Genomic DNA, 72089 nt, shown 5'->3' with positions numbered 1-72089 from the left:
GAACGGACGAATTTCCCTTTTTACAGTTCTGATCATGTGGTAAAAATACCAACGGGCAAATAAAGACTTTGTAAGAGAACAGTGAGAAAATGTATATTATTTGAACAGAACAGGCGAGTGGAAACCACACACCTTTTAATCCAACGTGTATTTTCAGCTGTAGGGTGTACATTTCTGGAAATCACCAGAAAAAGCTCGGCTTCTTCAGTAGATTTTTTTTTAGAGATGACGCAGCACCTGCAGGATCTCCCAGGCATGTGAGAAACACCAATAAAGTTGAAATCGTAAATGATAGACATTGATTCACTCAGCAATAAAACAAAGCATCATCTACGCATTTGGTTACAGTGCAATTCTGCGGCTTACCTGGTTAACGCTTTCAGATTTTAATCAAGAGGAAAGGAGACCAACCTGCTAGACCCAGCCTACATTTAGATTTCTAATCGACGTCTAAAATCAAAGATGATGAAACAACCTGTCACCTAAAATAAAAATCACTGGGATCTTTAGGCAGGTTTACAATCGTTCAATAATGTTTTTTTTTCATGAATTGAACATAACGTATTAAGATATTCAAAGCTAGAACATTGTAGTCGTCTCTATTAACTAATAAGGTGACTTCTATAAAGACTTTGTTACACTGGATTTTATGTGGGGTTACCAGAATAAAGGGGTTTGCATATAAATGCATGCCACACTTTTAAAATGTTTAATTGTGAAAACATTTTGAATTCCTGTACCTTTACTTTTTATCCAGAACTATCAAACTTTCTGTTGAAACTTTACTTGAGAGTAAAGTACATCGAAGGTCGTTTTTATTTGACTTCTTTAATCACTTCTTTTTGACACCAATGAAAATGTCTCCAGTAACTATTCGGCTCGTTTGCGTTGGTTTCTTTGAATTGCTGGAGCTGCTTTTGTGCTAACAAAGTTTCAGCGAACGCGTGCGTCTCCAGATTCTCAGAACATCCAAGGTAAGGCTATGTCTTTAGTGCTGGATATTTCCAGGTAAAATCTAAAGCAGCTTTAAAGTGAAGGAAAAAAAAAAAAGGGCCTGACGAAGAGCAGAGTTTTACTAAAACAAGAGACTGGAGCAAAAACATGTCATGCTATTATTGATTAACCCTTGTTTTTCTTTTGCCGTCGTGCTTTTCGGACAAATGAGCAAACTTTTCTTCGCTCTTGCAGCTGATAAAATCTCTGTTATCGTTCAAGGTAAATGCAAAGTTCAAAGGATGTCAGAGCTGTTTGCAAACCTTTGGGTGTAGAAATTAGCTTTGCAGCAATCAGTATTTCTTTTATTTGGAACTTATCTTCATTTCTGCTGATAAACTGAAGCTGATTTATTAGTGTCGGAGGGTTTCGGTCGACCCTCTTTTCCCCCGGTTTTAATTCCCGTCGGCTGTAACACAGGGAGGTTTCCATCTGAGACGAACATTTGAGCAATAACAGTCAATCAGCTGGGGCATGTCTTTGTAACTGCACACAGTTTGTGTAGGTGTGTTTTGTGTTAAACAGGCTTATAAAACTATTACTACATTCCATATGTGTGTTTGCTTGTTTCTTCATGTCTCATCTTTAACCACACCCATGCAGGTTTTTTTTGGGAACAACGATATGTTCATGTCACTGCGACCTTTGAAGCAGAAACGGTACTGTCTGTGAAGTTCTTATGTGCTGGACCGGTGCCTGGTGAGAAGTATTCACGCTCTGTCACGCTGCAGCCGTAAAATTAAATGCATTTTGTCTGGATTTTATGTGATGGAATAACTCAAGGCAGTGGAAAACTGAGAAGTGGAAGGGAAATGATACATGATGCTTTAACTCTTTTGTTTACAAATTGAAATCTAAAAAGTGTTATTTATATTCGGGTCTTAAAATAAAATCCATAAATAAGAAGAGAGAAGGATGACGGCTGCCAAAGACGAGGTTTTTTTAATTTTTAACAAAAAGGAAGTGTTTATGTGACTGGCGGTACTTTTAAACACCGTTACACTCAAATTCAACATATTGTAGGAAGAAAATTTGAAAACTTGGTATTTCAACAGGTGTTTCTGATTTGGAAAAGTTTCAGAACAACTCATTTAAGTTTTATCAAAAGGGCGAGACCCCCACCATCATAGTTTCTATCCTCTTCTTTTCATAATCTATATTAGCAGTTTAGATAAAAATGTCCATTTCAGTTTTATGCTGATGACATGTCTTATAGTCTCACTAAAAGTTGCTTTTGAAGCAGCTTTTGATGTGGTTCAGTCCAATTTGGGTGATCTAAAGCTCAGAAATCTAAAGTAATGTTGATTATAAGAGCATATCTGAATCACAGCTGATGCAGCCCATTATTATGTCTGCAGGCTCTCAGATTGAGATTGTGTCTCAGTATAAACACTGAGGTTTTAGTTTTTATGCTGGGCTTTGTTCCCCACATTCAACAGCTTGTAAAAGAAAAAAACAAAAAAAAGAAAAACATCTGAAGCAGAATTTGGGTTTTTATTTCAGAACTGGACCACCATATCCGTGGTTTTGTGATTTATAATCGTCGGTCAGCTGCAGGAACAAGATGGCCATGCCTCACCATGCAGTTGTATGCTTATTTGTTCGACTTAAAATCAGAAATAGAGCATGATTTGTGTTTTTTTTTTTTGTTTGTTTTTTTGCACATGATTTTATGTCGTGGAAGCAGTAACTTTCTAAAAATAACATCCATACACGTGTAGGTATAAAGGTTCACAAAATACAGAAAAATAAGTGAAAAAATGTAAGACTTTTATCTTTTTAACAATCCCTGCATTGTGTACAACTCAAGGTAATAAAACAGCAATAAAAGCCAGGAGAAGTGTTTCTTCCTGAGTGCATCTTTGCTGTAAAACGTTGCCTGAAACATCACAAGTGTTTTAAGGAGCGTGTCATAAAAGCTGAAATATGCACTTCTATTTACATAGTGAGAAAATTATAAGAGGACTGGCTACATTTTGTCTGCACGTTTAACAAAGCACAGTCTGTACTGCACCTTTCTGCCGCTTTGTAATTATTTACCATTCACGAGGAGCATCAAGTCCTGCAGGTAAAGCCGCTCAGTGAGTCGGATTTTCTCACAGTCAGAAAACCACACGGAATTCCTTTCAGTCCGCAAACTGTGATGTTATTTTTAAGCTCTGTTTCATGTAACCTGCGACTCAACTTGTTTGTGGAGGAAACTGGGCCAGCTTCAGTTATTTGTTGGCTTTGGTGCAAGAAGCAATTTGCTCAGCTTGTTTCTCATATTCACTTGACAGTGAAGCATTTCTGAAGGGGATGCTTGCTCTAAAATTGAGGATTTTGAGAGAGGAGGATCTAGTGGAAGTGCAGCTCTGGGTTCTAGCTTCGACACACTCGCTCAGGCACACGCACACACCATGCACCTGTGCAGGATTGTGCTGAAAAGTGCTGATAGCCGGGTGAAAGAACTTGACATTTGCTTTCCTAATCACCTGCGACACCTCCGTTTTGTTTGAGCAGAGCGAGAAGTATCACAGAGCTCAACAAAGGGCCCATTTTCTTCCTCAACCTGTTTGTCCAAGCCTGTTTTTTTTTTTTTTTGTTTTTTTTGCTGGCTCCCTGAAACCACAAGCTCTTTATTTTATCCCCTAATGTTAGCTTTTAAATCCACATCAGTACTCTCATTTGGTCTGAGGTGGTAAATATTTCTGCAGACAATACGCGCACATGCAAACACACACGCACACCTGAAAAACAGACTTTTACCCACTTCCACCGCACATGTGCTCACGTTTCCTCCTCATATTCTCAATTTGAGCTGGAACGGTTTCACTTGGTCCTCCTGGCCTCATTATGAGGATTTTAAAACCCAGATCACACCTCTATGAACCTGCAGTACAAAAACACGCCCTTTTTCAAGCTTTACAGTATGACTGATGGTAGTTGAATAGTTCTTGTTGAAATAAATTTGAAAAAAGTCAAATATGATGGTGGATGATGTTATCCTTGACATGCAGAGGCAAACACAACTCACTGCACATGGGTTTGCGCAATTTATATCCAGAAATATGAACTAGAGTGGAGATATTGTACTAGAACTGGGCAGGAAATGAGGAAAGAAACCGAATAATACCTTCAAAACTGTTTGACTCAAATGTTCCAGTTTTTATAGTTTTTGTAGATGATATTAAAACCAGCAGGAGGAAACATTTTCTCCTCCATCAGGCCTCCTTCCCATGACCCTAATCTTTAGCTCCCTCCAGAGATTCTCTATCACACAAGCGTCAAACTCCAGTCCTCAAGGGCCGCTGTGCTGCAACCTTTAGATGTGCCTCTGCTGCACCACACCTGAATAGAATAATTAGGTCATCAGCAAGGCTCTGGAGAACTTATCTACACAGGAAGAAGGTAATTAAGCCATTTCATTCCAGTGTTTTGTACCTGTGGCACATGTAAAAACTGCAGGACAGCGGCCATTGAGGACTGGAGTTTCACACTGCTGCTCTATCAGATTTGAGCCGGTACTTTTGGTGGGTCACTCCAAAACGTTCATATAAATTAAAGCTTACTTTAAGCTTAATCCTGGTATTAAATAAATTTGGGATTATCTACCTAACCTCAAAACAGCCACTTGTAAACACTGGAAGGATGTTAAAGCAGACAACAACAATTAAAACATCAGTTTTTCTTCAGAGCGATAATAGCGACGTTTAATTGACCAGACCAGACATTTTTTTGACCAGATCAGACAATGGTGAATCTTTTCTTTAGCATCAGATTTACTTAGACACTGTATATTCATTTGTCTAAATCTGAGAAACAGAAAAATACATAAACAATAAAATCCCCAACTTTGATTAAAGCTTTCATTGGACAATAATGTTATGACTGAACCAAATACCAAGTCAATAATTAACTCTAATCTAATTTAAACCCAACAAGCGGGAGACATATTTAGTCTTTCTGGATGTTAAACACCAGCTCAAGCTCAGGCAAAGAAATGTGAAGAGAAAACAGTTTAAATCAGGATCTCTTTACCAATAAAGAATAAAAACTTAAACATACAGGCTATTCAAACCTGGACTTAATGATTGTAGACGGATTACTGGTTCTTGAAGACACAGTTTATAATGTGTTTAAACATCTTAGTTCACCCAAATCTTGTCCAGCCTTGTTTTCATGATCTAAACATGTTCTACTCCTGAGAGCTGGATGCAACTTTACACGCCTATTTTTACTTCTTTTCTCCATGACAAGTGGAAAATAAAATGTTTTAATCATTATAATTCACCAGAAAAGGCAGTTTTTTTCTTTGCTTTTGTAAACAAATCTTAATTATTTATACCTTTGCTCTCATTGCCTTTGAATGTGCCGAAGAACTTAGATGTCTGTCAGCAGAGACTAAACATGAATGAGACTTGCTGTCTGAGTCTATTCACTTTTCAACGAGATGTTAATTGCAGTCGCTTTAAACAGTATTAGGGGCCTGTTAGGCTTTCTGCAGCTAATGAACTCCTTCTGTCATCCATCTGTGCCTTGTTTTGTGTCAGTCTGTTATTATGTATGCAAACAGGAAGCAAAAAAGGACAAAAATCAAATGCTAACTCTTGTAAATGTTGTAACGTCTGGGGACAAATACATGGGATGATATAATTTCAGCATTGGGGTATTTGAGAGAAAAGGACTCAGATTTTATTCTGGTTCACTCAACACCTCAGCCGTCTTCACCCTCCTCCTCCCAAACCGTCTCAGGTTGCCTGCAGTCAGGTATGATGCCCTGAGGCCTCTGCTGAAATCCCCAGCCCAGACGTCTGCACCGCTCTGGTCGGCTCATAGGGACCCCCGCTGCATTAGTCCCCCATCTTTAATGGGGCCCCTGCATTGTGACAGGGCTCTTGCTTTGTGTGGAGGCTGTTGGACGACCGTCCTGACTGAATGCTGAGGCTCGGCTGTGTGGCCGTCGGGCTCCCAGCAGCTCCTGTGAGGTCTCATTGACCCTTTGAATGGGGTCACCCCACCAGGATACCAAAGAAAACTCAACCAAACTGAGGAATGTGGGAGAAATGTTGCTTCTTTGACCAACAGATCTTTTTATTTTAATCTCTGATAAAGCTGGTTATTTCACTCCTCGACCATTCTCTACTGTCAGTATTGGTATTTTCCATCAGTCACGGGATGCTTCATGTCCATCATGGGAACATTTCATACCCAACTTGACATCAATGGTTTATATCAATGTTTCTAGGATACTTGTCCTCCACTCAATGGAAATGCTTTTCTGTGACTCCAATCAATCTCAAGTGGATCTTCAAGAGTGATTCTGATTTATTCAATATCTCAATATTTCTCTCTCTTTGCACTTTAGTTCTTGTGAAGTACAAATTGTCCTGACCTGAGCTGCGTCATTGCCACCTCGAGGAAAATAACAAATATACGTGTCCTGGATGAGTATGGCATACTCTCTTTGTACACGGATGTCAGATTTTCCACGTTCTCAGTCAGAAAAGCTCCAAGTGTGTTCCCTGAACTGAAATCAGAGTTGGAGCTCACCAACTCTGATTTCAGCATCCAAGTATGGCGCAAATATAAAGAAGGGATTACGCAGTTCCTGTACCAGCTAGTTTTGCTGCTACTAGCTAAAACCAAGATGCCTTGAAGAGAGCTTTTTGGGTTGATGTTTGTTTTTGTTTTTCTTCATTTTGGGTTATGAGTAACAAATAAAAACAATTAGACACCAGAAATAAATGATTTATAAGCGCTACGAGCATGAAGCTAATCATTAGCCACTAACAAATTAAGCTAGCATTTGCTAGCTTACTTCCCATCTCTGCTGTATTTTAGAGTTATTTCACACATCTATGTTGTTCAAATCTTAACTTCAAAGTTCTACACTTAATGTAGAACTTTGTAAAAAACAAAATAAATTCACATTTTTAGTACTTTTTTGTACTTTGGAAAAACAAACCATATATATATATCTATATCTATATAGATATATATAGATATATATTGTATTCGTAAACATGAACTAGTGCACTTGTTTACAAATTGTATGCAATATATTTAATCAGTGGAAGAAAATTAAAAGAATTTCAAAACCTTGTCTCATCTTGTACTTCCAAGCTGCTTTGTGTTGCCGTGTCTTGTAACCAGGAGAACTTCAGATGGTGTTTGTTGATTTGAGGGTTGATTACATCATCCTGTTTCATTTTCATTCCTTTTCCATATGTATGTTGTTCTTGGCATAAAGACCCAAAGCCATCAAATTATTTCCCAGGGCTGAATTGATAAACCCAGCTTTTAAAAAGGTTTCATAAATTGCACTGCATTAATGCACTGCACCAAAATATAAAATGTTGGTTCAATTTCAGATCTTGCATTTCTAACCTTCCGGCTGCTCAGAGCATTGCTGTGAGAGGAAAACAAGGAATCAGTTTAATCTAAGTTTGGACGCCACTTTAACTTCTGCAGGATGCGACAGTTAAAACTTCCAGTCAGCGTCAGCCTCTGTTTTGAATTCTTTCCCGCTCTCCTAATCAAAGACCAGGCCGCTATCAGATCAGGCCACATTTTAACGTCATTCAGTGAACCAACAAACGGGCTAAGCGTTCTCTCTCATCACCCTTTAGTGAAGAGGAGAACAACTGTGATGCTAATTTTGTTTGTTTCTATTTCTGGAGAACTTTAAAGTGATGCTCCGCGTTAATGTTAATGAGTAAACTTTAAAGGTGATTACAGATACTAATCTCAGAGCTGTTTTGTCTCATGAGTGTCTCTTCTAAGTAAAAACACGTTTCTGAAAAAAACTAATGAAACATATATTCTAGAGATGCTGCAATCACATTTTTGGGGGCTTGATCCAACCTAAACATGAATATCTACCATTATTTACCAATCTGGAAAGGTTTTACTTGGCAATTTATTGCTGTTTTAAATTATGGAGTAGCATAAGATAAACTGTCAGCTTTACTGCAGCATTTTTGCCCATGTCTTCAGCTATAATTGAACTTGCGAGACTGATAATTACACGTCTTTTTTACGTCCTTGTTAGCTGCAGAGCTGCTAACTCTAAACTACAGGCTATGAGGAGGGAGTGCAAGATTATCAAATGTGACTGTAGTTGCTCCTTTTAACCGTGTAATTTTTGAAGGGGAAAACTTTGATAGAAGGATTTAAAATCCTCCAACATCCAGGAAGAAAAATATTTGGCAATGACCTGACAAATCTTTCTGTAATGAATTCATAAACAAACTCTTTATGCAATGAGAAAATCTCATACAGATGTATAATAAACATGTTTAGTTATTAGTAAAAGTCAAAAACGCATAAGTGACAGTTCTAACCTGGTTTTATTAGCGGTTAGCACAGTTAGCATTTCTAACTATAAAAGATGCATTTTTTCTAAACTGTAAGATTCTTCGTTGAGTCAAAGTCTTCCAAAGAGCTGCCAACATTTGTAAATTTAATATGTTTCACTACAGATCGACGTTAAATGCTCAAAACGAAAAAATAAACAACTTTCTGTAATCTAGTTAGCCTTTTATCGTTTACTGAAGCTCATTCTAGCTCCTCTATAAAGCTGCAAGCTGGGTGATCATTTTTTTGTTTCTCGAGAAACTTTTCTTATCATAAATATTCTGATTTGTAGATTTATGTTAGATAAGTTAATCTAGATAAAATAAAACCTGACAGTACCACTGATTGTTTTTCCTTTTGCTATTTTCACCAGTTTTTTTTTTCCATTAAAGCATCAACAAATGTCAATGTTCCTGGGCGCAGTTTGCTACCAATCATGGGTTTTTTATGTGACTGTTGTCCTGAAGAACATTTTAAAATGTTGTTCAAGAGTATTTGTCTGTGGGGCTATGGTTGTGGTTGCCTTAAAAGAAGTAATCAGGGTTTCCCTCGGTGTATTATAAGCCTGGCGGGCCACCAGGCTTAACATTGTTAATTTATTTTAATGATTGCCTTTTTTAAAGACCTTATAGTTGGTGTTTAGGTATTAATCTTCCATTCTGCCAATAACGCATAACTATCAAGTGATATTTTCAAATTTCAATTTTGGAAAGCCAAATCAATCAATCAATCAATCAATCCATCAATCCATCAATCCATCCATCCATCCATCCATCCATCCATCCATCCATCCATCCATCCATCCATCCATCCATCCATCCATCCATCCATCCTCCCTCTAGCAGCTTCAGAAGGGAGGCCCAGACTTCCCTCTCCCCAGCCATTTCTTCCAGCTCCTCCGGGGGAACCCCAAGGCGTTCCCAGGCCAGCTGAGAGACATAGTCCCTTCAACGTGTCCTGGGTCTTCCCCGGGGCCTCCTCCCGGTGGGACGTACCCAGGACACCTCACCAGGGAGGCGTCCAGGAGGCATCCTGACCAGATGCCTGAGTCACCTCAACTGGCTCCTCTCGACATGGAGGAGCAGCGGCTCTATTCTGAGTCCCTCCCGGATGACCGAGCTTCTCACCCTATCTCTAAGGGAGAGCCCAGCCACCCTGCGGAGGAAACCCATTTCGGCCGCTTGTATCCGGGACCTCGTTCTTTCGGTCATGACCCAAAGCTCATGACCATAGATGAGGGTGGGAACGTAGATCGACCAGTAAATCGAGAGCTTCGATTTTTGACTCAGCTTTCCCTTCACCACGACGGATCGGTACAGCGCCCGCTTCACAGCAGACGCTACCCCAATCCCGCTCCCTTCTTCCCTCATTCGTGAACAAGATCCCCAGATACTTAAACTCCTCCACTTGAGGCAGGAAAGCCAAATTCTCACCTTTAATTTCTAAAGTTTCCAGATCTGACATTTATGAACCATTTGGATTAAATTCCTTAAAGACGCCTTACCTATTAACTCTGCACACTGTAACATTTAAAACTTGATTCCTATTTGGGCTCAGGTCAACAAGCGGATTAGATGTATTTAAAAAGAAGAAAGTGTATATATCAGCTTTTGGAAAAACAGTAGTTCTTAGGCAACCTTATACTGACGGTCACACAGATAAACCTGAGGTTGCTTCTGCTGATCGGGTCTCATGTTTCTGCAGCTCACAGTGGATCTCAGCGGATAATAATGGAGACTGAGCCCGACACCATTGTGCCCCTGCATTGTGTTACATGGGAATGAGGACGGCAGGAAACCTTCCTTTTGTTGAGCTCTTAATATTTTGTATTATCACTGCAGCAATGGCGCATCGGCGGGTACAAACCCAGAGCGCACACACTCACACACGCACACACGTCTCCATCATGTGCAAGAGAGGGAGCTTTGCCACTTCAAAGCCTTCAGTGTGTGCACAAAGCAAATGGCAGGAGGAGGAAAATTAGAGGGGGGACACGGGTGCTTCTTCAGAGGGACAGGAAGCAAATCGGAAGAGCCTTTAATCTCCCACCACCCGGCCAAATCGAACACCCAGGCGAGATGACGTCTGTGGCCATAAATTCGCCAAGCATATAAAAATCATTGCTGTCCCAGATCAAGTTGTCCCAGATCAAGTCACAGGTTGTATTTCACCGTATTCTTGGTGTCTCTATGACCAGCTTTGTGTAGGTATTACATTTCTAATCTGCAGTGACAATAAAAAAAGGCGTCCAGGATATTATCCTAGTCTACTATAACAAGATAAAGCTACTGTTCTGAGAGGGAAAATTAATTAAAGGTGACCTATTATGCTTTCTTGAACTGGTTAAAACATGTTCACTACATTTGTTGCACAAAATCATTCTTAAGATTATAGTCTCCTCAGTTCTTCTTCTTTTGAGCTCCTTTCAGAAGGTGCCATTTTAAATCACTTTAAACTGAGATAAGCTGCTGCTGGCCACATCACCCAACGATTACACTCACGTGAAAATGGCTGCCAACAGATATGAAATTATACAACTGTACATCTTTGAAAAGCAGAAGTAGAGCCTTCTGCACAAACAACAAGAAAAGCTTCTTGCTGAAGTCATATTGGACTTCAGCAGGAAGCTGTACACTAACTCTTCAGATGGATTCCCTGTCGTTTCTGGTGTTTTAAAACATCTCAGCTTACTTTTATGTTCAAGACTCTGCAAATGTGTCTCGCATAACAAGTCTCCCTTAAGAATAAATTCAATGTTTTTTTTCTCCATCAAAGCAAATGGAAGAAGAAAAATGTCTCATGTGAGCTGTAACCCTTTAACCTGAGCCCCCACGTTCCTACAGCTCATCATCTCTCTCTTTTTTGTGACAACCTACAATTTTTTTAAGCAGCCCTGGAGATGTGCTGAAGATAAGCCATCCTGCTTAGTACAGCCTAGGATTTCTCGGCAGGTTTCCTGCAGGCGACGCGTTCCCGCGGGCTGCGGTTCTGGCGTAGCGGCGTCGTATTTCAAAGATGCTGTCGGACATGCATGAGGGGGGCCTTGAACACGTCTTGTAATTAGCAGCAGAGAAATAATCCAGAAGGAAGTTTCATAAACAGATGATGGTTTCAGTCGTGATTCTGAGGTGAAGTGTGACTTTTCTGGGGGGGGTTAAGCTAAAGGAGACATCCACAAGACCATGAAAGGCAGTCGTTGAAGTGATTAGTGGCCACAGCTTTTTGGTGAAGTCACACTCTTTAATTACTGAAAACACCAATGGAGGTAAATGCTCCATCATCTGATAGCATCTGGAGTTAAACACCCACCTCCTCCTCTGATCAACATTAAACACACTAAACGCCAGTAATGAAGCTTCAACACTCACAAAAGAACAACATTTTAATTGTTGGGGAAAATATCATCTTTATTTTATTGAATTCAATGTAGCGAGTACTTCTCAATTATTTTGATATCACCAATAGGTTAACTTATTTTAGTAATTACATTTCCACAGAGTGAAATTTTATCAGATAATATGATTTTTATGTCTTACAGTGAATGATAACCTAAAATTAGAGTTTAGTTGCATTTACTTGAGTAACTTCTTGGGGGAAAAAATACTTTTAGGAGTTTCTTTACTAAGCTGTACTTTTTGCTTTACTTGAGTAATTTTAAAATGAAGTATCACGATTCTTACTTAAGAAACATTTCTGGATTCTCTACCCATTCTGAGTAACTTTATTAAATGAAGAACAAACATGTTTTAACCAAAAATTCACCAACAAAACTGGAGTTGTGTCGGTGAAAAGTTAAAGTTTCGTAAATTTTATATTAAGAGAAATTGATCTGGAAAAAATATTTATTTTCTTTATTTTTTTATTTGGTACTATGTTATTTATATGAATTATTTTCATTTTGGCCATTAAAGTAACAACATTTCCACATAAATTATATTTTGATCTGTCTGGTTATGAAACTTTAAAATATTAAATGATTAGCTGCTAAGTACTTGAGTACCATTTTTACCAATACGTTTGACTCTTACTGGAGTAATTTATGAGATGGCTACTTTTTTACTTTTACTTGAGTAAAAATATGTTGAAGTAATGCTACTTTTACATTTTAGGCACCATCTCTGCCTAAAATTCAATATCCCAGAAAAGCAGAATATCACACCAGTAAAAACCTATTTTAAATCCAGAAATGTTGTGTTATACTCTGCTTGTGCACCTTTTTCAGCCACACTTTTTCCTTCCACTTAACTTTAGATGAACTACATTTGCACACGTGTAAAAGTAGCTATGTTTGAAGACACTTTTAAGTTATTTAACTTATTGAAATGTATTTTATTCTGAAAGCAGTCCACTGACACCCACCTCTTCCTTTCATGACTGATATCTTAATTGATTTTGTGGCTCATGTGAGATTTATTATCTCCTGCTGATTAACATTTTGTCAACCTTAAATTTGGAAGAGCACACTTACTCATCCAGCAGCTGCCTCCTTTCATGTGGTGTGAATCAGTCGTATTTGTTTGCTTAGTTTACTGTACAAAGAAGAAAATGCATCATGCAGAGTAAATACTGAGTTTGTTAGAGTTACAACACCATTTGAGTAAGAAGGCAGGTGAAATGTCCAGGTGGAGATCCTCAGGCAGGTCATTCCAGAGCCAACAGGAATGCCACCTTTGAACTTTGACCTCTGAAGAGTCTGAATGTGTCAGCTTTCAAGACGCAGATTGTTTGAAATGAAAACTAAATTTAGATAAGTTGTGTCAAATGTATTTCTTCAGAAGGAAAATATTTTTCAGAGGTTTTATGACTGAATTTCTTATATATATATTCATGTACTTGTGCTCATTTTCTGAGGTTTTCGTCTGACTCAGCCAGTCGGTTTACCCAAAGCAACATTTTCGTTGCCTGGTTACACAGTTGTATTTATGCTGTGTTAACCACTTGGTGTGATTTGTATTATTAATAACTTTTCACTGGATAACTGGTTGTAAATTAAAAATATATTATAATACAATTCATCCCAGTGTCACAATAAAATCCAAAAAGTCTTACGACAAAGTAATATAAGTAGCAGAATAATTTAATCCAGATTAACAAGAAGCAAAAACAGCTGGTGTCAAAATGTCTGATAAATAACACCAATAACAATTTCCACATGTGAACAAAATTAAGTGACAAACTATGTCCTTTTCATATTTTATCAAGTTACAACCACAAACTTCGATGTATTTTACTAGGTCTCCTAATTAATAAACACAGTCATTCTATGTGTAATTTAATCTCAGAGAATATTAGAAAACGAAGCGCATCATGAAGACCAAAGAACAAAGCAGACAGAAAGAAGTGGAAACATTTAAAACAGGGTTCAGTTAAAAAATATTCCAGTTTTGAAACTATCACAAAATAATGACCAGTCCAACATTCGAAGGTTTAGACAGCATGATATAACAGCCAAAAAACAACCAAGAAGCCCACGCTAACTCTGGATGAGCTGTAGAGCTATGGTCATTTTAAAGGTCAAACCTTTAGGGAAAAACACCATGAGTAAGAGATCTGAAATATAATTGCCAAAGGTAATCTATGATGCTTCTTCGGACAAGTTAGGATAGGTTTATGGGCTTTTGAAAACATGTTTATTACATTTTTTGCACAAAATTATTTTTAGATATTGAAATTTTAGTCTGGTCAGTTCCATTTTGAGCTCCTTTCAGAATGAGCTGCTTTAGAGGGTCTTGTCACTTTAAATTCAAATAAGGTGCTGTTGGCCACGCCCCCCAACTCAACATTTACACTCACGTGAAAATGGCTATAAACAGATTATACTCTTCTCTTGCTTTGAGAAGCACAAGAACAGCCTCCCGCAAAATAAAGAAGAAAGCAGCAGGCAGTTTCTAAATCAGTGGTCCCCAAAGACAGCCCCCGAGGGCCGGCATCCTGCGTGTTTTAGTTCTCTCCCTGGTTTAGCGCACCTGGATCAAATGATGGCTCGTTAGAAGAGGAACATTGGGATGCTGAAAAGGTTGTTACTACCACCAGGGAGAGAACTAAAACATGCATGATCCTGGCCCTCGAGGACCAACTTTGTGGACCACTGTTCTAAATCGAGTCAACAGCAAAGCACTTGATTTTTCCAGCAGCCATTGTACAGCAGAAAAAACAGCCGATAAAATGTGCCGGAATTTGGCTTGGATTACTAGGTAACAGTGCTGAGCTTGGCTTGGATTACTAGGTAACAGTGCTGAGCTTGGCTTGGATTACTAGGTAACAGTGCATGACTCAATAATGGGGAGGTTATTGACTCATTTTCCAGATACCAAAAAACATGAACTTATGGTCAAGAAATGGCTGGGTGTTTGGTTTTTTTAAGCAATTGGGCCATTTTTAGAAGCAGTTGAGACACAAGTGAATGTACAAAAACATTCAAAATTTTGCATAATAGAAAATATAAAAGTTAGTGAAACGAGTAAATAAGTATGTGTTGTAATATTCAAGCAAAAATAATATCTAATAATATATAAAGCAAAAGATGGAGACAGCTTAGTTGGGAGTAAGTATTTAAAAACCAAAAGGTTTGGCAGATCTGTTTTACAGTCTGTGATGTTTTCAACAAAAAATAAACCAGAATGAGGAAGCAATCAAGTAAAAAATAACATTCTGACTCAATTAATAAGTCGGTAGCTGCCAAGTCTTGGTAATCATGCAAAATTGGTTGAATTATAGATGAAAAGGTGAAGCATAAGGGGTTTCCAGGTTTGCCTTTTGTAGAGGAATAATATTCTCTGTGAAAAACGTCAGAGACAGCTGCCGATCTCTTAAGGTTTGGATGCGCACAGAAGATGTTAGACTATCGTGTCAGACAAAAAATGCCGAATCCGAGCCTCCGCAGACCTCTGTCATTATTTTAGATGTCACTGACAGCAGAATTAGAAAAAGGCTGAACAAGAAACTCTCTTCTCTGCAAAAAGAAACATGGCAGCGACACTCAAGATTGAAAAGCTGCATCTGTACAAACCACAAGACTTTTGGAACAATGTCCGCTCAGACAGACGGGTCCAGCTTGCAGATGTCTGGCCATTATGCACGTTCTGAGAAAACCCGACCACATAATCTACACAAATAGCTTTGCTCTACCTCTTGCTGGAACATTACTCACAAATATGGGGTTTATTCACTGGGTTTCATATCCTCTGAGGTTGGAGGAGTCTGTGAGAAAATTTCATACTTTTTATGTAACTTCTCCATATTTCCTTGGTCAAATAAAGACATAGTTAGTGTAAACATTAAGTTGTTGAAGTATGATTTAAAACATTCAATAAATGTTTGGGAGCTTTAAAGAACTTTTATGAACTGAAGCATTGCAACAAAACTCCACCATGATGGAAGAAAAACACAGATTTGCGCTGATATGTTTGTCAATGCAAAAAAAAAAAACAATAATACATTCAATATGTTCTTCTAGAAGATTGGGGGTTTTTTTTCCCAAATTGGTCAAAAATAGAAACAGTGACTCGCAAAAGTATTCATAAATTTATACTCCTCTTTTGCTTTGAAAAGCAAAAAAGAGGCTCCTGCACAACCAAGATGAAAGCAGCAGGTAATTTCTAAATGGTAAGTCAACAACAAAACACGTCTTTTCCAGCAGCCATTATACAGAACATCCAGGAGAAAAAACAGCTGACCAAATGTACTGGAGTTCAGCTTGGGTTGCTCGCTCCAGTAGCTAGCTCCAATGGCTAGCAACCAACTGACTAGCTAACCACTGACTAGCAACTGCAAACTTTGTTAACAAATTTTATTTGGATCTTAAGTGACAGACCAACACAAAGTAGTGCAGAATTATGAAATACACTGCAAAAATGTAAAATCTTACCCAGCGTTTTTGGTCTAGTTTTTAGTGCAAATATCTTAGTACACACGAAATAAGACAAAACTATGAGTAACCTTTTAACAAGATGTAGGAACCTGTTTTAAGTCAATAATTTCTTGATATTGATGAAAAAGTACAAGCTATAAGTGAAATAAGCTGCCATAAACAATGACATTTTTTTCCATACAAGTTAAAACATCTTGTTCCACATGTATGTACAAATATTGTGAATTCAGAAGGCAGTTGATTGCACTGGATTGTATTTAGTTGCATCTGAGTAAAGAGGTCCGAATACAAATGCATGCCACAGTTTTTAGGCTTTTATTTTGATAGAAAAAAAAGAAAGACTCTAAAATGATGCACCAGTTTGTGCTGGAGTTCTGGTCGTGACAATATCTCCAGTCATTCTGTAGTTTTGATTTATAATCGTCAATGTGTTGCCCGGGTCTCTTTTTAATCTCAATGAGACATGCCTGATTAAAAAAAGGTTGCAAACATATAAACGACAGTGGAAATTCTTTCTGCGTTGTGATAAGTCTTCTGCATGTTCCTCAGTTATTCCATAATGAGAAGAGTGTGAACAAATGGCGACTTTACATGTTGTTTTACAAGAATAAACAACTCCTACACCCTCAAGTTGTTAAAACGACATCAAGAAGCTCACTGGAAAATTTAGGAAATGCTCTGTAACTTTTCTGGTTTCAGACTCTTGGGCCAAGGAGGAGGAGATGCAGTAAATCTTTGAGAAAGTCTTTTGCATGCCTGTAATATTCAGAATGCTTTTGCATTTTTGAAAATGCCTTCATCCCATCTGCGTCTGTTTTCTTTGTGCCCAAAATAAACCGGAGACAATTGATTTTGACCAAAGAGACACTAATCTGTAAAAAACCCTTCCACCTCCAAATCTCATTAGGGGAAAATTCATCACCAAACCCTTGACTTTTTCCATTTTCTTCTATGAATATAAACTCTTTAACACAAATAGCTTCTCATTTTTCCTGGGAAAAATATCTGTCATAACATTTATCTCGATTTTCTGCAAATACACACCGAGTACGAGCTAAAAGAATCAGTAACTGAAACCTGTACACGCAGTTAGATAAGATAAACCCGGCAGGCTGAACCACAGATCCGTTCTGAGTTGTAAAACTCTCTGGCATATTTGCTGTAGATTAGATTAAAATCTGGCACATCACCAGATTCAATAACTTCTGCTGCAAATGTTTTATTTACACAAAAGCTAAGATAAGGCCGCAACTTCTGCAAACAGTTTGCTCCGGGCGATCGCCCTGCCTGGAGGACGAAAGCGTACGTGTGCGCTCTCCGGGACAAGTCCTGCAGATAAAACGTGTCAATTACCCATTACTGGAACTGGCTGGTCATACGCAGAACAATGACTTATGCTGCTACTGCCATCAGAAGAGAGGCAAGTCATGGCACATAACAGCACCAGCAATTATCCCTCAATATGCTTTGATTTCAATGATACAAAATGCCTCTGAGATGAGCCGATGATGAGTAATAAGAAAGAGCGTGAACCGTGTGCAGTCTTGTTATATTTGCAGAAACAAAATCCTCTCTGTTGATCAGGATGGACAGAAAGCTGATCTATTTAGAAACCCAACTAAGCTAAAACGAGCAAAAACAAACAAGAATCCGTCTTATTTTTGATTAAAATTTCAATCATTCTAAGATTGATATAAATCTTAGAATTTATTTTGGATTCTGAAGTAAATTTATTTCAGAATAAATTCTAAAATAATAAATTTTAGAATTCATTCTAAATATTTATTTAGATTTTTTTTATTCTAAATTTTAAAAGAAAAAAAATTAAATTTATTCTGAATAAAATTTCAAATGTAAAATTTTTTAAACTTATTCTAAAATTTTGAATTAAATTTTAAAATTTCATATTTAAAAATTGAAATAAAACTATTTAATTAAAAAAATAAATTTTAACATAAAATTTTTATTTTTTTATTATTATTTTAAAACAATGAAGCAGTAACTAACATCCTGAGTTTCTATTGGCCTTTTCTATATGTCACTGTGAAAGAGAAAAGCCTCAAACGCTTGAGAAATATGAACAATTAACTTGGATTCCAAAGCATAACTCACTAAGTAACGTTCTTTGTCACTTTCACTTTGGTAAAAAGGAAAGAAAAACTCAACTTTTTATATATTAAATATTTGTTTTCTCTCTCCGTTGTTCTGGCAATTGGCAGGAATACATCCATTTTCAAGGAGGGACTGCCAAGATATTCCTGCCTTTTAACTCATGCCCAAAATATGTTATATTACTCACACAGAGATTAAGAAGCTGTGACTAAGATTCAAGTTCTCTTTGCACGTTAGTTATTAAACATTATAATGTCAAGGCTTGTCAACCGGTCCCAAAGGTTTAAAGGTTAATTTAACAAGACTCATTAAGTTCCCCTTTTTGAAACTCCCTTTTCTCCAAATAAAATGAAAGGCAACAGCTCATAAGAAACAAAACTTTGTTTAAAAAACGTTTTTTGGAGTTTTAGGCCTGTTTGCAGAGATAAGAGGAGAAATACATCAAAATAATTTCACTCATGTTGAAATAAAAGGCAGTAAAACTGCTCCTAGAAATTAATTTCATCAAGTTTTTTTGCAATTTATCACATTAAAACCTAAAGAGTTTTAATGTAACCCTAACCCTTAACCCTTCAGAGTTATTTTTCTATCAGTTTTTTTAGATCTAGAAACTTATATTTTTGCCCATTTCTCTTTTCCAAATGGCTCAAGTTCAGTCAGATTCAGCGGGTTGTTTCTGCGAGCATCCATTTTTAAACCTTTGTCACTAATCTGTTGCTCTGGACTTTGATTAGGCCATCCTAAGGCTCTCCATCGCAGCTACACCCTTCAACAGGAATGTGGTTTATGTGCAAATCCAATTTATTCATAAAGTACATGTAAACAAAACTTTAGAGTCATGTGAAATAACAAGATAAATAAAAACATAAAACCAAAACAGTCATAAAGGACTCAAACTGCCATGAAAGCCATTGGAAATGAGAGTTAAAAATAGAAAGGAAAGAAGTTTGTTTAACTTTTAGATGCGTTACTTCTAAAGGAAAATGATAGGACTGGATTTTATTGCCGAATAAAAGAGTAACGGGGGCTAAATGTAGATGTTTGCCTCACTTTTTGGTTTTTATAAAACATCCTGAAAGGGAGAATCATTTCTCTTTCAGAAATTTACTGAAGTTTGTGGCTGTACCATAACAAAAGGTAAAACGCTAACTTCTGAGCTATTTGTTTTTTCTTTTGTTCAGCAGTGGAGGTCAGCTTTTAAAAAGTAATTTCGTTATTGCCTAACTTGCTCTTTGCTTTTACCACAGTAATCCGAGATCTGCATTACTTCACTTTGTGCAGACTCTTCATTATGTCACTTAAACTGTGAGTACAATAGTAGACTATCTCTTTAATCCCTAAGTAATCAGAATTAGCGAGATTTATTAATCTCTGCAGGGAAATTCCAGCAGTATAAATAAAATTAAAATCCACCATAAAATGTCCAAGTAGCTTTAATTACACCTGCTATGCAGAGGAAAGTTAAGCGCTGGATCTTTTTCTCTTTTTTTCTCTTGGAGCTGGAAACGCTTTCAACACACGAAAAACGCCTACAGCTCGTAAAAAAAACCCCAAACTGGACAATGAATCTGGAGTTGTTAAAAATTTATAGTGAAATACCCCTGCCTGTTCCCTCACCCTCGTACGCACAAGCCGAAGTCAAACATTTACTGACCCTAAAAATAAAATGTTTTCTGCAGATTGTATAATTACACGGCGCGGGGAGTGGAGATGTTAGCATGTAATGCGATGCCTCTTGTGTGTGTGTTTGTGGAGGGAAGGGGTTGCGGAAACGGGAGGCAGATGGGGCGGGGGAGCTTCGCTACAATGTAATTAAAATACGATGGCCTTTGCAGAGCTCAACATGTTATTGTCTTCTCAACCTCAACTGCAAAAATAGACCTGTTTTCTTTTTCTCCCTCCATATGCTTCTGACCGATCTGAGGGATGGATTCAGCTTTGAGGCGGCGATGATCAACGTCTTGTGAAATGCCGGGCTTTGGCACAGTTTCTATCAAATTCCTGTACCTGTACATAGTAGCCGCATGTGTATCCGCTGTAAAACTGTCAGCGCGATAAATCCGGCTTGCACAAAAAGGCCCTCAGGTAAAACTCCAAGCGGTCCCATTCCCCGGATTTCACCCCAGACTGTCCACAGCCTGCCTTTCTGACTTATGCAATTCCATCCGAGAGGCATTTTATTGAAGTGGTTGCCTATTTGCCCTCGCATTAAACGCCTGAGGAATGCGTCCCTGGGTTTGCTGAGGTTGTTTTGATGTGCATTCAAAAAGTCTGTGTGCAGAAGGAGCTCATTCACAGCTCGCATGGACTCAATGGCTTCATTTGTCCTTGAAGGTAAACACTCGCAGAGAGGAGGCCCACAAATATGGCCTTTTCAAATGCCAGCACCCCCTCGGCTCTCCATCTTATGTGACAATGAACAAATTCCTATTCAAAAGCGCTTACTGTGCGATAGCGTAACCATTGTGGCGGCGTCAATACACCTGAGCAAATGGCCGAACCACATCAGTGCTGAACAAAGCCGGCCTTGAACTGTAAACGTGACGTACATGTGTGTGTGGGACACTCAGACGGGGTAAGTGCCATTTTTCATCAGGGAGTCTGACAAGCTGATGTTAGCGAGTTATTTAGCTGTGTTCTCCGCCTCTTCAGCAGTAGGCTGTTTATCTTAACAGTGATAAACACGCCAACTCTTCGTAGTTTGTTTGAAACACACACCAACACTTTAAAACAAGTTAAATGCTGGTGTAACGCTGTTGGGACAAGAAGTTGGGGAGTTTTAACCAGATGCTAAATCAGAAATTGTGACTCTTTAAGCTGAACTTCTTCCACATTATAAAACAGGAAGGCGATTTATAATAACAATATAAGTGAGTTGTGTTAATAACTCCACTATCTTTAGCCACCCAGTTTGTTTACTAAACATTAGCCCTTATGCTAAGCGGTTAGCACAAGCTAGCTACCGCAGGTTTTAAAAGAGTACATTAAAGTATTACTTTAGCCTCATGTCTGCCAGAGGTATGAATCATTTTGGATTCAGTGTTTCCAGATTGAGCGAGTTTCCGCCCAAACGGGCTGCTTTCGAACACTTTGGGCTGGAAAGAACAGCTTATTTTATTAGCTTATTATCATTTTTTAAATGTCTAAAATCTGTGGAACGTGGCAACGTTAATGATTAGTCATTTGTTAATCAAGTGTTACCATGTGGCAGCAGCAGTAAAACAAAAATCCCAGTGCAACATCATGACTTAAAAGGAGAGCACCACACAAAAAACAACAACAAAAAAAACACAAGTTCTTGTGTTCAAAGAGTCAAGCCCTGTGCAGTCCCACTGGCATCTGGTTTTGGTTCGCATGTAATAAAGAACAAGCAAAAACGTTGTGAATTGTCACAAGTCTGTCTGTCAATCTGTCGCAAGAGCAGATTAATTGTTTACTGGAGACTTTTGTTTGTAATAGCTTGTTTAAAGTGAATAATTTCTTTTGAAGCTGCAGCATATAACATTTATAAAAAATGTTTTTTGGGTTTTTCGTTTTTTTACATATTTGTCATAACAGTATTGTATGACACAGATAAGCTGTGAAAAAAATTGTAGGTCCTCTGTCTTTTCCCAGTGCCAACTAGAAACAGCCAATCAGAGCCAAGAGGCGGGTTTTAGCGCTGTCAATCATGCATCCTTTGCTCTCTGCTATGTTGCAACTTCTCCCCATCATGAATGCTAAGGCTAATTAGCATGTCCACCAGTTTTGGCAGATTAACAGTTTTCCTGTAATAATTAGTTGTTTGACCGCCATTAGCACATTTAGCAGTGGGTACACAAGCCTGATTGACAGCAGTAAGACCCTCCTCCTGGCTCTGATTGGTTGTTTTTGGATAATCTTTTCATGATTGGTGACATGACATGGAGGCAGCTTTAACAAATATGTAAAAAACATATTTCCTATAAAAGTTAAACCTTTATTTTACCGGGATAAAAAAACAAAACATTGAAATTAAATGGAGTCCAGGCCAAGAGACAGCAACAGATACAAAACATAAAAGTAAATGGGTAGGAGACATTGCAGCTTTAATATTGATGAAATATTAACGTTAATATGGGGAAATATTATATATTTCAGTTATAACCAGTACTTTTTCATAAATATTAAGGAATTATTCACTTAAAATAAGCTCCTAAATTGTGCTGAAAGGATACTTGTAATTTAGTTTTGTCTTATTCAAGTGTACCAATATACTTTCACAAGAAGCTACCAAAAATATTTAGTAAGGTTTTGTGTTTTTGCAGTGCATATCATTGCCAGAACGCAGATGTAGCTACATTTTTTAGGACCGAATCTTCTAAGAATGTAACTCTGAATGCAAGTCAAATACAACATCTTGACTTCATCTTCAGGAATCTCAGACATTTTCTCACACAGTCCTCAGCTTCTTAATCCTTATTGTTATGTCATGCCGTGCACGTTATCGTGACAGCTTGGTTACCAAACCGTGCGTTCGGCATGTGTGAGCAGCTCACAGGTGCTGCCCGTCTCCGCCCCGGAGTCGAAGCTGACAGACGTGTTTCTGCTCACTGTCACGTGAAATCACCAGGTTCGTTGCGGCCTCTGAGGAGAAAACGGCACGTTTAAAGGTGAGGGTCTACAATGGAGTAATTCATGGCATGCATCTGTGAGGGAAGGAAACTCAAACTCGAGTCCTGCGTCAAACAACAGAGTCAAATCATTTAAATTAGCACCACAGCAGTATATGTGTCCCTCTAGACTTCAGAAGTATAAATATAACCTACAAGAAAACAATTGTGTGCTTAAATGTTATTTTATCAAGCAGTCTTTATCTGTTAACTGTCAAATTACATCAATCGGTCCCTCCAGTTTTTTGCAATTCCATGATTTTGGAAGTTCACTTAAAATCAGTATATCCTTAAGCTTTTCTATGCCAACAGACAATTATGAGTTTGTTGCAAATTTTCTGCAAAAATGGTCAAAAACATTGGGTCTAAGTGATGCTAACTCCCACCAGTAGCCTAACTTGAAGTCAAGTTATTGTCTGTGATCGACAAGCAAAAAGTCACATTTCCTGCCATACATAAGCACAAATACTGCAAATATCTTACAAATATTCAAAAATTAGCACCAAAATCACAAGTTTTGATTGTAAAACAGTCACAAAATCCTCAAGTGACTGATGTAGAAAGATTTTAAATATTATTTAAATTGGAGAAGAACTCATCAAATGCTACGACAAGAGTATGAAGGCCAAACAAGGAATAAAAAAAAAAATAATAAAAATACAAGAACAAAGTCATAATACTATGAGAATAAAGTAATATTTGGCCTTTATTATCATAATATTACTAACTTTATTCTCGTATTTTTACAAATTTGTGTGTGGGACCTGTTCTAGCTAAATTAGCTGATTTCACAGGTCTGGAATAACACCGATAGGATCCAGAAGAATCAAAGGAAAAGGTTTGAAGCCTTAGATGTTACTTTGAACTGTGCAATTTATGTCGGTTGGCAGAGATATAATGATTTTCTCTAATCCTAAACCTGGGATTTCTATCTGCCGTAGGCGCCTGTCTTTAACCTCTCCTGTCTCATTAGTTCTGACACTGGAATTGTAACTCACAGGCATTCCCAGATCATTTTTCAAGAAAATGTCAGCGATAAAAAGCGTTTAGGACAACAAGTTAGGTGTCCATAGAGACCTGAGCTCAACATCAGACACCCAACCAACAATTTCAACAAGCTGACGGTTTTTTACTGCATCAAACAGGCCTTAAGAAAATAAAACACAACACAATCAGACGTAATAATGTGACAACCGAAGCACCAAGATGCCAGAAGTCTCTTAGGTCTTCAGGTTTCAGGCATGCAAACCCGGGATGCAGCACAGCAGTGTCTGTTTTTCTCAGCATTCCCAGGAGAGGTGTGTGTGTATTTACTTGTCTGTAATGTCTTTCATTGCACCACAGCACTTCAGAGAACCTAATGGTGCGCCCCTTTCAACACCTCGGGGGCTGTTATGAAGAATAACTCAGAGTCCAACAACAACGTTGAAAGTTTGACACTGTAGGTATGAAGATGGGTTATTTTGCAGCGAGGAGACATTTGTTCCCACACCTGTAAAATTCCACCTCAGACTGTAGAGCTCCTGCAGCCAAACGACGCTTTACTGCAGACAAACACACTCATACTTCAGATAAAAGAGGTGTACTCGTGCATGGCCAAGAACCAACAATGAGTGAAATCCTTTCCCTCTGACTGACAGTTTGTTCCACAGGCAAAAGCAGCCGGGGCGTGTCGTGTTTAGAAAAACTTTCATCTTTGGAGGAATTAAATATTTCTGAACTGCCAACTTTTTAATGAGGAAAATTTGTATGCTACTTTTAAAAATACCTTCTTTAGTTGCTCATCTTAGTAGGACCGGATTTTAGCTTCAGACGCCACTATGATAAGATTGAAAAATTAAAAAAGCATCACCTAAAATGTATTTTATTTCAGTATGTAAATTCAAACTCAAGTGTCGAGGACGAATACGATTCAAGCAGTGGTGGGAGTCCATGAAAATTTTTAATTTTAATTTTATTTTAATTGAGTTAATTCAGATTCTGTCGCATTTAAATGGAAGAGTTCAAGTTATTGAATAAAGACAACAAGCATATTGTTTTAATGTGTCGTTTTGGATATTCAACCATCAGATTGATCTGAAGTGCTGTCAAGTGTTCCAGGAAGTTCTGATGCTTTAGGGAAATTCTTTGAAAAAATATTTCCATAGAAATTAGCACTAAGGATGTCTGTGTTTCCTGCAACATTTTTTGCATTGAGATGCTTTTTCAGGCTTGAATAGCTTTGGTGATCAGCCAACTCATCTTTGCACAAATTGAACACAACAATTGTCTCATCAGATTGTTTAAATTAACTTACAGAGAACCCATAGAAGCGACTTTGTCATCCATCGCTGTAGTTTGCGTTAAATTTATGTGTATACCAGAAACAAGACATAAGTGTTTTTCTTAAATGTGTTAAAATGTCTTAGTTTGTAGAAAATACTTTATTTTTATGCTTTATTTTAGTTTGTTCTGTCATAAAAATACACTGGAGTTTGAGACATGGATCTAAGGCACTTTAGTGAAAGGATTAATTGCTTTTTTTATTTGGCAGGATTCTAAACCAGATGTTATCTTGCCCAACATCTAACCTGAGCAAATGGATTACGTCGAAGAGTGACTATTATCGTTCAGTGAAGCGATGCAGCGTGGAAGCACTGCATCACCAGATCTTATCGCAGAAACCTTAAAAACACAAGGAAAAAAAAATACAATTTGAGCATTGTTCTGCTGTGTTTTCTTGAGAGCGTCCTAAGAATGCGTGTGGGGAACCGATGAAGTCCTCCAACCTGTTCAGCACAAAGAGAAAGGAAACTTTCTCTGCGTGCTGTGAATCATCCATCAGCGTGCAAATCATGCAAATTGCAGGGAAGGGTGGGTATGAGCGCTGTAATTTCAATGGGATATGTGTGCTTTATTTAGAGCGCGGCGCGGTTAGGGGGGGTGAGCGCACGGAGGAGCCGGGGCCTCTGGCTGCTGCATTGTGCTAAGAGACGGGGCCTTTCCACTGGTCGTGACGGGCGGTTCTGATGTGGCCGACCACGCAGCCCTGATGATTGGGTAGCATGTGTTCCTTGACCCTGACCATAATGGACAACTTTTACCCGCCGGAAGAAAATTACAGCCCCTCAGGAATGTTGCTGTTATTATTTTTTCTTCTTCCTATAAAATTGGAGAGGACGTTTCAACTTGTAAGCAATCGCAAAACCATTGAAGTTAAACCATCCGCGGAGGGAAATGGGCTTTTTCTTGCTGTTGTTGTTCATGTAGGAGGGAAGGAGATTATTAGGAAGGAGGGGAGATGAGTTTATGGGGGTGTTTTACCAAATTAGACAAAGTACAATCAACACATTAGAGTAATTTCTTCTTCTTTTACCCGCCTACTACTAATTCGCCCGCCTTGCTCAGCTTCTGTCGCTGTATGCAGAGAGAAGGAGTCTTTTCCCACACAAGTGTCTAACAATAACACTCAAACACTAACACATCTCCAGAGGGAGCGGAGCAACTTAAACTCCTGAGTTTTAAATCATCCTCTAAATACATCTGCAGGATTTCTTCCAACCAACCTGTGCAGGCCACTAAAAAAAAAAAAAAAAAAAAAAAGAAACTAAAAGTGACTCACGAGAATCAAGTCCACATAAACTTAAATTGCTTGATATATTTGGCCTGAGTCAGTCGGGTGAGTTTAATGGGGTCTGCATGAAGCTAAATAGAACGACCACATGGGTCAACACCAGAAGTGAGGCTGGTTTGGCCCACAGCGAGCCGACCCAGCATCTGTTTAAAAGCTACTAGCTGGACACAAACAGGGAACTCTGGCTCACCCTCCCCTCAGAGGAAGGCAGGGGTGCTCAAAATGCGGCCCCGGGGACTGTTTGTGGCCCTCAGAGTGATTTTTTGCGGCTCTAAACTGTAATTAAAAAAACTAAACAAATTTGACCCGTCCATCACGGATGCAAACTTTTTGTTTTTAATCAGGGTAGAATTATTACCTTCCAGACGAACGTAGCGGCGGGGATCCAGCCAAATTAGCATTACCGTAATTCTGAAAATCAACTAGAAAGTTCCAGTTGTTATGGATAAATGAGTAAATATATTTACCCGCAGGACATTTAAAGAACTGCGTACAATTAAAATAAGCAAAAATATCCAGGCGGAGGTTTTAAACTTAGGGCTAACCAGAACCAGAACCAAAAACATGGCGAAGCAGCGTTCAGCTTCTATACACCACAAATCTGGAATAAACTTCCAGAAAACTGCAAAACAGCTGAAACACTGAGTTCCTTTAAATCCAGACTGAAAACCCACTTCTTCAGATTTGCTTTTGAAACATAATTAATGAAACATCAACATTTTCATGTGTACTTGACAAAATGTAAAGCTTCAATTGGTCTGTATTTTTATGATGTAAAGCACTTTAAATGTGTTTTTTAAAAGTGTTATGAAAGGAAGTGACTCAAATCTTTTTCATATAACAGAATACATTTGTTCAATCAAACCCAAAAGAATTTGAAAACTAAATTAAATTTGTCTTAATATGTAAAAAAAAAAAAAAAACTTCAATAGCTTAATTATGATTATTTTTATGTTTTTATGTTACTTTTGACTTGATGAAAAGTTTGTACACCCCTGGCTTAAAGCATGTGCAAACAGAGCTCAGAACTGCTTCATCCCCCATGTAGTGAAACTCCTCATTAGGGTTCAGGTCAAGAGACTTTGTTGAACTTTGAGACACAAACAGATCTTTTCAGTCCTTTGGTCCCTTTTTTTGAAGTGTGGAGATAAAGATGGCTGAGATTAGCACAGCTTGAATTCAGGGAGGGGGCTTTAAAGGTCTTCTTAAGGTTTGAGGTACCATCAATGATTACATCTGCAGCAGAGGATCAAAGCCTTCGCCCTGAGGGATGCTGCCTCTTGTTGCTGCTCACCTCATCTAACCTCACCTGTCCTGTTGGGTGTGCAGAAGAGGTGCAGAGACATTTCAGGTATTTTGCGGTTGGAGGAGAAAGAAAGACGGATGCTCTTAAATCTACAAACAATTACCTGAATGTCAGACAAGTTAAAGTTATTAAAACGAGTGGAAGGCATTCACACCATTTCAAATTTGTTTGTCCGCGCTGGGATCTTATGTGACAGATAAACAAAGCTGCACATACCTGTAAGCTAGAAGGAAAAGGATCCAGAAAGTTCTACAAATTAAAATTACTGCACGTCTCTTCTGAGTTTGTTCATCTAAAATCCAACATTGCTGTCAATTCTTCTTTGCAAAACAGCTCAAATTGAATGGAGATCATCTGAGAGAAACAAACCTAAATTCAGCTTCTCAGTTGAATTTAGATCTGGACTTTGACTAGGCCACGTTGACACACGATTAAGCTTTGACCTGCTTTGACCTAAACCAGTTAACAGCTTTTGGCTGCATCGCTGCTCCAACACACCTGAATCAAATCACTGGTTGATGAACAAGACTTGACATGTAGGAGGTAATTCAGCTTGTTGAAGCAGGAATTTTTATCCAAATGATGAAAACACCAATCCAACGATTGTCTCTTTGGCTAAGTTTACACAGCAGGTGTTGATGCTAAAATCTGATCATGTATTTTTGCGTGATTGTACATGCTACTAATTAAACCCGACTGAATGATTTACAACCCCAAAGCGAACAGCATGTGAAGAACAAGATGGTTGACGTCATGTTTGTGGATCAATTTTCAAGTTTATTCAGCAACAGGAGTCGACAGCTTCGTCACAAGATCATAACAAGATGAGAGACGATAATAAGAAGAAAGCAGAACTAACAGGAGTGGAGATTTGGGGAATATGGACTGGATTTTCTGTGGAGAAGTCTGACGGATTGTGTATTCAGAGATATAAGTGGTGGGATTGTCATGTGATGCGTTTCACTTCTTTTTAAATTTCATAATTATAATTTTCAGCCATTGTTTATGTCCGGATTTAACGGGTCTGGCTTCTTCTGGTGCAGAATTAAGACATAAAAGTCGAATAAAATGCAACGTGACCATTCAACACTGCAGATGCAAATCTGAATTAGTTTCATATTTGGAAGTGGTGCAGATCAGATTTTTGGGTGGTGGATAGATCGGAAAAAGTCAGATATGGGCAAAAAGGAAAAGAGATTTGGGCCGCATTCACCTTCTGTGTGAACGTATCCTAAATGAGACTTCTGCAGAACTTGATGACGTTCAAAGGAGGCAATTCAGTCATTAATTCAGCTGCACATCGTTGGGTTAAACCAAACATTATATCAGCAGCTGTGAAGCACAATCTGCTTAGAAGCCGTTCAGCCATAAACTCCTTTCTGCATCAAGTTATCCTACAGTCAAATGCAATGCCGTCTCTCTGGGATTACAGACTCATAATCTCAAACCTAGCAGCAAATCGTTAACCAGAAGGCTAAAAACGAATATAATCAAGATGGTGGAATGGCCTAGTTAAAGTCTTGACTTCACCTTGATTCACCCCAGTGTACTGAAGCATTGTTGGCACGAAATGTGGTCCATAAAACCTCCTCTGTTCCGCTGTGACAGACTGATAAAGTCAAAGCTGGTTCCACTACCTAATAAATCATTCTCTGTTTTTCTTCACTTGAGGTTAGATTTAAATCATTGAGGGAATCAGATAATTTCTACTGTCACCTTGAAAATAACATGACTTTTTTTTAACCAATTACAGTTCATATCATGCCCAGAAAAATGGGTTTTCTGGTTTTAATGTACAGAAGTCATGCAGTGTGATGAAACTAAGTAAGATTTTCTGCAAGTTGAAGGAAGAGTTGCTGTCCTGTGACTCAACTGTGTGTTTCGTGTGGCTGCGCCGTGGCGATCAGCCAACCTCCAGCCACAACTTATCAGTCTTGTTTTTTCTATGTTTCAAAAACATTATTTTTGCCAGAACTACAATGGTGAAAGGTTCATTATGTTTTCTCTGCTGAACATTATGTCTCAAGGAAGTGCATCCTATTGTGACAGTGACAAACACAACAGGAGATGCAGAGAAAAAAAAATTTCCCCACGGCAGAAACGCAAACAGGGAAACATTATTTAGCAAAGGCTTCCTGTTAGCACACATGGAGCTGCAGTCTGAGATTCTGACCTGTAATTTATTGCATGGCTGCCTTATGATCTCCTGTGGGCATGAGAGTAAATTACCCCTCTACGTAGATAATGAGATAGCTGATCACAGAGCTACAACCTCAGCCTTGGTGTGAAGTTTTTTAGACACGCGTCAGAAGCCAATTAACCTTGTAGGAAAGGTCACATTTTCATCTTTAGGAAATTTGGTTTCTTGCTTTAAAATGCACAAACCATGTTTTCATACCTTTATGTACCCAGAAAATCAACTAATTGAGATTAATCTCGTTTACCGGAGTTTTATTTTTTGGGTAAGACAGACGTGAGCACAAGTTAGGACAGGATAAATTTCAAAACCAAACCACATACATTCACTTACATAATCGGCGTTTTCAAGAAATTCAATTAAGCAAATCATTTACAGACAGACGTATCTTCCTCAAATGGTAAAAATAGCAAATGGTCTGTATTTTAACATACTAATCAAGTCAGAGGACTCCAAAGTGCTTTACACTGCATCCAGTTATTCACCCATTCATTCACACAATGATGGCGGTGAGCTACTTTGTAGCTACAGCTGCCCTGACAGACATAAGGCTGCCATTGAATCACCGCCACTGGAGCAACGACTGAAACAGATGGAGCAAAAACACAAAATCTTACCAAGTATTTTTGGTCTAGTTTCTATTGAAAATATCTTAGAACACTTGAAAGGAGGCAAAACTAACTTTTTAAGTAACTTTTCAGTAAAATATAGGAGCTTGTTAGATGAAAAAGAACAAATTTCACTTACAAGATATTTTTCCCATGTTATAAGTGAAATAATCAGCCAGTGGAACTAGTATTGATTGATTAATCGCTAACTGGAGTACACAGAATCAAGAAAAGGCCATTTACTGAAATAACAACACAATCAGAGCAATAATTAAGCCAAAAATGTATAAAATATACAGACCACTGCACTGCATTGAAAACCTCCTGGTTGTTCCACCAAATGTTGATTTCTGAACCTTTCCTGAGTTAAAGCATTAGTACTGTTGTTTCTAAATGAGTATGTATTTGTTTTATTTGCATTATTTGAGGTCTGAAAGCACTGCATCCTTTTCCTTATTTTGGCAATTTCTCATTTTCTGCAAATAAATACAAATTTTTGGCTTGGAATTTCAGAGACATGCTGTCAGTAGTTCGTAGAATAAAAGAACAATGTTCATTTTACTCAAACATATACCTAAAAAAAGTAAAACCAGAGAAACTGATCATTTTAAATGGTCTCTTAAATTAAAAACTTTATAAACATATTCGACTCAAAACCTCTCAAGTTTGGCTTTAGCTTCACCCGGTTCAAATTCTGCATAAAAAAATCTCATTAATCATCTTCTGTACTTTCATAATGGACACAAAGTGAATTAAATTTGCTTGAAAATGTGCAAAAGAAGGAGCAACTGATATGAGATTAACAACGTTTTGTTTTCTTAGTTTGTAGAAGTCAAGCTAGATTATTGAGGAACAAAAATCATTCTGTGCACTTCTTGTGAGCCAAACACAAAATTGGTGTTATTTAAAGAAATTAACCAGTCGGTGATTTATGTGTTTACAAAATATCAGGGCGTTTTGTGGTCATTTGTCCTGCAACAGATGGTCGTGTTGTTCTGAAACAGATTCTGTCGCTGGCAGCTGGCCGTGTGTTGGCTTTTTATTGAACTTTTGGTTTTGCTTTGCAGTTCGGCCTCACTGGTTTCTGTTCGCTTCAGATAAACTCGCATGAAAGACCAGCGGCACACAAGTAGCAGTTTTCAATTTTGAAAACGGAGCAACAATGAATCCAAACAGGAAATTTCAGCAGAATTTCATAATATTTTCAATTAAAGCACATTTCATCATCAGGAAACTGAATTATCGCTTTGGTGGAGGGGTGAACTTGCTCAATCACTGATGAGAAGAAGTTGCTAAATTGGAAAAAAAAACTTGTACCAAAAGCCTCTAATTCATGTGAAAAAGTCAGTTTAACAAGGCAAAGTGGAGCATGGAGGTAATAAGAGAAAAAACAAAAGAAGAGTGACTCACTCATGAAGGTGTTTGTGGGGATTTTTTTCTCCCCCCATTGAGAAATAGCAGCTGTTACAATACGTTTTAGGCCATAAATAAGTCAGAATAATTATAGACAGTAATCTCTAATTGCTCTGAGGTGGGTGAAGGTTGTGTCTGCCTGTCTGCACATTTGAAACGTGGGAGGCAGGAGACGACGGCCGCACCTTCTAATATACAACGCTTACTACATCAGGCAATCCGTGTTTGCAGAACGACTGAAGTCAGAGCTTCAGTTAATCTCATTAATTATGTCCAAGATTACCAATAAGTGCCATTCTTGACATGTGTGTTTACTTTGGGGAATGCAGATATGTGTGATTCACGTTTCAAGATGTTGGCGTTTTAAGATTGTGGGCTGTTTGATTTTTTTTTTTTAAGCGTCTGTGTCGTATGCAGAGGCACACAGTGAACCAACCACGTGTGCAACCACCCGACCCAAAATCATATACGAGACGGGGGGTGGGTTCTTTTAGAGCTCTGTGGAGAGACCCCATCATTGCACCACTGAAACATATACCCATCAAACAAGCTATTTCTGGTCCAGGCTTCTTCATGTGGTTGATGTGCTATTTTTGCCTCACCCTTGAATTTCAACTGAATGATATTGTATCCCCTGACCAGACTCCCCGCCTTTGCAACTTATGAGGAAAATCATCTGCAGATAGGATGAGTCACGGTAGGTTATCGTAACCAGCACAAAGCCGAGGACGAGCGGTGGCGAGTGCGTCTTCGAGCCCCCCGTCCCCCGGGACGCGTCCTGATGGTTTGTTTTCACTCAGCTGCAAATGGTTATGGCAGCAAACCATATGGCTGTGGAGGTTGAGTGGTCTTGGTGGAAAATGGGGACGGAAATTACAGAGGGAGAGTGCTGGTGTCACACAGGCCTCTCATTGCTGATTGGGTAAATACACAACGTCTCTGGAACTGGGAAAAAGTTACTGGTTTGGTTCATGAGGATACTGGTCGCATGCTTCACCTGCCCTCACAGCTGGATATTGTTTATTTTAAAAGGCGGCATTCGTTCATGGTTGCTGTGCACTTTCTAAGCAGGGCTTTGATTTTTTTTTAAAAAAGGGTTTCCATTACTAATCTTTGTCTATATTTTGCTAGTGTTCAAAATCCCAAAATTAAAATCGCACGTCAATAAGCTTTAATGCAATAAGTCATTAAAACTCATAGCACACTAGGGCTGCACCGATTACACGTTTTTGGCCGATTAAAAAAGCTTAACCTGCCGATTATGATTTTGGCTGATACCAATTTTTTTTGTCTGTAATGTTGCTAAATATAGCAAGAAAGTTGTTGAGTTGGAGACAGTTGGGTCACTATTGTTAACTGTAAACATGGAGACATGATCAGGAGGACCTCTCTCACCTAAAGAGGACAGAGGTTGATTTTTAAACCTTTGCCGAGGTAGATAAGATCGGTGGTTAAGATCGGCTTTACATGTCAAAATTGTCCGATCACAGATCTCCCAAAATTAAGGAAATTGGCTCCGATAAATCGTTGCACCCCTAACCAGACATCGGAGACGTCAAGGAATATTTTCAGTTTATGGAGATATTTCCTGTCTTATGAAGGTCAACTAGCAAAACAGATGCTTAACAATGGGCCGGGAGTGATTATTTTCATTTTTATCTTTTAAAATATTCAGGTTTTTGTTCAAAATCGTCACCTTCAGCTTTTTTAAAGGTTTAAACTATTTCTATAGCTGTAGACCTGACTTACAGAAGCACCATTTCCATTACAAAATCTGCACAAAATTATTTCAATACTATGTTAATGTCAAAAAATAATATAATAAAAAGAAACAGATAAGATTGATTAGTTTGCTTATTACCTAAAAAGTTTCATAAACCAAAGTAAGAGTTAAACATTTTCAGAAGATTTTAAGTGTTTTAGTCAAGTTTATTTGCATAGCACCTGTTGGCTGTTTTGCAGTTTTCTGGAAGAAACAGTATTTTAAGGCAGTGTTTTTCAACCCTGGTCCTCAAGGCACACTGCCCTGCATGTTTTAGGTACTTCCCTGTTTCAACACACATGATTTCAATTGATGGCTGATTAACAAGCTTTTTCTGAACTGTAACCATTTAAATGTGGTGTGTTAAAGCAGGGTAACATCTAAAACATGCAGGGCAGTGTGCCTTGAGGACCAGGGTTGGGAAACAATATTTTAAGGTGTAAGGACTTTAAAACTGGCGTGATGTGCTCTGTCTTCCTGGTTTTAGTCAGAACGCCAGCAGCAGCATAATTCATTTATTTCAAATAGTTAAAATGGCTGCAAGTCAATCAGGTTTTTTGCTAAATAGAGCTAGACAGAGTGGCGGCCTTTACATGAATGGACGAGCCCCTTCTCCTTTCACTTCCCCAACCTATTAATAAGAAAACGAGGCTCTGAGGCAGGAAAAAATGCAGTGCAGTTCCTCACAAACCCTCCATGCTTGACTACATTTTATCACTTAGCAAGCAGGGATCCACACTCAACACTTGCGTTGCTACACACATTAAAAACAATAAAAACACTTGTTAAAGGCGCAAAAGTTGTAATGTTTCTTCATCTTGTTCTGTATTTCTGCTACCCTAGGCAACTACCCATGTGATCCATATAAAAATATCATGACATATTTATTGCTGCATATATTTATTTTATGTTACATATTCATTTTTATGAAAAGTTAAGCATTTTGGAGATATATAATCTTAAAAACAACCAAATATAGGTCAATTTTACAGTCCAGTCCACTTTAAAACTCAGTCATCTGGTATTATTCATAACATTTCCTATGTTGCATCCACAAACTTACATTTTTTGTAATAGACCACAAAGATGCAAGTAAATAAAAGCAAATAATTAGTTAATAAAGTCAATTTGTGTGCCGTTTATTCTCTGAAGGCCTCAGAGGTTTGTCAGGTAATGTTATTGGATCAACAGCATCATGAACAAAGCAGACGGGTCGGGGAGGAAGTTATAGAGAAAATTAAAATTAAGTTCAGTCATGAAGAAATATGCCAAGCTTTGTACATCTCACTGTTCAATCATTCAAAAGAATATGGCACACCTGTGAATTTTTTTTTAATCACATCTCCACCCTGAAACATGGTGGTGGCAGCATGATGCTTCCTTCAGCAAACAGAAAAACAGCTTGGATGTAAATTCAGGGAAACATATTTTCAAGATTTGCCTGCAACAAATTGTCTTTTCACATGCAAAATACCTTGAGATGCACACAGAACTGGTTTCTGCCAGGTTGGAGTATTTGACTGAAAACAATAAGATGGTGGACATAAAATGTGCGTTTAAGACCATACACCATAATGCAAGAATATATTTCAACGCTTAATAATTGAATAATAAAAATATTAACCCTTTTATTAGATTAGTTTGATAGATTAATAATCTTCCAAGCACTGGATGTCCACTGAGGCCTGTTAATGGCTAAGTGTTATGCTTTATAAATCCAGGGAAATACTTTGAAAATGTGAGTTTTCTGTCACCAATAAGTCATTTATAAATTTAATCTAAAGCAAAATATCCAAATTCAGCTTTGTTTTCATCCACCCTGAGGACCTTGCAACCTCATCTAAGTATCACCAGTCATTTGTTTCGACGTACTCTCATCATTCGCAACCGGATTCTACACATTCTTTAAGGAAATGTCTTTACAATAAAAAGTTGCTCAAGGAGTTAAACTACCATTCCAGGAAAAAGTGGCAGCCTGACAGAAGTGAAGACGCCTCCACCTGAACTTCTCTCATCAGAAATTAAGCAATTTGACTTTCCAGAAACAAATAAACACTGACTAAAAAAACAAAAAAAACAAAAAACATAACTGTTCCACTGCAGCAAGAAAAACATCTTCTTCTGGTTTTGTACTGGGTTGATGACATCACAAGAACCAAAGCAACATCAGCTGATCAGATTAGCTTCCTGATGCTAGTCAAAGTATTTTCTAACTTACTTTATCTAGTTGTGCTTTATTGTACTTTATATTTAAGTTGGCAGCAGTCTTACCTTGCAGCAAGAAGGCCCTGGGTTCAAATCCCGGCCTCTACCGGATATGGACTCTCACCTAATGACCCCAGAAGAAAAGCACCTGCGATCCTGCAAAAAGATGGATGGATGTCTAAATGTATTCACACCAGCCTTGTTTAGTCCATTTTAAACGAACGCTAGTTCACTTGCCTAGAAAGTCCGGTTCGTTTCGTTTGGTCTGTCTAACAACGGACCAGAGGTTGCTTAAAAAGCAGGAAGTGGTGTTTTGTTCAGCGCTAGCGACAGAAATGGCTCCTGTCTTCTTTTCGGTTTTTTTATTTGTATTTTTATTTTTACAAACGACAAAAGAGAAATCCTACAACCGTTAAATCTGACGGTACTCCATTTTTGTTTACATTTCATGGAGAAGGAAGTGGTGCTCGTCTTCTTCAGATGATTTTGTGACGTTTCCTTCCGTTTTTCTTGGTGCAGCGCCACCGCAGGCGAGGAGGGGAACAGATTTTTCAAAGTTGACTGGTGTTTTCTTTACAGCTTTGTAATTTTCTTGTTTTATGATGTAAAGCACCTTGAACCCCCTTGATACTGAAATGAATTATTCAAATAAACTTGATTGATTGACTTCATTGAAAGCCAACCACACCAGCTGAAACTGTAGCATATGTTGCAAATTTGATCCCCAATCCAACTGAATCTATTGGGAAACACTTTAAGTTATGGAAGATCAACTATTCTTGTTTATTCTGTAGAAATAAAATTGGACTTTAATAATGTGTGTTGAAAATTGACTGATTTTACAGAAAACGCCGGGTTTTAGCTTTAAATTAGCAACTTGTATTAAATCTACAGCCAATCTTTCCTACAAGGACTTAATCTGAATGTCATTCTTTCAGTAAATGTTTTGTTTGAGCTGCTGTGGTATATTGTATGAGATCCTCCAACCCTACACCTGTGATCTACTGACTGATTGGTTTTTTTCCAGATCATTGGCATATGTGAGATCCTCTGCAGTGGCTGCTTTGAAATGATGAAGCAGCTCTTGTTTCTTTCTTTTTCTTTTTTTTTTTTTCCCAACCCAAATCGTCACCAGGCGTCAGGTTTCAGGGTGACACCGTGATGTAAATTCACTTTCAATTGTTCCCTTTGATGTTCATTTCTTGATAGTACTGAAGAGTTTGTTGTGGTGCGGGACGCTTTGTCTGCGTGTTTACTTTGCTTCTGTATTTCCAGAGCCCTTTGCAAAGAGCTAGTATAAACAGAAGCCCAGACACATTCAGAACGAGACAAAACGTTTGATCCAAAAACCCTTTAACCTCAGCAGGCAGGCCTTTCGTCAAACATGAGTTCATTGATTGGATGATAATTAGCGGCGTTCGTTGAATACGGCTATTGTCGACCGCTAATCTGAGCGGAGTAAAAGCGAGGAGGAGGGGGATGAAGCCCCGCTGCAAAACGACTTGCGAGTGACACTGATGTCAAACACATGTTTTCCCCCGCAGCCGAACAGAAATAGACAACCCTATTTAGAGGGTTGGTTTGCATGCAGGCTCCAAGAACTGATGTTTGCAATCTGGGAGCCACAGCGGGTTTTTACATGATCAGTAATTCAAAAAGTGGTCGGCCGAGGAATTCATCTTGTGCCTCTTTGTTTTGCTGTTGCCATGCACTTGTGCTAAAATACCATTTGGTGCAAAGGGCCGCCATTAAGACAGCAGAAAGTATGTCGGACGGCGTCCAAGTCCTATCGAATGTCCAGAGGAGGCGAAACACAAATATTTTCAGTAGCAAGGAGGGAAACCAAGAGGCATTCTGGTGGACACTCAGGGTGAATAAGGGGTTTTCTGATGAGTATGTCAGGGTTCATTACAGCTGTTAGTGTCCAGATAATATCCAGATGTGGATCTGGCAGACTTGTTAAAATAGCAGTTTGAAGGACGGCGAGAGGAGGTTTGTCCAGTGGTGCTGCTGAACATCTGCAGTCATCATCAGAGTGCAAGGTGTCTTTGCTCCTGCTGTGCACTTGTCTCTCTTTATTCAAATAGTAAACAAGAACAGGAAGCTAATGAACTTTCAATTTAAGAGCCAGGTGTCCTGGGTTCGATTTCTCTCATTTATTTGGAGGGTATTTAGAGTAATACTTTCTATTTGTTGTTCCGATTTTAGATATACTGCAAGCAAACTTAGGTGAAAATGAATTTTCATAGCAGCATCGACCCTCGCAGTGAGCTGGGAGTTATTATTTTTATATTAATCCTTTGAAATATGCAGGCTTTTGTTCAAATTTATCACCATTCCAGCTATTTTAAAGTTTTAAACATTTTCTCTGAGCATAGACTTGATCAACAGAAGGTCAACTCTGACAAAACAGATGCTTAACAGTGGGCTGGGAGAGACTATTTTCATATTTATCTTTTGAAATATTCAGACTTTTGTTGAAATTGATCACCATTCCAGCTTTTCTAAAGGTTTAAATAATTTCTTTGACTGTAGACTTGATCAACAGAAGCAGCTTTTCCATTACAAAGGTGGGCAAAACTTTTTTCATATTCTGCCAAAATCGAAAAAACACAATTTCAGTTTTCATTTAATAAGAAATACAATTAAAACTGTATGTGGTAAGTTATTAAAAGTCAAGGTGGCAACTGATGTAAACAGTTACATGAAATATACACATATTATGTCAGAAGAGACATTGACGTCTTATTAGATGCGTTTCCATCGACCATATAATTGAGCAAATCGGAAATGCAAAAATAAATTTGCTTAATTGAAAGAAGGGAATTAAAAAAAAAACTTTTTGGGCTACGATGACGTGGGTTTTCGGATGTATTGAAATTAGTATTTTCTGCAAAACTCCATGGAAAAATTTATTTTGTTTTTGCATCATACGAGTCACATGATCAACATCCAGATGTTACTACGTCACCATCCCCCTCCAACTTCCTTGGAAAAGAGAAAGAAGATGACAGGATGTAGTAGGAGGATGATGGTGCAGCATGTTTTTTTAATGATTTATTGCGTAAATAAACTTATTCATCTGTGATTTTAAGTGTTTCTTATTTAATGGAAAACCACAACCACCTGTCCACACATCTTCCTTAGATGTGAGGCATATTCTTGTGTTTTCCATTTTAAAAGAGCCTAATAGAAATGGCTGTCAATTTAAAGCTGAAGTATGAAACTTTTATAAGAAAATGTTTTTGTTAAATATTTATTAAAACTCTAGCCATGTTGTGTCAGTTTGTTCAAATCTGTGAAAAGATCACAAATCAGAGCCAAGAGAAAAGTCTAAGCGCTGTCAATCAACCTCATGTAAGCACTGCTAAATGTTCTAATGGTGGACAAACAACTTATTCACCGTCATCGGTGGCCATGCTAACTGAGAGGGAGAAGGGTGAATGAGAAGCACCAGTTGGAGGGCGATTGACAGCGCTAAGACCCTCCTCCAGGCTCTCATTGGTTGTTTCTCGGCAAACAGAGGAGCTGGATTTTTTTGCATTTTATCTGTCTCACATTAAACTGCCACAACATAGTGACAGCTTCAACAAAAATATTTTTAATAAAAGTTATAGTGCAGCTTTAAAGTCATTTCTTTACTCCAGGGAAACAGGAAGTCATGGACTCCTAATTAAAAGTTACAAGACACTATGACCAGTCAGGAAATAAAATTAAAAGGCTAAAAAATATGCAGCAGTGTTATTTATTTATGTGTGGAGACAGAAAGTTCTCACGTGTCTTTGAACCTCTGTGAGAGAGCCAGGTGTCCTGCATTTCTCAGACGCGACAGACAAAAGGCTTTAACCTCCATTGTGCTAGAAGAAAAGACCTCTCGATTACCACGCAGCCTCAAGCCACATTTATTTTGATGGTCTCATTCAGCGACAGAAAAGAATGAAAGCCTTTTCTCCGCTGTAATAAAACATAAATTACGCACCGGGCTATTTATACGAAGGACATCTCTTTACTTTTTTTTAAAAGTTTCTCCTAAGACGCAGCTTCCTTTTCATTCTAACCGGACACATCTATATTTGTTTAGGAGGGCTTTGTTTACTTTTCAAGGTTTCCGGTGCTATAACAAGACAGTTGTGAGAACATTATTCATACCCGAGTAAGGTTGGATGTGCCATTATTATAGATGTGTTATTTTCACATAATCCCTCAGCTGTGTGTGGGGCAAGTCCTGGCACTGAAGCCTTCAGGAAGACAAATATATGACTGTAGAGTTTAAACGCATTTAGAAACCGCTTGTCTTTAACGCTGAGTTTGAAGCAGGACACATTTAGCGACTGACTAAAACAAACGCTGAGCGGACAGTAAGTTGTTACTGCTGGTATTCCCTTGACTCCCGCAATAGCTTCCAAGTAGTTTCCCAGGAATAATAATAATTAAAAAAAAAAAAAAAAGAGTGCGTAATGAAGTCAGACTTTTATTTAGAGGTCTAAAATTTCAGCTTCTAAACATATGAGAAATATCTGGAGCTGCGGTTCATAAGAGCAACAAAGCAGGACAGGATGAAATATGAATGTGACAGCAAGACTCAACCTTTCTCCACATGCAGGGTGAAATAAAGGAAGGTCTTGCTGGTACAACTCCTCGCCGCTGACATGAGTTATGAGGAATTTAAGGCGAGCCAAATGGAGTGGTTTTACAACACCGCTGATCGACGCCTCTCTCAATTAAACGGTGCGATTACAGCTGGGAAATGATCAGCAGAGTCTGCTGTAAGGATCGACAGGTTGGCATTTATACCATACGACTTTATTTCTAAATACAATTTAGCTGCACAAAAATAACTCTAAGAAAACCATCATATAAAACAAGAAATAAGTGCAACATTAAGACACAGATAGCTCACTCTGGGTTAAAAGCCTAAGAGAATAAAATGTGTTTTTACTTGTATCGTTTATCAATCATCATGAATTTATTAATTTTTTTTATCATGATAAGAATTTGATTAATTTCAGTTTTTCATTGTAAATTTAAAAAAAATAGTCATACAAGTATGTTTGGAAATATGTTTGTCCCATGAGAGCATCAATAAATATCAGTAAATTTGAAAATGTGTGACCGCAGCTTAGCGATATAAATCACACCGACGAAGCCTGTTGTAAATAGGAATATTTGTGTTTGTGGGGATATGCAGTCACAGCCATATTTACCGAAAAAATAAGCAATAAGCAGTTTTTGTCACTAATTTTTCACTATAGTACTACAAAATATTGCAATAAAATTCTATTTCTTACATACTACATACACTTTTTTGAAGTGATTTTGTTTTGTTTTGTCTAATTTGTAAAGAGAGAGGTTGTGATTTATTTATTTATATATTTATTTTTTTGCCACAATCACTTGTCAAAATTAACTTATCCCGTTATTTTAGGAAGGTAACACATAAATAGAGAAATATTTGACTGGTCCTGTTTCCTCTGAGAGAAACTGGCCTTTATTTGACATTGTAAATATGCTGGAAGGAAACAGAAAGTGATGGATTACTAATTAAAGTTACCTGACACTCTGATCAACTGAAAGTATTTTCTTAAGTTTCATGGCACATTTGTTTAACAGGAGTCGCTGCAGTACCAATATTCATGGCGCCAGTGATTTTGTAAGGAAAATATCTCTTAATTCCCCCCCCCCCCCCCATGAATAATTAAAGGAAGGATTTTTCTATTTTTTTTAAACGTGAGATTATGTAGTGGTAGTAAAAGATCTATTTGTTTTGATTTATTTATTTATTTTTTTACATCTTGGTAATTGTGGAGGATGCATTTAATCGGGACTGGATATGACAGAGCAGTGTGTTTCTTCTCCTGTCTCAACGGCCGAGGAGACAAAAAGCAGTGTTTTAAAGAGGGCAAAATAAAAGACATGTGAAAGCTTTTTCTTTTATATCCCTTTAATTTCCCCGCTGACCCCTCTGATATATGATGGAGGCTCTTGGGGGGTCACATTCGCAGCTCGGTAATCATTACTCCTCCGTAATAACACGGTGTGGGACTGCGAAATGAGAAGGGTTGGTACGTGCTCGGCTGTAGTTTGCTGATCTTTCAGACTTTGGACTCCAGAGTTGATGAGTCAGTTTCCAAGGCGAAGGACACACTGAAAACACTTGTTAAATAAGATCTGCAGAAGGAAGTAAATACAGCCGTGGTGCCAAAATGCTTACCCTGATGTGCACTTTGACCCAGTGACAGCGTGAGTAACTGACCTAATGTGAGCGCAACCACCAGACTCGGTGTCACGTAGTGCGCCGGGTGATTTGTGTTGCAGGCTTTCAAAGACTGAAACGCTCAGCTATATGCTCTTTAGACTAATATTGTTCTAAAGTCTACACAGGAGGATGGAAATTTTCCTGTACTGGAGGCCTGCTGGCTGGACCACACACCGAGCCGCAGTGCTGAGGCTTTCCAACCAGTGTAGCAACTATTTCAGGTTTACGTGGGCGGACGCTCCCCGGCCATCACCTTCAGTGAAATACCTTTACTACAGATCCTTTCTCAGGGTGACTCACCGGCTTCTCTTTGTGTTTCGCAAGCAGAGGGATCGACGTTTCACGGAAGGATTACAGGGACACTTCGCATGCCAGAGAGAGGAACGACCTGGTTTTGACGTCATGCACAGATCAGAGTCCTGATAAGACACGAGAGGATTCCCTCCGGTTGCTAGGAGACGGGTTTCCGGTTGTGGATAAACAACGGGGTTCCTCGTGGCACACCTGTTTGAAGTTGACACTGCCACGCTGTCAGACGTCTATCTGTTGTTCCTCGGCTATTGAGTAACCATAGTTATTTTCCATTGCGAGGAATTCGCTATAAAATGTGTGTCAATAGTGCTGCGTTGGCATGACAACCGAATAATAGTAAAAGGGGAAAAGGTGAATTGTTTATGCTCATCTGACTGTGCAGTTATACTGTAAGCAGGACAAGGTTCATTTACTGTATTTATCAGCAAGTCATGGCTGAAAATACATTTTACAGTTCCTACTTTCCCTCTATTGGTACTGCATGAAAAGCATTCATGTAAATTCTACATACCATTTATTTATTTTTATCTTTATTTAATAAGTAAATAACTCCATGTTAATAAATAACAATTGTGATAATTATTGGCGGCCCGATTATTGATCCGGGTGTCCAAAGTTTTTGCTACTTGGGCCAAAATCGTCAAATCAAAAGTATCAATAAAAACAATTGTTTTGATTGGTACAATTAATTATACCAATCAAAAGAAGTATCCACAATTAATTTATTTATATACAAGAAATTAAACATGCAATATTTTAAGTAGCTAGCTAAAGTAGTCACTGAACCAGGAAGTCCCTCATTTGCCCCTCATACATCCCCACATAAAGTTTACGTTCACATGAGTGCAAACATTGAGATAACTGGAAACAGAAGCGCAATTATACAACCATACATCTTTGATAAGCAGAAGTGGAGCCTCCTGCACAACCAGCACAAATGCTGCAAGTGGTTTCTATATGGTAAGTCGACAACAAAACACTCATCTTTTCCAGCAGCCATTGTACCATCGGAACAAATGTCCTGGAAAATCACTTGAGTTGCGAGGTGAAAGCTGCGCTCCACTGGGGTTGCTAGATAACGTAGCAGTGCCCATTTGACCCAGTGTGACTCAACAATCGGGAGGTTTTTGAAGTGGCTCATTTTCCATACACTAAAAAAACATTAACTTGCTGCCAAGATAATGTTTTTTTAAGCATTAACAGCACAAAGCTTTAAAAAACGGCCGGGTGTTGGACTGTTTGTAGAAGCAGGAGAGACACAAATAGAGGTACAAAAATATGCAAAATAAGAACTTTGCATTATACAAGCAACATTGTAATAAAGCTATGGCTTAACTCAAAGAAGGTATGTGTCTTTCTTTAATATTTAAGCATACTTTTGTGTTTACCTGCGGCCAGCGCGTCTGTTAGGAATCCTGAATCATGAGGTATGTCAGGTTTCCGCAGGTTGAATTTTCTCTGTGAATGTGTCCTTCTCATCATGTGCCAAATAGTATGTAGTCACATCCTCTGCCAAGTTTCACAGAAGCGTTCCTCAGTTAGTGGGAGGGAGCACACATTGACCAGCGGTTAGAGATGCTTAAATGATTAAGCATAGTAAGTTGGCATCCAGTCGTGCCAGGTAAGTATTTTCTACGAGGTTTTCCTCAAGTTGTCTTTCCCAGAGACCGTTTGAAAACCTGATTCAGACGAGATAAACCTAATCTAGTCTGAGTAGGAGTTGTTCACCACCCTCATACCTATCACTCAGATCAGCGCTCCCAGGCAGGAGAAAAAAACAAAACATGACACCCACACAGGGTCAGATGTGAAGATTAAGGCTGTGAACCAGACGTAAACACAAACAAAACCTCAAACTGGAGAAAACATCTTCCATATTGGATTTTCAATCAACTGTTTGCCAAAATATGACTAACGTCCTGCTTCAGATATGCAGCATTTCATGTTATGTCCTTATAAAAGCCACAAACATGTTCCAACATAATGAATTGTTTGCCAAAGTTTTCTGTATAAGGCAACACCGGTTGCTGTGAACTGTCAATCAGCTGGCTGAAAGGGTGTTTCTACTTTTTCCTTACTTACAAGAAGAAATTTGTCTTTTCATACTGACCCATGACTACAATGTTACGCTAAACTCTCGTGACTTCCAACAGGAACAGATAATTATAGTTTTAGATAACAAGACATCCTACGCACCGTACATATTTGTGATGTTTTCAAGTTGATCTTTATCTTGATTTCTAGAACAATGAAAGTTATTGCTTTAAAAAGTTTGCTTCCAGACTTGGCAAACCAGCTATGTGAGAGTTAGAAAAAAAAACAACCCTGAAAGTTAAATAAAACATTCTGATTTGATAGAGTTATGTTCCCAATGTACCAAGATCATATCTTTCACTTCTGCTATGGTTGCATGAGAATAAAAGAGTTTTTTGACAAGAAAAACTGAGGATGGCAGAGCAACACATGAATCTACCGACTGTTAGGTATCCGCAATTCTGTCTTCAAATCTAGTCTCAGAAATGAACTCTGGTTTGGTTTGTACGGAAGAGGATTAGGGCCACTGAAAAAAAAAAAAAATAAAGTCAGAAAAAAAAAATTCTCCGAATTCAGAGGGAAAAAAGTAAAAAAAAAAAAAAATTGTGGCCAAAAAAATTTTTTTTTCTGAATTCAGAGGGGGGAAAAAATCAGTGGCCCAATTTTTTTTTTTTTTTTTTTTTTTTTTTTCGTCAGAATTCAGAGGGGAAAAAAAAAAAAAAAAAAAAAAAAAACTTCCGACCCAGACAAGCAACCAGCTTCAGACCCACAGATGCGAGTTGTGGCGAACAGCTAACTAGCGTTCTGGAGAAAGATGTCTGATTTAAGTGAGTTTTTGCGTGCCAGAGGAGTCCCCGAAGCTTCCATTGCACTAATGGAAGAACAAAAGGTGAGTAAATCAAATGAGATAGTTTGGTCTCTAAATACGAACGGTTATGGCTAGTTGTTAGCATGTTTGTTAGCTTACGCGGTTATAGGAATAAGCGTGATTTACAATGTTAAATCACACAGCTGAATAAAGGATGTAACAGCTGTTGATTGCTGGAATTGTCCCGTAAGTGTTTGATGCGTTTATTTTATTGTTTTTCTGTTTGAATGTTTTATAATGAAACTAAGGTTAGCTGTATGTCAGCCACCTTCTAAATAAGATGTCTGCTGTGTTAAACTGTGTAACTTTTAGTTCAGTATATATATATATATATATATATATATATATATATATATATATTTAAAAGGAGAATGTATGACTTACATCGATCTGGTGCAAGTCATACAGCCACCAACTAAAGTGCATATCTATGTTATTTTGTCTTATGTTTGTGTTACAGTGTTTAAAAAAGTTACATTATGAAAATCACGAAATAATACAATCTTAAGGGTAACTTTAACATCGATTTGCAGTGTAAATAATTGTCCTTTCTCATCTGTTTGTGTGCAGATTGACTGTGATGTCGCAGCAAAGCTGGAAAATTATGGAGACGGAATTGCTGTTTTCCACTACTGCTGAAGCAAAAAACTGTCCAAAAAAGAAAAAAAGGCCTTCTGCTGAAGACTGTTCCCTTCTTAAAGTGAAAGAAGCTAGAAAATGTCAGATTTGGATGATATCATTAAGCTTTACTTCAGACTGTCTTTAAGTAACAAAGAAATCCTTCACATTTTAGCGCACAGTCATCATACTATATTAAGTAATCGAACTCTAAAAAGAATTTGCAGAAGACTTGGGCTGTTTAGAAGAAAGAATCAGTCCGACCTCGAAGAAGTGCTGGCTTTTGTCCAACAACAAATAATGACTAATGGACAAATGCAAGGTTATCGGTGGCTACATCTTCGTGCGGTTCAACGTGGATTTGTGGTGTCACAAGACACTGTGAGACATTTAATCAAATTGTTTGACCCAGAAGGTGTGGAACTGAGACGAGCACGACGGTTGAGAAGACGTCAGTACAATTGCAGAGGACCAAATGCGCTCTGGCACATGGATGGCTATGATAAACTAAAACCTTATGGTATTGCTATCAGTGGTTGTATAGACGGTTTTAGCCGACTTGTTTTATGGATGGAGGCTTATACCACAAACAGTGACCCCAAATTGATTGCAAGTTATTATTTGAAAACAGTTTTATGCGTCAACGGATGTCCAGAGAGGATACGTGCTGACAGAGGTACAGAAAACATTTGTGTTGAACAAATGCAGATATTTCTGCGGCGAAACCACACAGACAGTTTTGCAAGGGACAAAAGTTTCCTTTATGGAAGAAGTACATCCAACCAGCGCATAGAAGGCTGGTGGTCAACCCTCCGCAAACAGAGTGCGCAGTTTTGGATGAACTTATTTCAAACCTTCCTGGATGATGGTCACTTTACAGGAGACTTTTTGGATAAAAGCCTTATCCAATTCTGCTTTCTTAATCTTATTCAGGTAAAAGTGTTTACTGGTTCACTGTAATGTCTCTGTTTTAAAAAGTATTAAAAGCAAATCTGGTATGTTTACCAGAAATAATAAAAGCTTTTGTATATTTTACCAGTTTACATAACAGCACCTTCTCAGCACATAAGCATTAAGCACATCAGTTTTTATGTAAAATGGTTGAAATTACTTGGGAATCTGTTCCCCTACACTTCCTTAGGTATAGTTTCAGAAATAAGTTTTATCCATTAATTAATAATTTTACAATAGATTGGGGAATCATTTCACACACAGAATAAAATGTTTTGGAATTGCCATTTTGTTCTTGTTGCTTGGTTTTAATTAGAATTCACTTTCTATATCTGCTGATTAATATAAGCCTCATCTTTAGCAAAAGCTACTATTACATATTTAGTTTCATACATTTATACTCTGATGATTTTATGCAGGATGACCTGGATGATGTTGTGAACACATGGAACTCGCACAAAATCCGGCCAAGTGGAGGTGCAGTATCGGGTCGACCAGTGGTGATGTACTCATTTCCAGAGCTGCACAGGGCAGAGGATAGACTCAAACCTGTTTCTATGGAGGAGGTCGCTGTGTGTATGGAAGAGTGTACACCAAAAGGCCAATATCCCTGTGATGAAACAGTCTTTGAACTTTGTTGTCTGCTTATGGTAGAAAACAACTGGGCGCCCCCAAGAGATCCGCTTATTGCCGCTGATTTGTATATAAGGTTAAGAGAAGAAATACTTCAAAGTATTTAGCAACTTTCAGTGTGCATAAAGATAATTAAAAAAGTGTTGCTGTTTATCTCAGTCCTGCCATTGGATAGTTTTTGCATTGTCTGATAGGTGCCCTCTGCACTGCATTTAAAGACATTTTGTGAGCAAGAAAACATATTTTTGATGTCATTCTGCTAGAACATGAAAGTTTATTGCTGTTATAATTTAATTGTAGAGTTCTGATATGACCTAACATTAGTTTTCAAGGTGTTACTGTGCTGATAAAAGAAAAACATACAGTTTGGATGGCATGCTTTTATTTCCCAATCCATAGTTTGTTTTGCTTTCACACTGCTATTAGAAGAAACAATGCTGATGCAAAGTTAATTATTGTTCTATAATCAGTTATGTACCAAATGTCAATTATTTTTAAATGAGTATGCTACTTCATGGAAAATGTATTTTTCTTCAAATGCTGTTCTGTTAAGTTAAAGATATTGACAATGTATGTTTGAGATGTGATCAAAATGGCAGCACAGCAAAAAGGATGTCATAAATTTATAAACCTGTTTTCTGTGAAATACAAATGAACTTCATTGTTTTGTTCACCAAGTGTTTGCATAGTACAGTTGATAACAGATACTTAGGAATTCTTGATAAAAAGTCATATTCAATTTTTTTCTCCCTGTGAAGTTAGATAAGCCAGTAATGAGAGCAAGGAAGCTACACAGCACAGGTCACCAGGCTGGGACTCGAACCTATGATGTCCACGTGCAGGACTGAGGCCTCCATAGATGGGTTGTGCTTTTGCACCACACCACCAGAAGTTTTCTTGTTTTAAGTTAGTTATAAATAAAAAAGTTGTATTTGCTAAATTCCAAAAGAACATGAGAACATTTTTTTAGAGTTTTTATAACTTTCTTCAAATTCAGCAGTTTATTTACTTTGGTTATTAGACCTGTTCAAATGAAAAACGAGCTTAATTTAGATTGAAAACCATAACAGAAAAGTATTGGGTAAAGTAACATTTTATTAGCAAAATATTACAAAAAACATTTGTTTTGCTACTCCAAATAACATGGCCATTAGAATGACCTAACTTTTAAAACAAACTTTGAGATTGAATATAACCTTGTATACACCAGTAAGTTAGTATAAAAGATCATGAACACTGTTGCTTTTGTGGTATCAAAAATAATATGTCATCTCAGATGCAAAGATAGAACAAGTACTAATTGTTAATAAAATACCAAAAATCTGTAACTTGTCGACAACAAGGACATTGGTGCAGGTGTTAGATCAATTGCTCATTTCTGAACATGACAATTTTGCTTGAATTTGATCAAATAACCTCAGCTTTTGCACTGCATTGTATAGTTTCTATTTATAACATTAGGAACAAATGGATTTCTTTAAAAGCTGTGTGAAACAATCACACAGCTTGATTGATGACAGGTGAACAGCACATTTGCTTAGTGACAAGAACATTTATAAAATTAAGGAAAATGTTGAATATTTTCTATAACTTTCTATTGTACATTTGGATTCAACAGCAAATACAAAAGATTAACACCTGAACATTCCTTAACAGATGTGTGTTGAAAATAAAAATGAAAAACAAAAACATTTTCAGACATAAAAAATTCAAAATGAACTGACCCATATTCACCATTTGCAAGTGTTGAAACATTGTATAAGAGTTTCAATATAAATCAGTTTCTTGTTTTATTCCACATCTATTCTAGACCCAATTACTAAATAACAAATAAATTTATAAGTCTTACTCCTTACCAAAAGAGTTTGTGATTTAACTAAACTGTCACTTAATATGTGTTCTACTAAAGAAAGCTTAAAAGCTAGTTTTATTATAACTTTATATGTCTCTAACTATATTTTTCTTGTTACCGTTGAATGTTTCTATCCAGCAGCTGGAGATGTGAGATCAAGTCAAGATGCTTTCGGATGTAATAAACAGTTATTCGTTTGTTTTGTGGCAACTTCATTGTATAATGTGAAACTATAGGTACAATAAAAGAAACTTGAATATTCTTAGCCAAAACTGAGCTTCCAACAGAAATGGGTAACTTCCACCAATTTCTTTTAAACAGGAATAATTTCTCTCAGTTCAAAATACATATTCTTTATGTTTCTTTGCAGTTCTGCTCTACTCTGATTGAACATTTCTAAAGTAGTGCATTCCAGTATGAATCAAACAATGTCCATTACCCAGACATTGCTTTCAAGAACTGCATTGAATTCAGAACGAAAATCTGGGAAGTTTTCATAGCTGTCTGCTATTTTCAGAGTACTTCCACATGTGTGTCCCATAGGTCTTCTAGTGAACTCTGTCATATCTTGAAATTCCACAAATATACTGTTTGTTACAATAAGATCAGATCCAGTGCAAAATCGCAAAAATTTCTGAAGCTTAATGTCATCCAGCTCTCTTATGAATCTTTTGAGATGATTCTCTACTTCCTTTTGCTTTGGATTTAAATCTACAGCAAATTTCAGCAGCTGACAGACTTTTTTGGAAGTTGGTTGCAGGTCTTTGAACAGCTTGTTCAGTGCCTCTGGGCTGAGGGACAGATCTGGGTAGATGATCTCCCTCCAACAGTCAATGACGAACATTGGTTTTTGGACAAGCTCTTTGTGAGCTATTTCATCAAGAATATTAGGAAAACTTTCAGGAGTGATTCTTTTTCTACAGCCATAATTGTCAAGAACTTCCACAAGATCATCAAGGTCAACAGCAGAAAAATTCTTAACTGCCTCCCTCAAAACTTCACATTCTTGGCTGCTCACAAACTGTAGAAAATGTGCTTTAAGATCACTGTAAACATTACTGAAAAGCACCTGTTCAAGAAAAGGGATTGCAATTTTATTTGGAAAATACTGACAGTCTCGGTAGCCTTTCAAAAGGATTCGCCCAACTGCCTTCCATTTTTCAGCGGTAAAGTCATGACGGATGAATGGCACTTTCACTGTTGTACCAAGGGTGCATCGCTCATAGAATTCATTCCAGAAGCAAGTGAGAACATCTCTCAGTAATCCTGAGCCTGTGCCTGCTTCTTCTGTGTTGTCTGGAAGTATGCGTTTTACATTCAGTGTTTTTCTCAAAATCCCTTCATCAGAGAAAGCAGTAATAAGGTCATGTAAAGTGTCAGCATAGCGTACAGTGATTATGATTGCATCTTCTGGATTTGCTGGACTTGGGGGAACCACAAAACCCTCATAGATTAATGTGTCGTCTGTATCTTCCTCAGCATCTAGAATGGGACCAAAAGTAATTTCTGAATCATCTAAAAGTTCTGGACTATGTAGGACTTCAACAGAATTACTCCTGACTTCCACCACCTGCAATGGATTAAATTCACTGCTACTGCTTTCCAAGACAAATACGACTTCAGATGTGTCACTGTTATCTTCTTCTGGATCTTTTGGTTTTGTTGCAATGTAGAAGCGTAACAGTGACAGTCTTGCTGCTTCATACATGTTGCCAATAGTCAGGCCAATGTCTTCAGTAAGGTGGCTCTGTTTAAAGTCCCAAACCTCAAACTCAAAATCTGATTCAGGTCCCTTAGGCGATGTGCCATCAGGAAAAAAAAGGGTCTTTCCTTCTTGAAGAATGTCTTTTAATCCAGCATCAGTGGCCATTTGAATTTTTCTAGTGCCACCTCCGTGCTTCGCTCTCACCTGTTTGGTAGTTTTTCCATCATTATGTATCCATCCAATCTCAACATTTTGTGTTCCCCTTTGCTTCTTTTTCTGTTTTGTACTTTCATGTATTGATGTCTCCTTTGGACTTTCCTTTCTGTTCTTCATTTTCTCACGAAGCTTTTGAAGAAGTCCTTGTTTTCTTTTGGATAATGGTTGTTTGCTTCTGCAGTAGTTGAAAACAGCAATTCTGTCTCCATATGAAGGTAAGTAGTTTTCAAGTGTTGCATCGTCCATGAGACCTATGACCTCACAGTCAATCTGCACACAAACAGATGAGAAAGGACAATTATTTACACTGCAAATCGATGTTAAAGTTACCCTTAAGATTGTATCCTTAGGTCCCTGCTTAAAGCAATTTACTGTTTTGGGGAGAATTACAGTAACAGCAGCAGTAAATGTTCAATTCTCTATTTTACTGAAAAATAGGAAGGACTGGATTGGTTAGCATGCAAGTATAAAAACAGATTCGGAAATATACAGTCTCTTTAAGGTAAAAGGTATCATGCATAAAAACACACAAGGAAATGTTAACAGTTCATTTTTATTACAAAAATTAAACATCACATTAAGTTTGATTTCGTTAAATGAAGCCTACCATTTCTATACCTGTGCAATAAATGTACTGATAGTGTAGCTCAGGGAGTGAGATGTAATTTCAGTCCTGAGCTGACACATCACAAAATGCAGGAAAATTATTTCGTGATTTTCATAATGTAACTTTTTTAAACACCGTAACACAAACATAAGACAAAATAACATAGATATGCACTTTAGTTGGTGGCTGTATGACTTGCACCAGATCGATGTAAGTCATACATTCTCCTTTTAAATATATATATATATATATATATATATATATATATATATATATACTGAACTAAAAGTTACACAGTTTAACACAGCAGACATCTTATTTAGAAGGTGGCTGACATACAGCTAACCTTAGTTTCATTATAAAACATTCAAACAGAAAAACAATAAAATAAACGCATCAAACACTTACGGGACAATTCCAGCAATCAACAGCTGTTACATCCTTTATTCAGCTGTGTGATTTAACATTGTAAATCACGCTTATTCCTATAACCGCGTAAGCTAACAAACATGCTAACAACTAGCCATAACCGTTCGTATTTAGAGACCAAACTATCTCATTTGATTTACTCACCTTTTGTTCTTCCATTAGTGCAATGGAAGCTTCGGGGACTCCTCTGGCACGCAAAAACTCACTTAAATCAGACATCTTTCTCCAGAACGCTAGTTAGCTGTTCGCCACAACTCGCATCTGTGGGTCTGAAGCTGGTTGCTTGTCTGGGTCGGAAGTTTTTTTTTTTTTTTTTTTTTTCCCCTCTGAATTCTGACGGGAAAAAAAAAAAAAAAAAAAAAAAAAAAAAATGGGCCACTGATTTTTTCCCCCCTCTGAATTCAGAAAAAAAAAATTTTTTTGGCCACAATTTTTTTTTTTTTTTACTTTTTTCCCTCTGAATTCGGAGAATTTTTTTTTTCTGACTTTATTTTTTTTTTTTTTCAGTGGCCCTAATCCTCTTCCGTAGGTTTGAATGCAGGCGTGTACGCCGCGAAAGCAGCAAGTTAACAATAGCGCAAAGCATTCTGGGTAAATAGAATCAAAACAAATGTGAGTGTCTAGCTAGCGCTAGCAGGAGAAATGGATCATGGTGTTTTGCCAAGGACAAGAGAAAACCTTACAACTGCTAAAATCCGATGCTACTCTATTTTTGTTTACATTTTATGAAGGAGGAAGTTGCGCTCGAGTTTTCTTTAGAGCTTTTTGTGTCGCTTGCTTCAGTGGTTCTTGGTGTAGCGCCACCACAGGCGAGGAGGGGAACAGGTTTTTCAGACAGTGCAGTGAAAGTGAACTGCACCTGCTGAAAATGTAACAAATGTTGCAACTTTTTGTCCCCAGATGGACCGAGTCCACCGGACTGTCAGGTATGAAAGCATTTTAGAGTGCAAGACATTTTAGAGATGCGCTCTAAAATGTAACGCATCTGTTAATTCTGTCCACAAATTTGAATGTGCTTTTATTTTGAAGTAAACACCCCTTGTTTCCCACGTAGGAGTCTTCCTTGAGAACAATCGTTTGATTTTCCTGGTGCTGAACGTCACTCAAAATTCCAGTTTGTTTCCAAAAGTACATTTTCCCCATGCAATCTGAAACCATTTCTATAGTTTCATATAGACATATTAAAACAACCCATGGGTTGTTTTAATATTTTAATATATTTTATTGTTTTAATGCTTGTTTTAATTTAAACATGAATTCTTCTAAAACTTAGGTAGTTTGCCTAATATCTTTAGTTTTTGTTAATCGTTAATAAATGGATATCATGATAAATGTAATACTGATTTTTCTAATATTCAAAGTGTTAATTTACTGAAGAGTAATCCTGATTGATATGCTATAATCTACATTTATGTAGTAAATATTGCTAAGGGATTTTAAAAAAAGATACATTTTTAGATCATACTTATTTATGAAGATTAATGTAGTTTATTATTTAGTCTCTCTGACAGACACACAATCTTCAGCACCAGCTCATTCTGACTCATATTTATTAAAGAATGTCTGCATCCTCATGCAGGACAAACTTAAAGCAATGACCTCATGCTCTCCCAGTGCAAACAATAACTAGTCTGTGCTCATCCGTCCTGCGTTTCTCACTCCAACACGTCTCCGACTGTTGCCCGCAGCTTGACTCACATCCTTTCCAGTTTTCCTGTGTGTTTACGGAGGAATAACACTTACCTGCTAACAATATTACGCGGCTCTGAGTATTAAAAGTTGCACTGTTGGGCGTTTTTTTTCCCCCTTGGATGAGATGGAAAGAAACCATCCATGGTGCCCCCACTTCTCTGTTTTTCTAAACAGAGTTTTTCCCCCTCCATTAAACCATCCACTGCAGTGATGTCATGCAAGAAATGACGCGAGCAGATGATGGAACAGTTTTCTCTAAATATACATTTAATGACCGAAAACAGCGTGGTTACAGAGAGAAAAGGAAAGCAGGTGTCAGGGTGCTTCCTGTGCAGCCTATAATCAATGTTTTTAGTATCTTTTGCAATAATAATAAATTTGTGGAGTCAAAGCGGACGAACAAAAATAAAACACGTGAAGGCGATGTTTTGGCATGTATCTATGGCATCCCATGCAGCTCATAATACAAAATGTTTTGCTTTAAATTTACAGTTCTGTAACTAATAACACTGAGTTCATTAACATGTAACAAATATATACAAATAATGAACAAAATGACAAGGAATTGTGGCAAAACAAAGCAGCTTCATACAAAGAACACATACTGTAACTGAGTGGCCGTTGTGCAGATGATTACAGTAACTTTACATGGGAATTGTAACAACTGTCTGACCCGCTGCGACAGATTGTAGCTCTGAGGCGTGTAAGTGGATGTAAACATTCTTCCTGCTTTCCTCGATCTCCATCATTTCCAGATCCAATCAACCGTAACATAATCACGTTTCTGAAGCTCGCCTAACCCAAGCCTCCTTCTAATAATTGCATTGATCGTGAATGGATAGAGGTTTAACGAATTGAGAGCTATACAACTAAAGTAAATACTGACAGTCCTCTTATCTCCTGACTGCCACCTGCCTTCCTCAGCGCATTAGCGCCTTGACTCCACCCCGTCTTGACTTCCACCTGCCCACGTGCCTACTGGGTCCGGAGCTGGTAATCTGTGGAGGAAATTGACGAGACTTAATCAAATGTGCAAATGAAAAGTAGGGAATCCGAGAGAAAATCAGCAGCTGATGCTTTCCACCCCGGATTGGATGAAATACGAAGGAAATGAGAGGAGGATGTTTGGCAATTAGTGGCGATATTAGCCACAAGCCCAACATGTGCAACTCTGGTAATCTCACGATGATGAGCAGGGGGAAGCTCGAGAAAATAAAGCTCACTTTCTCACATTTGGCAGGGCGTTGCCACATTGCCTCATGTTCTGCTCTGTATCCCCTTTTCATAGAACTGCTTCTCTGCAAGGTTAGTTCCCACCACATTGCACAGCATTGGGCAACAGTTGCCTAATACCTGCACATATGGGCACTTTGCACAGTTGCAGATAAACCCGTGACCTACCTCCGTTCTGGGTGATGTAGCGCACCCACGGCAGCGCCTGGTAGCCGCTCTTCTCTATGATCTTCAGGTAGCGCACCTGCAGGACCACAGAGAGAGAAAAAATATATATCTGGAGGAAAAAGTCAAACTAGAGCAGCTGAAATCAACATTTCAGACACATTTATAAGTTTTGAGCCAGAGCTGCTGATCTCCTGGTTTGGTTACTGATCTACATTTTTTAGACAATGCCTGTTAGATTTGACATCAACATTGTCTGGTGAAGTTTTCCTACCTGCTGTACTCCAAGACTCAATGTAGTGCAATAATTTTGGAGAAATTGCTGCTACTGAAATTGAGTATGTCTTGGCTTTTATTCGTCTTATTTTCTTGGTATTTTACTGCCAATTTCTTTTATGTTATTTATTTTATCATCTATCTACGATGCACTTTGACTTGACTTGAACAGAATATGGTAGGCCAACAACAGACAGACAGTAAAATGAAAAGAATAAGAAAGCTTCCCTATTTTCGTTATAAATATAGGCAAAAAGAGGAAAAGTGTGGCCTGCATATGAATTCAGCATCCAGCAATGGGCCTGTCATGATAACATATTTTGTTGGATGATAAATTGTCCCATAAATAATAATAATGTTGTTCCGAGACCATTTCCTAGCAATGTATTGTTAATGGAACGTTATTGCAAGTTCGCCCTCTCAAATTTTAAAACTGGAATTGGAAGATAATTTAAATATTTAAAACGGTTATCTGTTTTATCAACCAAAATTAGATAACTAATTTACATAACCAATACATTAATTAATGCTGGGAATAAATTACACACAGATGGATTCTCTTTACTACTGAAATTACATCTTTGGGTGTTTCAATGCCTGATAGTCCGGTAGATTCAGTTTTATAAGGGACTAAACTTGCAACATTTGTTACATTTTCCGCTGGTGCGGTTTGCTTTCCCACTGCACTGCGTGAAACGAACCAAACCCTTTGAAAAGCCTGTCCTCTTCTTGCCTGTGGTGGTGCTACACCAGCAACCACTGAAGTAAACAACACCAAAGCCTCTCTTTTCTTTTTGGTAAAAGACCACTAGTCTGTCCACCTGCTAGCAGTAGACTCTCTCATTTGTTTTGGCTGCATTTACCCAGAATGCCCTCCGCTGTAGTCCGCTTTCTGCTTTTGGAACGGTCTCTGGTCCGCTTAGCGTTCACATCTGAATTCAAACAGCACCAGATTTCATTGGAGTTTTTAGATGAACCAGAGTTCCCTTTTTGTGGTCCGCATCAGAAATGAACTATAATTTGATTACTGGATCTTATTTAGAAGGATCACAGTAAAGAGAGGTGAACAAATAACATACCACACTTTTCAGAATTTGAGAAATTCACATTTAATTTTCTTTTCAATTTGCAACCATGCACTACTTTGCATGTAAATTCCCAATGAAACACGTTGAATGTTGCGGTATAAAATGACACAGTGACAGTTCAAGGGTACTTTTTCAAAACATTTGTTAAATTCCCATTGGCCGAGTCAAACCGATGCTGATCTGAGATTATTCTGCCTGAAGCTGTAAGCATCTCACATCAAACGCTGTCTGCACCTGTAAGCTTGTGCCGAGCAGCAGGCTGTAGTAGGAGTCGTGTTGTTGATGAGGAAGAAGTAGTGTGAGTCACACGAAAAGAAGGAAGCAGCTTTCAAGGGACACACTATGTTAATTTACATAACTGTAGTTTTTTGTGTGATGCCTGTGAGGAAAAAAAATGCACATCAGCACAAATAAGCTACAACTTTCACAAGATAACCGATATTTCAGCTGCCTGGTGTTACCACAGAGCTGAATGTCGAGAATAAATGCTAAAAATACCCGAGCAGTCTTAGCGCTATTGAACTGGATTGCAGAACGTTTTTTCCCCATCAGATGGGGAAATAAAACCGTAAAGGAAACTTAAAGATTCTGTAGTTTTACTGAAGTATTGCTTTAGTTGACTCAATGAATCGCTTTAATGATTTTTGTGTGTGTTTATGCAAAGCAGGCCTACAACGCCCATAGCCAGGACATCTTTCATGCTTCAATGAGCTCCTGCTGTCAAAACATTCTCACACTTAACATTCAGCAGGAGAAAAAAAAATAAAAGAAAGCAGAAAGTTGCAATCTGATGTGATAACCTCCCTGTCGTCTTGGCTGTTCCCAGCTGAAACTGGGACAGACGGCGCAGGAATTTGTGAATCAGAGCCCTGGGAAGGAAGGCCACGGCACCGGCCGCCTTGTTATTACCTTCCTCTGCTCTCTGTGAGGTCAGAGCGAGCGCCGTGGTCACCGAAGACATGACGACAAAACACGCAGACGCGGGATCGCCGAGTCTGCCGGCGCAGCAGTTCTTCCTCGCATCCCGCAGCCAAACGCTCGTCCCGGCCTGGCCGTGGGCACGCAGTCAGCAAAACCTCCGTAAAATATCATTATGGCTTCGTAAGATGAGAAGGGAACAGGAGGATGTTTGTAGTATATCGTTTGGTAAGTACAGACTGCATGTGTGGTCTGGATTTATCAGGCTGCTTGTAGATGGCATGGCCAGCAAGGAAAGAGAGAAGGAAAAAAAAACACATCTGCCAACTTGTTTGAGTTCTCTCACCTACATTCAAAAACACGCTCTTATTTCCACCAGACCAACGTGTGGGGTTACATGGTTTTCCAGTTAAATGTATAAGGTGGAGCTGCTTGCATCATACATGCTTCACATGTGCGCTCCCCTACACTTAGTGGTGGAGTTAAGAGAAACTTTCTCATGCTTTGATATTTACATGCGTCTAATTAAACTTCACGGCCTCTTCTCACACGTAGAGAGTGGTGTCATTTGGCTGCATTAGAGCCTGCGACCCAGTCTGCAGTCACCCTGTAATAAGGGGAAGGTTGCACGCTTCACACAGGAGTCTGATGGGAACTGGGATCTTGGTAGGTTGTTTTTGAAAACGGATGATGAGCCATCAGTTCTGGCATGGGAAAAAAAATAGATTTTGGTTGCAAAAAGCAGAGCCGCAGTGGGACTGTGAAGGATAAAGCTGCTTCTTTACGACTCTTATCTCAACTGACAAATTCAACAGGAAAAACTCTCAGATCATTCAGGAAATAATACTTCTTGACATTTTTCACATATTATGACTCAATCACAACCTTTGATGTGTTTTATTAGTTTATCTGATAACTGAAGTGGAAGGAAAAGGATATAGCTCTTTTAGGAGTTGGATGATATGGTTTCAAAATAAAATCTCTTATTTTTTCCACACCAAATCTGATTTTAATAGATTTTTTTCTCTTTTTTTAAACAGGACATATCATGCAAATGTGTAGCTAAGTGGTTTGCATCCATGCATGTTTGTGTTAAAATGGCCCTGTCAAAGTTCAGACGTTAAAATTCTTGATCAAATCAGATTCAGCTTGAGCTGTGCTGCAGAGAATGTGCAAAAATTTCAGTCTCTGGGTGTGAAAAGAACAGAGCTCCTATTTAGAAAAGAGGGACTCAATGCAAATGTTCGGTCGTGTTTTCTGGAGAACATTTATCATTTTTTATTTGGATTCTTAATTAAGCCGCAATTTCATTCAATTTAGTCATAAAAGAGCAAAACTTTTGCAACTTCTATCATTAAACCATCTTTGAAAAGTCGTCTTGCAGTGAATCTAAAGAGGCCTCTGACTGAAGACTGTCTGTATGACAGTCTGACTGCTATGACATGCTAACAGTTAAATATGCAGGTAACAGAGACAATATTCTACACCAACATGTCCTGGATGACATCATCAGTTGTCGGCAGGCTGTGCTAATCCACCTCATTTGCTTTTGCCGCTCCCCTTTAAGTCTCTGTCTGGCCGTGTAGTTAGAAAGACTTTTTTAGTCGGGGATCTGAAGAGACTATTTGGACTTGCTCTTCATTCATAAAGCCTCTTTTTCAACTCCTGGGATTTGGGGTCATAGTTCAGGTATTATTTGAGCAGAGTTTCCCCCCAGTGTTTTATAAGCCTGGCGGGCCACCGGGCTTTACTTGTGCCCCCCACCAGGCTAAACGTTGCTTATTTACTCAATTTTAAAAAAATGTTTGCATTTTTTAAGACTTTATAGTTGGTACTTAGATATTAATCTTCCAATCTTTCAATGACACATAATTGTCAAATGATATTTTCAAATTTCCGGTCAACTTTAAACATTTTTTAACTCAAAACATGACGGACCGCTGGATGAATGACTGCCTGAGCGCTCCCAGCAAGTTTTCTGGGGGAAAGCTTGATTTGAGCATTTGAGATGCTAATCAGCAAAATGAATAGAACTAATATAGAATGGATGCGTCAAAAATAACTAGTATAGCATAGCTACTTCAAATGCTGCCGTCACAAATGACGCATTATTCTGGAATTTGTATTTATCACATTAAACTGTATTAAAATGCACTGAATTTTGTGGTTGTAATGTGACAAGATGTTAAAAAGTTCAAGGGGTATTTAAAAAAAAAAAAAAAAGAGTGGGAGTTAGTGGTTGAAACACGTTAGAAAAAAATCGTTTGGGTGTTGTGTGGCATACACAAACCGACCTTTCCAGGTGGCTTCCTTTCAGGAAGTTCGATAGTTTGCAGAAGCAAGACGGTCTTTTTATTTTCCAGCTGTTAAAAAAAATTTCACAGCCAAACCAATTTTCTACCTCTAGATGAGAATGGAAAATGTATGACTTTTTCCACTCTATATTTGTTTGATTCTTCAGGTAACTTTAAGGTCAGGAAGACTCTGGTGTAGTAAACACTGGAAAAAAAAAAAACTGTTGATCTGAGAAAATTCAAACCAACTTACAGTTAAAGGTTGCCTTGTTCTCAAAGCTGCGGCAATAACACTTGTAGGGTGTGTCCAGATTGAAGCGAACAGGAAACCATCATGTGTTTGAATACAAGTCATCAAGGTTTGTAGAAAACCACAAAAGAGGATCCACCACAACAGCGCAGATGAGCAAGTCAGAAGTTCATCAGAGCAGAGATGGCACTGGCCATTGGCAATGTATGACTTTGCACTCTTAGGATTTTTGGATCAAATTGAGAAAAACGATTTGCTTTCACAACGTAAGCATCTTTTTGTCTTCTGCATTATTTTTAATTTCATAAAGACTTGAAGGGATTTAGTTCATTTACTGCAGAATTAAGGCGAAACAAGTGAAAACCCGCCTTTATGGTCGCTCTGTTCATGCAGGCATTAACAAGACGAATAGAGAATTATCGGTAAATCATTGCAGCTCATTTGGCTAACTATGAAAAATCACAACAACTCACATTACAACTTATCATGCATATCAATTATCTTTGGACTGAGCGTCTTGTTTCCGAGTGGGCTGCATAATAACCGAGCAACTTAATAACATTTTACTGAGGAAAATGGGAAATGTGAGGAAGCTGGAAAATGTGACCTTTTGGCACGTTTAATGATTCATACAGAAAACAGCACTTAAAGTTGGGGCATAAACGCGACTCTGTGAGCATGATGAAGGTCCGACATCAGCCTGGAGGTATTAACTGCAGGTTTATTCTAGAACTCATTGCCAAAAATATGCAGCTTGTTATTGAGGCGAGTTTAGAAACTGAATGTTTACATATAATGTGAATGCTTGCTTTGTTACTGGAGCACTCAGCCCTCAAACCAAAATAACCAGAGTTGGTTGGTTACTGAAATACAAGCAGCTGATCTGGAGTCAGAGTGCTTTCAGCTCAGTCATATCTGCTTTTAACAAACAGGATTAAACATTTACCAGCAGACAAAGTGCATTTTTTTTAATATTACTATTACAGAGGATCACACAGTACAGATCCTCTGTGCTGTGTGAGTTGGCGAGATAAACTCAGGTCTTTGTCTAACCTTGCTTGTCACAGTTACAGAGTTTATTTTAAATTAGTTACTGCTCTGACTGTAGATGTGGGTAAGGTTAGATAAGTTTTAACTCAAATTTTCTTCAGGCTAATGGTATCTACTGTTGTCCTTCCTATTTTGAAGAGCGGCCATCTCATGCTAAAACATCAGGGAAGCAGGAAGTCAAACATTATTAAGTAAAAGTTTCCTGTTAAGCTGATCAACATGAAGAAAACGAGTTGTAAGAGGTGGAGCTAGTAAAAAAATGAAAAAAATATTTGTTATTTCTTAGGCTGCTATGTCAACTATAATTATCTCCATGGGGGATTAATAAAGTTATACAATATCTCAATAATGTGATTTATGTTTGTTGTATTGTCAGTTTGTTCCAATTTATAAATTAGGATCTTTAGCTTTTTATTCTGTTCTGGGACTGGGAGAACCGTTTTAAGCAACAATAATAAAACGTTTTAAAGCCTGTGATAAGGCATGAAGCATTCCAGACTAAAAGAAATGCATCAGACAAACATAAAACTGGGAATGTAATTATCCAGAGGTTCACATATGATATAATATTCTCAAATGACGCCAAGTATCGTTTCCTCCCCTGACCAGGACATGGGAAAGCGTAATTTGGTGTTGTGGTGCCACACGTATAATCACAGGACAACTGTAATCATATAGTAAACGCAACACGTGTGTCAGTCTGTGGTCAGCATGAGGGGAAACCTGAAATATAAACATTAACGTCTCGCTGTTGCATGGAAATTACAATCAAAATCCTATTAATCTACCAGCCTGGTTCTAGAAATGACGGTTTATCGTGCTGTCATTATGATCAAACCAGAGGGCCAAGTTCAGGTTGATGAGCACTTGACTCCTCTACAAGTTTACTTTAGTACACAGACGGTTTAAAAGTGCTCCTGCGCTGCCCCCTCTGGCCTAAAGCTAGAATGACGCTGCTGGATCCGAACATGCTCTATGTTTGAATCAGCAACAACATGAACAATAAACTCGGTACGGTTGACTGAGCAGGTTTAGAGAATGTTTTGAACTTTTCTGCTCAGGTTTAAGAGAAATGTTTGTGGGATTACTGCTCGACAGGGGTCAGATGTGTGCTAAGCCTACCTGGATCCCTGAGGTGGTGAAGTACGGGATTTCAAACTTGACACTGATTGGTGGTTTCCCCTCTTTGTCCTCAGCCTCAACGCTCGGCAACCCGAAGTGCGCCCGCATCAAGTACTCCTTTCCTCCCTGCCACAGGGTGCGACAAGCTTTTTAGCACAACGTAATGATGCGTGATTATAACTGGATTATTTTTAATGTTACTTTCCACTGAATAATACTAACACATATTTGTTGTCCATAACAGCAGAGCTACAAATAAACGCATGGATAAACAACAAGGATATTGCATAACAAAAGCTGGATTAGGAGCTGAATTTAACAAAAAACAGCCTTTAGTTGTTTGTAAACCGTCACTGTGAAACTACTAAGTCACGTTTTGTGCTCACAGGGAAAGACTTGATTGACCAGACGATCTCGCTGTTCTCGGGCACCCACTTCACGCTGCCCACTGTGGTCTTGAACTTGGGTGAGTCAGCGTCCGTTGGCACAGGAATGTGAATCTCCACGTTGTTGGCGGTGGAGCGCCTCTTGAACTGGCTCTTCGCCTGAGAGAGGAAGAACAGGCAGGGCGAGTTTAAAACAACGCGCTGCCTGAGCAGGGACTTAAATGTAGCTTGACATAAGAATTATGCAGCCAGGAGTTTCATTCTTTACAAGATCCATGAGTCAGTATAGCTCGCAATGCACGTGAACGCACTTTAGACCGGCCTTTACAACCGAACCTTTTCTTGTTATTGTTTGTGTTTTTACAGGAACCATGAGACCAGGGTGCAGCAGCAGTGCGGATGACAGCAGTTAATCCATGTTGCTGAGAAAGCATCGTACCTTTATCATGTACTCGATCCGGCTGTGAGAGTGCTTCTCGATGACAGACTCGATCCAGATCAGGGGCTTCACCTGCCAGACCATATAATCAGGATTAAATATTTACAAACAGATGGTTTCAGAGCTTCTTTCAAGGGCTTGATAGTTTAAATAGCGAGTCACGTTCGCCATCTAGTGGATATTTCCCTTTACTACACCGAGAATTACACTAGAAAATAGTCAGAGATTAACTGTTACATCACGTGTGTCAAACTCAAGTGGCCCTCTGGACTCCAAATTATATGAATAAATCCCTCCAGTTTTCCACAAACCTGCAAAATTATCATAAAATCAACAGATTCCCACATTTTTTCTGATTTTTACAGCAAATTGCTCTCAAAAATGGTCAAAACATTGGGCTTAAGTGACAGCTGCCTCAGCCTTAATTGACATCAAGTTATAGCCCGTGTTCGATACAACAACATCATACATTAGTGCAAATATCAGAAACATTCCTTACAAATATTTCGAAATTAGCACCACAAAATCTTTTTTTTTATTGCAAAAAGAAAAATGTGAAAAGATGTTCAATATTATTTAATTTTAAGAAACGCTTACCACAACCGGCCCTTTAAGAACATTCAGATTTTTGAGATAGCCCAAAATGAAAATGAGTTTGACGTCCCTAAGTTTTAGAAAATGAAAGTGTCATCAAAAAGTTTTTTTCAACATATGTAAATTTGAAAGTTTTCAACCAAATATTACAGCTAGAAGCCCATAATATTGGAATATTGCATGTAGCCACAGTTGTCTTAAAGGTTTTTCCCAATCAGGGATGCAACAATCCACTTTTTCACTTCCAACATCAATATCAGAGTTTTAGAATCAACAGATACAATCTGAGGCAAAAAAATATTGCTAAATTGACTTAAAGCAGGACATCTGGATCATCGCTTCAACGACCCGAGTTAGATATTAACCACTAAAGGTTTTATGATTTGCAAACAGTAATTAAATGTTTCTGATTCTCTCTGGTGCTTCTATTCGGGGAAATGAAGATTATTCAAACAAACGTGAGAAAAAGAGAACGAGAACACCGTGTTGAGTAGCTAACATTTAAGAAACACTGTCTGCCATCATAAAAGTCTGAATAACATGCAATCAAACTGAAGGACAAGCAGGGTCGAGTTTTAATTTGCTTTTGTCATCTCTTTTTCCGAGAAATCCCTTGAATTGCGACATTCAAGAAATCTCTGAGTTTCCTGTGCAGTGATTGTTTTTCCGAGGAGTTGCACTACAGATTCTCAACACAATAAACTTTTAACAAAGACAAACCTCCTGCATTGTGCCTTCATGTGCTCATCTAGAAAACATTTATACCTCCAGTAAATCATAGCACAATGATGGTTTCAGTATCATCCCTAGTGACACTTTTACATGTGTAATGAAAAAGTCAGAAATAAAATATCTAAATTCCCTGCAATCAAAACGCCCGGTGTTAAAAAATAATCAGACCAGTGGAAAGCAGATGAAATCCGGAAGAATCTGGAGATAATGCTTTCTTGTTTGACTTGGTAAAACTTTACAAAAAAAAAAACACTTTTGAGGCATTACTTACATGAGTGTTCAAGCGGTAAGACATGAGCTCAAACTCTCCATCTGGAGGAATGAAGGAGATGGTGCGGTCATTCTCAAAGCGAGAAAGACGGACACACTGGTGAAACTTGACGTCCTCCAGCTCTACCGATTTGCTCTTCCCTCCTGGACAAAAAAATATTGATCAAGAACAATTATGTCTACGCCGAGCTGTACTTTGAAACGTTTGTGGTACGTCACAGCAGCCAGAAAAATGCTTATCTGAGATTAACTGAAAGCAGATTTGTATCATTTGTATGGAAGCATCTTGATAAGTTACAACCAAAAAGTTTATTTCTGTTTCTCATGCATTGAAGCAGAACTTTTGTTTTTCATTAGCTGTAAATCATCATCAAAGTTGAAGAGAAATAAAACGATTAAAACATATGATTCAGTGCCTTTTAGACCTGAATTAGTGAAATAAACGTACATTTTGATGAGATTTTAATTTATTGAGATGCTGCAGTAAAGAACTTACGTCCGGTGTTTTCAAACAGAACCTTGTCGTTCAGACCCAGCCGCAGCTCAGGCATCCCAGACAGGAAAACGCGCATCTTAATGGAACCAACAATCTCACTGCGCAAAACATTCCCATTGGCACTAACCTGAAAATAAGGAGATTTAAAACTTCAATGAGTCAGAAAGAAAAATAAATGATTATAGAAAGTGTTGTTCACTTCATTAGATCATAAAAACACAAGACCAACTTGACATTCAGTGTTGTGACACACACAAGGAGGAAATACACAATCAGTGTTACTGAAGCTTCTTAAGCAACTCTGGCCTTTTAAACAAGGAGTTCCTACCAGGAGGTTCACTGACTCAATGACGTCCAGGAAGACTTCGTTCTTCCTGTACTTGATGCCCTCTGACCTCCAGGAGACAGCGTTAGTAACAGTGGCTGGGGGTCGCGGTGCGCCGGTGTCTAGCTTGTGTCCCTCTTGGGTTATGTATCTGAGAGGTTAAAAAAAACAAAACAAAAAAAAAAAAACAAATGTCAACACAACCTGGAAAAAGGAAATTAGCTTTCTGTGTTGCCATGTTCCCAGCAGTCAAAGGAGAACAAAGACTCCCTTGGCTATTAAAGAAGGACTTATTACTGTACTCAGCCTGAACAGAGGCAGGAAATCCAGAGTTAGTTTGGTACATATTTACTTAATTCAGATTCCTGTTAGGCTAAAGTTTGCTATCTCATCATGATGCAGACAGTAAACTTTGCTTTGCAAGGAAGATTACAGAAAACAGAAAGGAGGTAAAGATATGAGTGTGATTTTAGTGACATCTAGTGGCCAATCTGCACATTTGCACAGATCTGCTTACTCATCTGTATTTACTGTTTAAAAACAAACACATATTTATAGGAGGAATATATAATTAAGCTAATAAACAGATTAACCTATTTAAAAGAAACACATTTTGAGTTATATGTGGAACTGATCCACAAAAAGGAGATTTAATCAAATTTTACCAGCCTTTTTTTAAGACATCTCTACTATTTTAATCATGTTTGGTAAAAACAGTTAAGTGTTAATATACTGCTCAAAAAATAAAGGGAACATTTCACTTTAATTTTGTGTGTGGCTTCAAATCCAGGCCTCCATTGGTTAATAAATTTAATTTCCATTGATGATTTTTGTGTGATTTTGTTGTCAGCACATTCAACTTTGTACAGAACAAAGTATTCAATGAGAATATTTCATTCATTCAGACCTAGGATGTGTTATTTGAGTGTTCCCTTAATTTTTTTTGAGCAGTGTATTTAATATTGTCAAAAACAAGAATATAAGAAGTTTAACTTGAAGTTAATGATGCATTAAGAATTATTAATAACAGTTATATTTTAAAGTAATTTATTTCTAGTTTTAGTTTCAGTTATTTAAACACATTAATTATCTTAGGTTCTATTGATTGCACATGGTTTTAGGTTTTTTTTTAATTTGCTTTAAACATTTTTATGAAAGAAGGAATGCATAAAATGCATTCAGATATTACGTAAATTGAAATATTTGTTTCTCATAAATAATAATAATAATAAAATCACCCAAAACAGAAACATTTTATAAGTTCATAATTATTTTATGCAATACACTCTGAGCAATCATGAACCAAAATCCATTTAATTATTTCCTCATGCTGTTTAACTGTTTTATATCTATTATTTTTTGCTATGTTTAATTTGTTGACATCCACCTTTTGCCCAGCTGGAAAATAACTAAGTGGTGAGTTAAGCAAAATCAAGAAACAGAAGCAAGAGATAAGAACAAACACAGCAGGCAATTCATTTTAAACGACATTTAAACTCCGGCTGTTCAAACACAAAGGTAAAAAGAACAACACAGAACTGAAACGACTCTTCTGTACGGAATAGCCGAAGCGCCTGGAAGTGTTTCCAGGAGGATTTTGAGACATTTTCCATTTGATGTGAAGATTGCATCATAAAGGACTGAAACTTCAGTCCTTCAGTTTCAGAAACTGATTCAGAAACCTAAAAAGTTTTACAAATCTATTTAGATTCGAAGATGTAAAACGGTCAAGAAGAGGGAGGTTGTTCTCCTTGGAAGAGCTTCAATTTATTTCATTTATTCAACACAAAAACAAAACATGAGAATCAATTAAATCAAATCAAACAGATTTCAAGTCAAAAGTTTCCATCCAAGGACAGCCAAAGGATTGTATCGAGTTGCTGACTTTGCAGCACTCGCTCCTCCTGGATGAACATGTAGCGACACACAGGCGCCTGCTTGGTGTCGCTGACTTTGCAGCAATCCTCCGTTTTGCAAAATGAGCGTTGTGAAATGCAGCACAGTCCTGTTGAAAGACCTAGTCATCACTGCATAGAGGAAGTCCCTCAGTGAAAAGAGATACCCGCTGCAACATCGCCACATAGTCAGTCATAATTTGATACTCCCATACAACCTGAAGCCTGAATCTATTGTTTAATTAGATTAAAATCCTTCCCAGAGCATCATGAAGCTCCTGCAACTGCGCAAATGAAACTCTTCCAGCTTTCAATGTTGTTTTCTTTTGTTTTTGTTTTTTTGCAAAATTCAACCATGCAAATTTTTGGGGTGTGAAGACACACATAAAAACACAAAATACACAGTCATAAACACAAAGTTAACAATTTAAACATTATATTTTGCCAAGTGCCATCATTACACATCAAAATGTTGGCCAGCGTTTCATTTAGCAGGTGAGTGTTTAGTCTAGATTTAAAGCAACTCAGTGTTTCAGCTGTTCTACAATCTTCCAGAAGTTTGTTCCAGATTTGTGGTGCATAGAACAGATGAATGCTACTGAACTGAACTTAAATGTAGCATCAGGCCAGGACTCAGTATTAGCAAATGTGTAAAGATGGAAAACAAGGACAAAAAAAAAATCTTTATGGGGGAATCTTGAGCAATTATTTACCTGCATACTGACTAATTCACTGGCTCTACTTTTAATCAGTGAATCACTAGTTACCTGCTTTAGGAGGAATCAAAGAAATCAAAACTTACTCTTGCAGAATCTTGCTGTCAGTGGTCTGGGGATAACCAAAGTCCATCAGCTCATCCATCAGCTCATATATGATGACAAAGTTGTCTCTAATGCTCTCTTCCTCCAGCTCTTTGAAATACTCTGAAAACACCTGAAAAACAGAAACGTAGCCGTATAACACCGCAAAACGTTCACCTTTATGTTGAAATATGTATGAAAATGATGCTATTCACCAAACCCAGCAGAGCTTTTCTCATACCTGGATAATTTTGTACAAGAAGGAGAAAACCAGAGACACACTGGCGTTTTTCTTGGATGTGGCAACCACTGACGACAAGCGAGTTAAAGACTCGATAAAACCCATGAAACACAATCAGTGTCAACAATGTCCTTGTGCAAAATCAAATATTTAAATCTAGAGGTTTGAACACAAACAGAGCAGTAAAAAGAGTTAGGATACAGTAAAGGTTATTGTGTTTGATCCACATGAAACGGACGCCTCCGTGAGCCAGGATGGGAGAGAGCGTCCCCTCCTCCTCTTTGTCCATCAGGAGGGTCATGAAGTGCTCGATCTCAGACATGTCCACATCTCCTCGGTAATTACGGCACACCAGGACCTGAAAGAAACCATCAGATGAAGCATTCAGTCTACGACTACCACACTGATGAGAATTGAATGAATTATCTACATACTGAGCTCTGCTTTGTACATTTTCATCTGTATTTAGGCTATTCTTTTGTTGCTACAACCAGGAGGCTTATAACCGTCTTTGCACAATACACAGATGCGTCATCAAGCTTTTCCTGGCTGATACCAATTTCTAGTTTTCTTCCAGGTCTGACCTGCCAGAGTTTGAACAGATTCAATCAAAGGTAAAACAGATACATTTTAAACCTCAGCTTATTGACCGGCGCTTCTCTGATGAATCAATATTTTTGTTTTATTTCCATCCTGTTGACATTTGTGTTTTATGAGAGAAAAAGGAGGAGGTTGGTCATGTGACAAATAGTGATGTAGTGCAGGATTGTGGGGTGTTTAATTGAAGCACAGAAACAATATCAGTTGTGAGGTTGTTGTATTTTTTTAAATGGTGTTAAAAGTGTAAGGATATACAGACATAAATAAGATCTGTACATATCGGCCATAACAGCAATATTGATATTGGCCCAATTTTTTCCATCTCTGCACAATTAAGTTAGTGAGATAGTTTCAGATTAAATCATAAGCCTTTTTCAAAAAAAAAAAATATATGAAAGCAACATGCTGACCCTACGTCGCATATTCATGCATAATATGTTTTATTCAAGGAGAATATTCTTCTTGTGTCAGAGTAAACTTTATTTTTCCTTTAGCCATTGTTGTGCAAAAAACAAAAGGTTTCGCCAGTATTAAACATGTCCTATATATTAGATGTCCAACATCACTTTTAAAAAAGCGGAACGTGTGGAAAAATAAATTAATGTATACAATTTGACATTAGTCCCTAAAGCTTCATCAGAACCGCTGGACACAGAGAAGAAACATCTGTGTCGTATCCTCACTGCGGCTAACAGCTGGTCACCTGATTCATTGTCAGAGAATTAAAATTGTTTTTCGTCTTAACCGAATAATTTCATAATCATAATTTAGAAATTTAGACCTTTAACTGGGGCTAAAACACATTAAGTCAGAAAAGAGGCACACACTGACATTTGTCTCCTCTGGTATGAGCCACATTATAATCTGTCAACGGAAAAATGTAGCATGCTAGCTAGGCTAGTTAGCTTAGCAACAGTGCTCGGCTACACCTTACCTTCCCTTTTAAGTCCAACACGTATACCGCACTGGCCGACATCCTGAACCTGTTTTACACGAGCTCAGATCAGCTCGTTATATGACCCTCACTGATCGATAAGTGATATTACTCGTTTACATAAAAACATTTAAAAATCTGTCTTTTCATTCATAATACTGAGAAGAAGACGATCCTTCTCGTTTTTTGGACATCCGCAGTACAGCTTGCGAGCGAGCGCCCTCTATAGAACAAGAAGAATAATCACCAAGCAAACAAGCGGCTCATATAAATTAGTTCAGTAAGTTTCTAAATTATAAATAAAATGTTATCAATGTAATTTTTAAAATGGATTAACAAACATGTTTGAATCATTTTTAAATTATTCCTTTGTTTTTCTATTAAAACTGAAATCATCGTTTTGCTTGTTGCTTATGGCTAATGCATAATAACTTCTTTATAATTTTTCACATGACTAATAAAACAAAAAAGTGTGAAAACATAATAGCAACTATAACAACAGTTATAGTTACTATAGTTATAGTTATAGTCAACACAAAGATTTTTGTTTTTTTTGTGATTTTTGCTTTCATTTTTGTTTACTAGATCCCTTCAGTGGAGCCCTAAAAGCTCAAATTTATAGTTAAAAATCCCTGGATTGCTGCTTGAATTACATAATGATTACCACAAGATAGCAACATTACACTAGTTAAAATTAATTTCCCATAAACTTGCTATTGAGTATCATAGTTAAACAAAAATGTTTTCTTTCAAAAGTATTAATTTATTATTATTATTATTATTATTATTATTATTATTATTATTATTATTATTATTATTATTATTATTATTTATCTTACCTAACTCTGCTTTAAACTAGTCTTTTAAACTTCTTTCTTCTCTAATGTTCTCTAACAAACATCCAAAGCCTTCACAGGAAAGTGAACTGAAATGAAAGTAAACAGAGCTGGACTGTGTTTACTGATTAATTTCTTGAAGTTTTCATTATTTAGTGGTATCAGAATGAAGGGGGTGACAGGCAAAAACATGCTACACTTCAAATATTTTGTACATAGGAAATATTGAAACCAATTATATGCTACTTTTTGTGTTACTTTATCACACAAACTCCAATGAAATGTTTAATGTTTGTAGTTTTTAAAATGAGGAGAAGTTTATCAAGACTTTTTGCAAGGCACTGTATGAACCCATCATGTAACAAATACTCATATGAACTTCCTTAAAGTTGAACTTGATTAAAACAAATGATTAAAACTTGCAATTTTGCTCCTCGTAAATTCTGATTTTATTAAGCATCTGTTGAAGCCAAAGCAGTTTATCTTCCAGCTTTCACTTTTAAACTGCAAAGCTAAAGTTGCAACTCAGCAGCAAGTTCTGACATCATGAGAATCCGGACGAAAAGGATTTCTGAAACTCAAGTAGAAGCGAATGGCTCTCAAAATATAACAGTAAGCATCATATTATAGTATTACAGATCTCAAAACAAGTAGAGTCACTACTGTGGTAGTAAATAAAACACGAGAAATGATTCATAGCTAAAGTTACACATCGTTTGTCTGCTAGCAGATTCTTCATGGACGTGTTTGTGCAGAGCTGAAAAAGGTTGGCATGCTAACTTTGATTGACAAATATGCTGGTCTTGTGATATCACACAGGTGTTACACTGGCTTAGTCACACATGTGGGGATTGCCGCAGCACTCTGTGAAAATTAGACGAGCATGATCCGTCTCCTGACATGGATTGAGTTCAACTGTTCATG

At 37.9% G+C, this 72089-nt stretch overlaps 3 protein-coding genes across 3 annotated transcripts; 1 reads left to right on the top strand and 2 right to left on the bottom strand.

The window, feature by feature from the left end:
* The first annotated feature begins 45911 nt into the window (after nucleotides 1–45911).
* On the top strand, nucleotides 45912–47950 carry LOC148154734 (uncharacterized). Its single transcript, XM_088014988.1, has 2 exons — nucleotides 45912–47069; nucleotides 47507–47950. Exons 1-2 carry the CDS (start codon nucleotides 46236–46238, stop codon nucleotides 47825–47827), a joined length of 1155 nt encoding a protein of 384 aa, XP_087871114.1. The 5' UTR covers nucleotides 45912–46235; the 3' UTR covers nucleotides 47828–47950.
* An 847-nt stretch (nucleotides 47951–48797) lies between these two features.
* On the bottom strand, nucleotides 48798–52894 carry LOC148154733 (uncharacterized). Its single transcript, XM_088014934.1, has 2 exons — nucleotides 52674–52894; nucleotides 48798–51763 (listed from the first exon to the last, which is right to left on the bottom strand). Exons 1-2 carry the CDS (start codon nucleotides 52746–52748, stop codon nucleotides 49994–49996), a joined length of 1845 nt encoding a protein of 614 aa, XP_087871060.1. The 5' UTR covers nucleotides 52749–52894; the 3' UTR covers nucleotides 48798–49993.
* A 1573-nt stretch (nucleotides 52895–54467) lies between these two features.
* On the bottom strand, nucleotides 54468–70547 carry ap1m1 (adaptor related protein complex 1 subunit mu 1). The gene is made up of 12 exons (XM_014981805.2): nucleotides 70330–70547; nucleotides 68997–69153; nucleotides 68796–68863; nucleotides 68557–68687; nucleotides 65863–66010; nucleotides 65535–65661; nucleotides 65040–65182; nucleotides 63443–63514; nucleotides 63004–63162; nucleotides 62618–62743; nucleotides 55623–55698; nucleotides 54468–55219 (listed from the first exon to the last, which is right to left on the bottom strand). Exons 1-12 carry the CDS (start codon nucleotides 70369–70371, stop codon nucleotides 55197–55199), a joined length of 1272 nt encoding a protein of 423 aa, XP_014837291.1. The 5' UTR covers nucleotides 70372–70547; the 3' UTR covers nucleotides 54468–55196.
* Between the last annotated feature and the right edge of the window lie 1542 nt (nucleotides 70548–72089).

Source organism: Poecilia mexicana, unplaced genomic scaffold (assembly GCF_051168715.1).
Source record: "Poecilia mexicana isolate PSO_F unplaced genomic scaffold, ASM5116871v1 scaffold_17, whole genome shotgun sequence".
Lineage (NCBI taxonomy): Eukaryota > Metazoa > Chordata > Actinopteri > Cyprinodontiformes > Poeciliidae > Poecilia > Poecilia mexicana.
This window is presented reverse-complemented; position numbering and strand designations above follow the sequence as displayed.

What these genes read in the sequence shown, in the direction of transcription:
- LOC148154734 (XM_088014988.1), top strand. Translation starts at nt 46,236, where the DNA reads ATGTCAGATTTGGATGATATCATTAAGCTTTACTTCAGACTGTCTTTA. An exon ending in GCTTTCTTAATCTTATTCAG is followed by an intron (nt 47,070 to 47,506) that starts GTAAAAGTGTTT and finishes GATTTTATGCAG; the next exon opens with GATGACCTGGATGATGTTGT.
- LOC148154733 (XM_088014934.1), bottom strand. Translation starts at nt 52,748, where the DNA reads ATGTCTGATTTAAGTGAGTTTTTGCGTGCCAGAGGAGTCCCCGAAGCT. An exon ending in CACTAATGGAAGAACAAAAG is followed by an intron (nt 51,764 to 52,673) that starts GTGAGTAAATCA and finishes GTTTGTGTGCAG; the next exon opens with ATTGACTGTGAGGTCATAGG.
- ap1m1 (XM_014981805.2), bottom strand. Translation starts at nt 70,371, where the DNA reads ATGTCGGCCAGTGCGGTATACGTGTTGGACTTAAAAGGGAAG. An exon ending in TTGAGTCAGTGAACCTCCTG is followed by an intron (nt 65,662 to 65,862) that starts GTAGGAACTCCT and finishes CCTTATTTTCAG; the next exon opens with GTTAGTGCCAATGGGAATGT. An exon ending in GGATCGAGTACATGATAAAG is followed by an intron (nt 63,163 to 63,442) that starts GTACGATGCTTT and finishes TTCCTCTCTCAG; the next exon opens with GCGAAGAGCCAGTTCAAGAG.